The sequence below is a fragment of the Oculina patagonica genome, chromosome 4 (assembly GCF_052425735.1).
Source record: "Oculina patagonica isolate OP01 chromosome 4, crgOcupat, whole genome shotgun sequence".
Taxonomy (NCBI): Eukaryota; Metazoa; Cnidaria; class Anthozoa; order Scleractinia; family Oculinidae; genus Oculina; species Oculina patagonica.
Window position 1 is genome coordinate 13,466,956 of NC_135761.1, and position 72,089 is coordinate 13,539,044.

Consider the following 72,089-nt stretch of genomic DNA (forward strand, 5'->3'; position numbering starts at 1 on the left):
AGGGCTGAATGAAAATTTTCATTTTATTGTTATGGCACAAAAAGTACATTATTCTGAAAGACTTTGCTGAGATAAAGTGAAATGCAAAAAAAATATTGAAAAAGCTCAATCCGTCTTGAAGATATAGAGTTTGAAAATTTGAATTTTTGCCATTTTAAATTTGTTACTATTTTTAGAACATTTACAAAATACAGATCTATATATCTTCAAGGCGGATTGAGCTTTTTCAATAATTTTTTCGCATTTCACTTTATCTAAACGACTTCTTTCAAAATCATGCAATTGCCATAACAAGGAAATGAAAATTAAATTCAAAAAACGCTCCGATACGATTGTTTGGGATAAAAAGTTCTATCATCGTGCTAAATTTGAGCTCAATCGGACAAAACAGCAAAAAGGTTTTTCAGAGAGTGCAGCTTCAAGCGCTCTGCTGGCCCGGCGTGTTTTGTAAATAAATGTCTTCTAACAGTTTAGAAAATTTTAATATTATATGTTTCGACATTGCATAATTATTTCGTTAACTTTGCAAGCTTAGCATATACCAAAGAATTCAATGTTATTAAGCAATTTTGTTTGAGTTTTAATATCTGCAATGAGTTTTGTTTACCTCGTATTTTGTCACTGTTTTGTCATTTTGCAATGTTGGAATCTTCCTATTTTTAATGCCCTTTATTTCGACGTTTTTGCTTGTTTACAAGCTAAAAACGTAGAATAGGGGTTATGTGGACAAAATTTGGAACCACATATTTGTAAACTCTCGAGGGACTTTTTTAATTTCTCAAGGGACTGTTTTAATTTCTCAAGGGATTACTTTCCGCTGTGGGTGATCACTTGCGATCTCGTGGAAAAAACGTGACTTGTCACATTTACAAACGTTATATAACAATTTTAAAAGTGACATGTCAGCTTTCTTATCTCAACGCACGTGTGTCTGAAAGGCGATCTATAAAAAGCGTCGCACAAACAATGGATTGCGTAACTAAAACACGAATAAATAATCACTAGCACTAACATCGTTTAAAAATTACAAACGTCAAAAATAAACCATACCAAAAAACTCGCTCTTTTCAAAGATATTATTTAAGTTAAAACAAATGCAAGAGATGGGGGCTTCTTTTAGCTTAGGAGCGGTTAAAAATTAGGCCAAATTTGGTCGCTACATGCTTGCCATTCTATTTCGTCATCAGCCTAGGTCGTTAGGGACGAGACCTCGCGTTGTCAGCATTGTTGCATGAATCGGCTTTACAACATGCGATCGTATCTACGCAGTTCGAGTGGAATTTCAGTCAAAGACAGCAAAATTCTTTCGTATTTCATCTTCAAATATAATTCGAAAGCATTCACTGTATATATGGCTTTTGTTTAATCCTGGGTCTTGATATCCGACCCTCGCAGAGCCTAGACAAAACGCAGCTTGAGTGTAACGATTTGTTTACGCCGCAATTATATGCGCAATGTTTTCTCCGACAGTAGTCGGAAATATCCGTATTTTTTTTCGTGCTTTTTCGTGGAGCAATCGTAACGATACGGCCTTGAACACATTGAACAGCGGTCTACCTATAACAATTCAAATATGGCGTCGCAAAAACAAAGCGTCGAACGCATATTTTGCTGTTTCATTTGCTAATTTCGCTGCCGTAATCGACTGCCTCGAAAGTTCCTTGCAATTTTTAAGTATAGAATTGTCAAATCTCGGTGAAATTTGTACTGTTTATTTGTGTAATGTTAAGGAATATGTATATAAATACCCGGCGCGGACGAGCCATTTTTGACAAAATTATATGGCTGCATTTCCTTCGAGAAGATAGGAAATTGTTAAACTAAACTACAAAGAAACTGTTATGATAAGTTCGAAGAACAATGCACAGGATAAACCTTCGACTCATACTTCATGCAAAAACGTCGATATCTCGAAGAGACTTTGATTATGTTTATGCTTAGTCATGGCACATTTAACATGTTAATTCTCCTTAATTACTCATATATTTATTTTAATGTTAGTTCTGAGAAGTTGGGGGTTAATGTCATATTTGTCAATTTTATTTATAATTATTATTTTCCCATATCATGTGACAGCTGCTTGACGGTGTATTGATATTGTCCTGTTCATTAAATAATGAGAATTAAAGGCTTTAACAATCCATTTCTGCCAGAACAGAGAACAATTTTCTTTTTTTAATTCTGTTGAATAGCTTTTTCAGGTCTATAGTAAAAGTAAAAGGTCCCCATGTAACATTGCTTGTTCGAAGAATTTCTGGTTTCTGTAATCGCTAATTTTTAAGGGATGGGAGGATTGCCCCATCCAACCACCAACCTGGAGGGCCAGGGTTTTCTGTCAGGATAGCCTTCCCTTAGCCACTGAGTCCCATTATTTGTAAAGGCACCAGACACTCGCCTTACGCCGCTGTAGCTTAGTTACAGCAGGGCTGCATTACCGGGGTTATGACGGGTACATGCGACAGCCGCCTTGGTGGCAGAGCCTTCATATGTATAACACAGTTGGCATTTCCCAGCATTTATGTGTGCACTCCACTCGGGATCCATAACCACCCTTCAACCCCACTAACCTGGGCTCTGGACTGAAAGGAGAAGACGTGGTAGACCAAGAGAGACCTGGCACAAAACTGCATAGAAGGAAAGGACCGTCTTGGGTTTTAAATCATGGAGTGATGGGACAGCGGGTGCAGCAGCGGCAGCGGGTGGCATGGCGAAGAAGAATTACTGGCCCATTTCCCCCATCGGGGTAAAGGCCAAAAGTAGAAGAGGATAGTAATAGGTCTCACTATAGCTGCCCTACTAATTTATACAATTTTATTTACTAGCAGTAATCTTGTGGAGTCGGTTTGACGCTTTTAATGATTGAACTGTGGACAAAACACTGACTCCAAGTCCATGTGAATTACCATAAAATGAAAAATACTACTCAAATCCATATGATTAGTCTTAATAAACATGTACGTGTAAAATTACACTCATCAGTCTATAACTGTGTCAGGATGTGAGAAGTGCTCATCCTGTCTGTATCTCCTAGGAATTGTCTAAAAAAATTATGCATCAGGTGCATTTTCTTTGTTATTAATCAGTGATGTCTTTGATATTTTAAGTTGTGCGATCTACGTCGTCATCAACATTTTTAAGCTGGGATCTTAAAGTTTTGGCCCAGAACTCATCTAAACATTATGGCTGTACGGGGAATGGCACAACCCAAAAATGGAGAAATCTGTCGGTTTAAACTGTTACTTTTAGGTGAGTGTCTGTATAATGTCCAGCATGGTAAAGAACATGTTGTTTCAACTTTTGCCATAACTTAAGGTGTTTAGGTAAGGAATACCTTTCAGACAAGCAAGGTTATAACGTTTGGTCCAGCTTAGAATGGCCAACCTTTACCTTGATTTACAGCTATTGTTGGAAATATGTATCTTGGTCATTTATAAAACATATGTCTTGATAACTTTAAATTATCATTATTGTTGAATAGAATGGGTCAAATATGATAATGTGCTACATGTCCTGACCCTTTGCATCCAGTCAAAGCCTGGGTTCAGTCAATGTATTTCTATGATTGAAGACCTACATGTAGGGTGCTCATTTCAAATTTTCCCCTTTCAACTTCATTGATTTGCAAAACCCTAGAGTATTATATACTGTGTATGCCATGTTATCCTCGCTTCTTTGAGGGTGAGAAGGGAGGACATAAAGTATGGTCTCTTCTGTGTTATCATCTCAATGTTTAATTTTCACACAAAAAAATAAAACGTAAGTGACGTCAATAGCATATCATACATGGTGTGGGAAATGCAGTTGTCAAATGATCTGCACATTAGAATCTGAATTAAACGATCCAGGTTCTACCACTGGCAAAGGTCACTGTGTTACAAAAGAAATTAGACAAAGTACAGGAAGTAGTTGTCAGTGAAAACTAATGCAATGAATTGAAGATAGGTTCTTCAACCTCTCTCCTGCATTGTAGCAGTTGAATAGTGAAGTGCGTGAAGGACGCCGTGTTTCAGACAAGACACAGACAAACAAACCGGAATGCAGACGATTTTAAAACAGCCGGTGTTCCTAAAACACTTTTTTGAAACAAAAAATTTACCTAGATTCCCTCTATTTCTCTCAGAACACGCTGATTTGTCTGAGCCTCGTGGGGTTAATTAATTTGCATTCTATTTTTAAACCTCCCATGCTTTGCTATTCCAGGAAAGTTTCGAATGTCTTCATTAACTTTTTAAGCAGTTGTTGTTAAAGTAGTTGGTGCGCAATCATCTTCAACTTTCTTTGAATTTTTATTCAACAGGTGAATCAGCAGTAGGCAAGTCAAGTTTGGTTTTAAGATTTGTTAAAGGATGGTTTCATGAATCAGTTTATAATGAAACAATTGGAGGTGAGAAGTTCGTATACATTCGAAACAAAATTGTTCGCAAGTCTGAAATAGGGCAACAAGATATGTAGTTAATTTTAGTATCAAAATGAATATTGTGATAAAAATTGCAAACTTGAAACCATTTTGGTTAAAATAAAGGATGATGTTTGCTTGACAAAGTGAATTAATGAAGTATGAATGTAACATTTATATTCATATTTAGTATAAACTGATAATTCTCAAGGGACACCAATAATATGAGAACAATGATGATAAAATTTAAAATAAAATATTTGTATGCAAAAGAGTGAAGTAAAAAGTTTGGCACAATAAGACTTTTTGACTATTTAAATCGAAGGCTCAATCCGTTAATGAAAAGCATTTCAAAAAACCAAACAATCTAACTACCGGTAAAAGTAATTCATATTTAATTCATATCTTTATCCTGCTATCTTTAGCTGCCTTTGTGATGCGGAAAATATGCTTGGATGATACAACAGTCGAGTTTGAAATATGGGACACCGCAGGCCAAGAAAGATATCACAGCTACGCCTCAATGAACTACGATGCACGAGCTGCTATTGTTGTGTACGACATAACAAACCCTGACACATTTGGCAAAGCAAAAACTTGGGTAAAAGAACTTCAGCAAAAAGCCAGTCCAAACATCGTCATAGCACTTGCAGGAAATAAAGCAGATCTTTCAAGCAAGAGGATGGTGGAATATGAGGTAAATTGTTGCACTCCTTTTTTTCACCAGATCAAAATATTGATCCAACCTTTAATACTTCTTACTCACTACCCCTCTTTAAGGTGGGGCTTCTTGAAGTGAGCCAGTGCTACTAAGAACAAAGAATGACAACCTTTTCAACTCGGAAAATTCCGAGTTGTAGTAAGGATGGCTGATTTCACTCCTTCCCTCCTTTGATTCCTGTTAGACATTTGAACTAAAATGAATAATTAATATCAACTGGACTTAATTAAACCTGTCGTTAAATTTCTCTTACCGAAGAATCTACTTTAGGAGAATGGGTAGAAAGTATTGTGCAATAATCAATCACTTAAAAAATGGCAGATAGCACGGGCACGTGTCGATATCCCGCGTTACCCGCGGGAAGTTAACACTTCAGATCCCGAGATTTTTAAATCGGAAAGCAATGAATGAATCTAAGTAACAGTCGGTTCACTTTGTATGTTGAACACAACCGAAGCGAAAAATAACGGTTTCAACGGTACAACGGTTCACAGCGACAATAAAAGGAAGCCAAGACCCCAAAATTAGGGTTTCGTACAATGATCAGGTCAGAAAAGGTTTGATATCGGATTTCGATAAACTGAGACATGTTGATCAATGTCAGGTAGTTTGTAGAGTTGAATTGTGGTATACCTTACAGTTTAAGGGGGCTTTTTTATACGCCACCCGTAAAATTCTTGAAAACGAGGCTCAGAATTTTGACCACCGATAACGCCTTAATGTAACATTTATTAATACAGGAATCTTTGAGGTTGAGCGGGACCCTTTCTCATTAATAAATTTATTAGCCAAATTTATTGACGGAGTGCTATCTTGTAGAGCTTTAATTCACTACATTTTGAACATCGATTCCTCTAAAAGTTAACAAGGATATTCGGGGATGATGGAATTACATCATGATTGTCCTTTTACTGAGAGATGACCTTTGTCTGTGATGTTACAAGCCCTTAAAAGTTTAACTGCAGGTAATGCGATTTTGTGTCCAAGTTTTCAGCTAGAACAGCGCACCAAATTAAATGATTTTATAGCCTAGTGATAAATCTTAACCTATTTTGTGCTATGGCTAGAACGAAATTTTCGATTTCAAAAACTGCTACAAGTTAATGGCTTCTAAGAGAGCAAAAATGTGAAATCTAAACTTTGAAACGTGCTATCTTCATTTTGAGAAGGAAATTTAAAAATTCTCTCTAGTCATAGCAAAATAGAGTACACCAAGTTTATGTTCCTCGCGAATCAACTCTTGAAATTGTATATCGGCGGAGAAAACTTGGACACAAAATTGCAGCTTTTGAGGCTTCCGAAGACCTTCCGAGTCATTGTTTACAACAACGTGTGATATATTGAAAGCTGTGAATCTGATAATGAATTATGATAATTCCCTATGTTCCAGCGCACGTGGCACAGAGCTGAGAACAATTACTAGTAATTACTTGTAAAAAAGAGTTTAAAAACAAACATTCTCATGAATATTTCGTTTGTTGTCAGCTTCAGTCGTCGGCAGTTCGTGCATACTTTTTAAATAAATACATACTAATGATTGCAAGGGTCCTGCGCGACCTTAAATATAGTTACATCTTTATTATACCAAAACCAATCACGCTTAAAATATGCAAATTGAGGTCACGTGACTTAGCACGTGACAGCCAAGAGAGAAAAAAAGCCTTTCAGAGCTATAAATAACATATTTAAACGTCTTCACTACCATAAATCTATGATTTATTGATCGATATTCTGCTAATTCCATGAATGGGTCATACATTTTGCAACTTCAGCAAAATTTGAGCTCATTAATCTTAAAACAATGTAATAATTACCATTTTTGTATCATTAACGAGCCAACATGAAAACGAGGCTCAGTGAGGTAACTGTTCTTTACGGCTGTATGTTAAGTTGTGTACAAAGAAAAACTTCAGATATCGTTACCACTTGATGTGATAAAGTACAGTTATGCTTGAACTTTGTAAACTAAGATCACGTGATCTGTCACGTGACCTGCAAGAGGCCAGAAATGCTATTTATTGCTAGAAATAGCCTATTAAGTCGTTTTCACTGCCATGAACCAATAAATTTTACATCTTTGTATCGATATCTTACGAAATCTCTTATTAACTCTACATTAAAGGTTTGGGGAAGTTTGATGCTAAAATACACGCAATTGTAACAATTTTTGGCCTCTTTGGAACTGTGGAGCATGAAATTGACGTTTTATCATATATCCTGGTTTTATCTCGTTTGTTGTCCTAAACAAGGTGAACCTCTTAAAAACGGACGTCATCAAACTATTTCACAATCCAAGCGCCTGTTCACTCCTCGTCGCTTTCTTCTGAGTCACTGATGCAAGTCAGACCGTGTGGGTTCCTGCATGCTTCATCGTCTGCCATGCAGTAGCACCCTTCTGTGCAATCAAGTCCTGTGTTGTTGCAGGAGCAATTTCGCAAACAGGCAGACGTCTTGCCCTTACACGTCGTCAGCTCGAGAAGGCTTTCTGGTGCCGGTGCTTTGATGATTAACAGTGGAACAAGAAGCTCTCCCTCCCTTAGCCATCCATGACCCTCTGGTGATTCAAGATCTTGCATCGCTTCAAGAGCATGCCTCCACACGAATGCCTGGTAGTTTGACCTCTTAAGATGTTGAAGGAGACAATCTGACGTCGGTGGAAGCATTTCGTTTTTCTGCTTTTTCTGGCAGAACATGAGGTAACGCAGCTCATCTGCGGTGCTTGTCTTCTTGGATGCTGTGTACAGGCTGCAAACATAGGCTTCACACTTGGCAGCTGTGGTTCCATCCAGCTCTTGGTCATTTCTGAGAAAAGGCAGACTATTTTGGTGGTCAGCATTGCGGGAGAAACTATCCCACGCCTTTTTTTTCCCGATACCTGCCAAAGAACTGGTGGAATCACAGCCTGTGATTGCATGGAACTCCAAGGAGAGAACTACACATCCTTTCACCAAAAGCATCGGCGATGTCATGAACTGGAATCAAACGGTATCGATCCTTCACACCAGTGCGAAACCACAGTTCTGGGCAGTCCAAACCTCTAAAGTGGCTGACACATAGGACAAGGACATCAGTATCCGGCGACTGGATAACAAGTCGTCTTTCTGGCCGTGCTGCGTGCTTGGCATGTAAGAGCATCCTGGTGTCGGCCTCTTCATGGTTTGATCTTAGAGCTTGGACCTCCCTGCACTCACCTCTTGTCACAGTCACCGCTTTCTCATCGTCTCTGAAACTACCCCCGATGACAAGCTCCTTCTGTGGAGGTGGCTGGTCTTGACCGAGTCTACAGAGTGCAGTCGACAGGAAATCGCGCAGGTTTACCTGTTGTTAAAAATATGTAGCACGACTTTAAACTGCTGTTAACCAAACCGGATTTTAGTGTTAAGACTAGAACTTGTTAAATTAAGTACAGGGTAGTCCAATTCGTACCTTATTCTTAGGATTGGCAATGTACTTTCCCAATTGTCTAGGTACTGGAGTGGCAGGACCACCGATTTGCACTTCAAGACCAACGGATGCTCCCCGTCCTTGACGCTCGCCTCCTTTAATGGAGTTCTGCCAGTATTGGTCAAAGACTACATGGACTTGCACACAGTTGTTGGAGAAGAGCGGGGCACGAAAATGTTGTAGTACTTTTCGGAAAGCACACCAAAGGTACTTGCTCCGGCAGACTTTGACATCTGAATGACAGCCATGCCGTCAATGATTACAACAGTAGGATTTGGTGATGCTGTAAGTTTCTGAACCACGTTGACGTCTTTCTCCAGAAAGGTACATAGTGTGCTCTTTGTCCCTTTTCTAAGTCTTCCATCTGCGTTTGCGAGGAAATATGGGACTGGAGACAGTTCAAAGCTCAGCACATCTTTCAGACAGATCTGACGCGTGTTTGATACGATTAGGATCCTGCCAAACAAGTCCCTGTCCGCGTTGACAGTTACAAGCTTGTCACTGGATTTGATACAGATCTTCTTATTTGCACTGCTAAATGTTTTTATCTTCATGTTGGGAATCGGTTCCCAGAAACCCACGGCATTGCTGCCAATGCGCTTCTCGACAAAGGCATTCATTTGCTGCCGGCCTTTCTCGGTACTGCGGACAAGATTCTGGGCCACATCTTCCGGAAGAACTACTCTGGTGGCAATATTGAGAAGTGCATCGGAATCATTTTTAAAAGGATCTGTCATCAAGCCTGAGGAAAAACAACCCATCATTTTTTTGACGTCTTCTTCGTCTCGTTTAACTCTTCTTGGAGTTGCTTCCTTGTGGGAAGTTTGTTTGCCATCTTGGAGCCCGTACATGGCCTTCAGTGCTGAATTAATAGATGCACGTTCATGGAAAGTAAAATAAAACCACCATTCAAGAGCTGCTGGGCTCTTCGATATGCCGATCACTACTCCTCTTGACTTTGATTCGGCGTTGATCGACTGCTCCAAGGCCATGTCAGTTGAGACTTGTGAAAAGGGCTGCCCTGAACGACTAATGGAATGATTCCCTGTAGCAAACTCGTTGAAGACGTCGGGGTGTGTTACTTCCAGTTGGTTCATGTCGGCAAGATAAATAGGTAAGTAGCGAGCATAGTTTTGCCTGTCCATGGAAAAGAAATGAGGCAACATTGCTGCCATGCGGGATAGATGCAACTTCCAGTTCCCGGTTCTCTCTGCCTTAAGAAACTTTAGAAGTGAAGTGGAACCGTACTCATCCCAAAATGCAAAGAGCTTGGACCTTGCTCGATTTTCTGACTTAAACGCCCCAAACAGAGAAATAAGCTCCATCAGGTCTTCTTGAATCGTTCTCACACTCTCGCACACGTTCTCTTGCCCGCTTTCCAACGTTCGAGCGCAATCCACAACTTTGCGTAAAATGGGTTTTTTGGTAGCTTTTTCTCCTAAGACTCATACCAGGCCAGAAATGCATTCCACATTAAACGAAAGAACACTTCTATGCAGAGCTTGTGTGCCCTTATCCCTCGGTTGTACGATTTCCCCTTCATTAAAGCAGACGTCGAACCAGCGGTGTATACACCTGACTCAATCAATAAATCATCAAGTCCGGAATCTGCAAATTTCTTTCCTAGCAGGGAAAGAAAGTTCAGTGCTATATGAAGTCCACCTAAACGTACCACTACGTTGGAGAACTCGTCAGGAAACCTCCACTGGATTTCCTTTGCCTTGCTATATATCGCAAGGTCAAAGGTTATCACAGTGTTGGCTTGACCCAAAGCGGCGCTTATCTTTTGTGCGTGTTTCAGTACCGTGTAGATCGTAGAATACTCAGTAGACGATCCATCGACCATTGGGCAGTAGCCAATGTTGCTGACAATGGGCATCTCTGGATAGAGAATAGCGTTGAATCCTGCCCAGCTTGGAATTACTTGCTTGTCCAGCACTTCTGTGATAACAGCTTCTCCAAAATTATTAGAGCAAAGTCGAAGAAGAGCCCATATGAAATCAGCGTTACGAGCGGTGCCTATTTCATCATTCGCGTCCTTGTACCACTCCATGTCAATGGAACCAACGTGATCTGTAACAGCTGGACGTCTTCCTCGAACAGAACACTGTTCAATGTCGTGCACGGTGCCCGTTGCCTGTAGTGAACGCCGCTTGGCTCTCTATTCTACCAAGTTGGGGGGGGGGGGTGGATCTGGACCAAATGTTTTATTCTGATAGATCACCATTGTTGTGGCATGGGTTGTATTTTTGCCGTCAAGCGTCTCCTCATTCAAATCATTATTATCGGCAGCGATCTAAACAAATGTGCCAGGCTTAATGTTGGTCGGTATTACAGTCCCAAACGCTTCAACCTTAGCAAGAACTTCCTCTGCAATACTTGTATTCACTGCACGCATCTCATCGTAGGAAACAAAATGTCCCATTCTATTCAGCAGTTCGATAAGGCGTTTCGATGACGTAAGATGGTGAACACACAAAGCCAGGCTCGTATGTTTAGGAAGCTTGACACGTCCATTTGTATTGCAATGAATGATATCTTGTGCGATACTGAGGATTTGTCGTTCAATTTCCATGTTTGTAGACGGGCTCAGCGCTGTGATTAGCATCTTGATTAGCAAATACAGGCAGTCTGGAACGAGTTGTCTAGTGGCTTCCATACTGACATCTTTGGTGTTAAGAGGTTTGGTTGGAATGCCTGTGCATTTCTTTATCTCTTGCTTGATTGAACTTGCAACCTGATGTATTTCATTCGACTGTTATGTTTCGGTGTTGATGCTTGGGTTTCCAATAGCATGGGGGCTGGAATACTGCCCAAGCGTTAAGAACATGCATCCTGGATATTAATGCTACTTGAGTAAACCAGTTCAGACTTGCTCAGGTCGGCTGGTCGATGGAATACAATTGCACTGGAGAAATGCTTAGAACTGCAAGCGTATTTTGAGATTTTGGGTGGTATAGCTTTCTGGATTAGTGGCGCCTTTCTGTTTAAGAATATCCTGGTATTTGCCTAGAAGTGACATCATGTCGTATGCTTTACCTTGTTGAACACCTGCAGCGAGATCAACCACAAGTTCTTGGAAAGCCCTTATAATAATAATAATAACAACTTTATTTAATGAGGGTTACACATTATAATTAAAAAAAAAAAAATGGGGCCCCCCCCAAAAAAAAAATTAAAAAAAAAAAAAAATATATTCGTGTGTTGAATCTATGGGTTCTCCCTTGGCTGAGGAAAGGGTACTTTTCTTACTGACATATGTCGCGAAACAGTTCTTATGGTATAAATTTCGCCCCCGCTGGGATTAGGTCACCGTTTACTCCATTCAAAATGTGTAACATGGAGCTGTCTCCTTTTCTTTCTAGCTTTTCCTTTTCTAGCTTGATATTTTGACAGGCATCGCGAGTGCAAACATTCGTAAGGTCCCTACTCTTTTTATAGGTCTTGTTTTTCCAGATAAAACACTTAGACCAATCTACTGGGACTATCCCAGACCGAAATGTTCTACTGGAGACGGTGCCATCTTCGTCTTGTGGGCCATCATAAGTTTTATACCGGATGTTTTGCTGGCTTGTGTAGGATGCATAGCAATTTGAATGCCAATGCATTTCGATGTCGGTGTTATAATTAAGAAACCTTTCCCGCACTTCTTCATCATGACGTTCCTCAGATGGTTTGATCACTTTTTGAATGGAATGTTCTTTTCCTTTTCTTAATAGCTCGCCCGGGCGGTCAGCCTGACAAATCACACATATTTTGCTATCCGAAGTAATCTTTTTTTTTTGGTTTTGGGGCTAATGGAATGGCGAAACCTTCAGGAAACGAGCCTTCACAAGCCATTGTTCAATCTAATAACAAATTGCACAGTGATCTATATGTAAAAAAAATTGAAGACAATGTGAACAACGAGGTTTACGCCATTTTTAGTATTTTCAATATTTTAACATAATTATTGTCACTGAGATCCCTTTTCAGGGAGATGCCGATTTAGTTTCTGCTGTATTGTAAATAATAAGGCTAACCGGAGTTATGTTCTCTCGAGAATCGGTCACAGCCTAAATGTGACTATACATGTAGGATATGTTTCGGAGGGCTTAAGACACTTTGAATACCCTTTGCAAACTTGTTGGAAATCCTATGAAAACACTTTGAACCCTTTAAAAACGAATTGAAAATGCTTTGCAAACTCTTCAGAAACCTTTTGAAACACTGCTCTCAGTGTAAAAAATATTGTTGCGTTGGCGAATAAAAGCTTGAATTAAACTACCGGTAAACTAGCTAAAATACCAGATCAAAATACTTACAACAACAACAACAACAACAAGCTTTATTTGCATGACTGTAAATTTGTTACAATATTGCAAAAGCGTAAACTTATTTAGTAATAATAATAATAAAAAATAATAAAATAATAATATATAGTAAAAAACAAAAATGATTCATATAAAATTAATTACATTGATAGTATTTTGTTACGTAAATCAAAACAAGATGATATAAATTTAATCAATTGCATGGTCACAAAATGATCGGGAGAATTCATTAATTCTAAAATCAAGTCAGGCACTGGTAGTTGGCTGACATTTAAGATGATGGGCTGTATTGTCTTGTAAAAGTTATCTCTTATTGTTGCATATTTGGAACAATAAAAGAGAAAATGAATTTCATCTTCGGTTTTATTACAATCACAGACCGGGCAGAGCCTATTATGTCTGGGCGTATTGTTATATCTGCCTAGTTCGATCATTAACTTATGATTGCTAATACGTAATTTAGCTAATGTTCTCCTACCAGAAACTCTCCTAGTTAACTCTAGATAATTGGAGGTAGCATATTCGTTCTTAAAAGATCTATAAAATTCTAGTTTTTGAGAATGCTGTAGAGTATGCTGCCAATACGAAATATATTTCTGTTTCATTAACTGCAGAAAAATTGTCACTTTTGCGGTGTCTACTAAATCAGGATTAAAACTACCAAAATTAAAATATTCGGATATCTCCATAAGATTAGAGTAAAAACTATTTTTACCAGCGGTGTGAAGTTCTAATGAAATTAAAAAAGACTGTCTAACAGAAGAATCCGGTTGCTTTTCTTGGAAATATATCAAATAGTTGAGGATTCTTTGATTAATGGTGATAAGAAAAGACTGAAGTTGTTCTTATCAGCTCAAGGTATCGCCCTAGGCCTCCATTAGAGTCTCTTCAAATTGGCAATGTGAACGTTGTACCAACATCCTCAGCTCGAAATCTGGGCGCTATGTTTGATCAGTGTTTTAACCTTGAGGAACACATCAAATCAATCTGCAAGTCTTCTCATTACCATATAAGGAATCTAGCCAAAATTAGAAAGTACATTGATGAAGAGGGTGCCAAAACTGTTGTTCATGCCTTTATTACTTCGAAGCTGGATAACTGCAACTCACTGCTATATGGTCTTCCACAGCATCTACTTTCAAGATTACAATCCGTTCAAAATACGGCAGCTCGAATTATTACACATACTAGGAAATTCGATCATATTACCCCTGTGCTTAAGAAGCTACACTGGCTACCTGTCCGCTATCGTATAGTTTACAAAATTCTCTTACTAGTCTACAAAGCTCTCCATGGGGCAGCGCCTTGCTACATGCAAGAGTTACTTTACTATCACACCTCTCGGAGATTTTTAAGATCATCTACACAGCACCTTCTGGCGACCCCCAAAGCAAAATTAAAAACATATGGAGAGAGAGCGTTTGCCGTGGCAGCCCCAAGGCTGTGGAACACAATCCCACTTGAACTTAGATTAAGTCCTTCTATTGGCATTTTTAAGAGACATTTAAGTGCTACCGACTGGAATTTTCGAGAAAAAAATTTCAAAACTCCTAATTCGCATTTCTTCATATTCAGTCAAAAGAAACCCTTTGGTGAACTATTTACGAAAATGACATTTAAAATTTTCAAAGGGTTTTTATATTTGAGAAAATCGGCAAAAGGTTAAAAGGCCGTTTTCGCGTCCCCGCCGCCATGAAATTTTGTCGAATTTTTGTGGGTATTCAAAACACTCGTACGGAAAGAATGTTGAACGTATAAAATTTATCTTTGGCAGGTATTCGGGGCATCCAATATACTACACAGAAACCTAAAAATGTTGCAAAACGATGCAATTAAACAGATCTTTTTTAAAGCCCGAAAATTGGTATTTCGAGCACTTTGGTAAACACTTGAAACAAGGGTAACTTTGGTGGCAAAAATCGTGTCCTGGTACATCGAAATTTGGAATAAAAAATAGATCGGCGTCAAGTACTATTATGGCACTGTAACATATAAAAAATCCAGCCCGGGCAATTGAAAAACCACCCGTTGAGAGAAGTAAACGCATAGTGAGTATTTCATGTATTGACTACAAAAATTGTCACGGTCACGCAACACTAGTAAACACATTTCGATCTGATTTATTCAATGTGTTTTAGTTTTGCTCTCTTTGGCTACAGTTTATGCTCGAAAAAGTCTACCTATCTTATGTATAATTTACTGTTTTGTATTCATATAAAAAATAATTTTAGAGGATGGGATAATTGATCTGACCGCAAAAATACAAAGGTCAAGTTTCGTGTCATATTTACCGACTTAAATTACTAACTATTTAACACTGTAAAAGTTATTTTTAGTTCCGGCTGTATCGATTCTGTAAAGTTTTTCGAATACCTCAGTCTGTGTGTCAACAACATGAATTTTGCAAATACAGTATGTGTTCATAAACAAGACGATGATCTTAGCGTATCTATAGGAGAACATCGAAAAATGAAGTAACTGTGTTCAACTGCTTGTATATTTTCCTTTTAAGAGTGCGGGTCCTCGACTTGATATTATACGCCAGAACTGATACATGTACTTGTTTACCAAGAACTGCAAGAACTGGAATTAGATGTCTGTCTGAATGTCTGTTAATTTCCTGTTTAACAATAACAATTAAAAAAAAAAACACTCTTGACTATAAAGCAAAAGATACTATACCACCAGCAGCAGCTTACCATACATGTCCAAACATAACAAGTAACGATTCTCGGCTGGTTGAGCAAATACCAAACACATTCGAAAAGGCGAACTCCACAGCCGTTGTCAGCCGTCGTCACGCTCTCCCCTTCGCTCCACTGTTCCCAAGCTGTCTGCCTTTCTCCCGTTTGCAATTTTTACACAGGTTCTCTGTCTTTTTACTGCGGCATTCACAACCAATCTCGACTCACTCTTTGTACCTCCAGACTCTTAAAATCAAATTCCATCCTTTGGATAGCGGGGAAAGGGAAGGTTTTATACCGGTGTTGGGTTGGGGTAGGGGGGGGGGGGTAGGGGGTCAAGGATTATTTTGGCATTGATCTTATTGTCCCACAAAGTAACTGACCAGATTACCAGAATTGCAGAAATAATCGTTACCTTAAGGTTGCTATTTTTAGCGGCTACTTATTTAAGCCATTTTTCTGAGCAAGATTTAGTGACTATTTAATTTAGCGATTTCAGAATGTGTTTTTTTAGGCCAGGCCCTTGTGTGGGAAATGGTCTAGGTAAACTCTCTTTCGAAGCAAAAACTGTGGCAGCTACAATTCTTTTGCAATGAACTTGGACTAGCTGTTCCTGTTCCACAAGTGAGGAAAAGGGGTCTTTATGTGGTCCTGTTGCAAGAACTTGTCCAGGAATGTAGTTGAATGAATGCGGGACCAAGTTTAAATGCTCTGTGTTCTGTTGCGTCTGCAACTATTAAAAACAGTGGCGGATCAAGGGGAGAAGCCATTGGGCCCTGGTCCCCATTATTTTTAGGCTAAACCGAGGCCCACGGGACCAAGAAAAATCATCTTCAAGAGCTAATTTCAGGTCAGGATGATTGGGGGCCCCACCTACCTAAAGGTCTGGATCCGCCACTGTTTAGTACACATAAGCTAGCTCCTAATAAATTGTCCAATACTAAGTGTCGTCGTACTAGCTGTGCATTTAAAATTACTGTTTTATACACCTCGAGTGACTTCTAGTACACGTATCTCCAAGCTACGTGAGATACGACAAAGAATTGTGCCAAAGTCTTCCTAACGTTGTGTGGCTGGCCCTCTGCATTTAATCGTCCCACATATCCTAAAATAAGGCAAGGGGCAAACCTTCAAATACTGAGAAGTGGAGACAGGAAATGATTTCCGACCAATTTTTTTCTGCAAGGTTGGTCCTTTTCCTCTCTACTACAAGGTTTTTTGTCGCTGTTGTTTTTTTTTTTAAGTTAAACCTCTCTTCCTGCGAGATCATTTAGCGACCGTTAGAAGAACATCGAAAAATGAAGACATGTATGTTCTAGCGGTCGCTAAATGATCTCGCAAAATAAACGTCTTAAAGGGCTCGGGGCGGCAAAAAAACACGACACAAGACACATTCAGCATTTCATCTTAACTTTTATTGAATCATTTAGAGTAAACTTTATATTTTGTAGTAAATCGACGCCGACGTAATGTTTCTCTATATATCTTCTATATGCGCCATTGATTTCAACATGACCTTATGTCAACAATTATTAACCACGAACACATAGGGTGGTCTGCCTGTGAACAAACACTACATATTGACACCAAGAACCTTTCCGGTGTAGTTTTCGCTGCTTTAAAGACAAAACTTAGAAAGTCTTTTTTATTACTATATATATAAAAAAATCGAACTCTCTCACTGGTCCCATGTTGTTATTGTTTTGGCAAGTGCTCATGCGCCTTAGAGACATCCGCTGATTACCGCCCCGATGATTGCTTTGCAAGTTGTGAGAGCATCGCTCAGATTTCATATAAGAGAATGTATGGGAAGTTGCTTCCCCCCCCCCCCCCCTGGTCTGGAGGTACAAAGAGTGAGTCGAGATTGGTTGTGAATGCGGTAAAAAGTCAGAGAACCTGTGTAAAAATTGCAAACGGGAGAAAGGCAGACAGCTTGGGAACAGTGGAGCGAAGGGGAGAGCGTGACGACGGCTGACAACGGCTGTGGAGATCGACTTTTTGAATGTGTTTGGTATTTGCTCAACCAGCCGAGAATCGTTACTTGTTATGTTTGGACATGTATGGTAAGCTGCTGCTGGTGGTATAGTATCTTTTGCTTTATAGTCAAGAGTGTTTTTTTTTATTGTTATTGTTAAACAGGAAATCAACAGACATTCAGACAGACATCTAATTCCAGTTCTTGCAGTTCTTGGTAAATATGTACATGTATCAGTTCTGGCGTATAATATCAAGTCGAGGACCCGCACTCTTAAAAGGAAAATATACAAGCAGTTGAACACAGTTACTTCATTTTTCGATGTTCTCCTATAGATACGCTTGTCGATAAGATCATCATCTTGTTTATGAACACATACTGTATTTGCAAAATTCATGTTGTTGACACACAGACTGAGGTATTTGAAAAACTTTACAGAATCGATACAGCCGGAACTAAAAATAACTTTTACCAGTGTTAAATAGTTAGCAATTTAATGAAACAGAACCACCAGGATAAAATATGACACGCTTCGAGACTACTTTGTGAAGACATTTCGCTTTGAATTGTTTTATTTCTTTCACAGTGCGAGTTACACAGTGTGAGCGGCAAAGTCGGTAAATATGACACGAAACTTGACCTTTGTATTTTTGCGGTCAGATCAATTATCCCATCCTCTAAAATTAATTATTATATGAATACAAAACAGTAAATTATACATAAGATAGGTAGACTTTTTCGAGCATAAACTGTAGCCAAAGTGAGCAAAACTAAAAGGCATTAATAATCATACTCGTGATAACAAATCGGACTCCCGCTACGCGGTCGTCCGATTTTGTTAATCACTCGTATGATTACAGACCGAATTGGACTCCACTCAGTCCTATTACCATTATAAATCGAAAACTGTATCGGCAGATGGTTAAAAATTGGTCTAATAAGTACCAGTTATGTACATTTAAAACTCATTTTTATTTTTTCTCAGGTTTTATAGGTCAATTGTATGGTTAAATAACGTTTAGAATAATAAAACATTAGTATTCGTCTACAAACACACCTATTCTTCCTTTGCTACCACAGCATCTAGGGCAGCCTTGAAATGCCACAGCCCTGCATCAAAAAGAAGCCTTTTATTTGACCCCTAAAATTTCAGTGTAGACTATTTCTTAGATCAAAATCATTTCACAACAGCAATTCAAAGCGAATTACATAATTTCGGCGTTTTAAGTTAGCTAAAAGAACTAGGACTCTCAAAATTATCCAAATGCACTTCAGACAATCCCGGCCGAAAGGGTTGAGACACTTCGCTAATTTTCACCAATTTTGGTACTACAGCTCATGTTTGTCAATCCTCCCTCCCCTATTTCAATGTTGTCAATGTTGTCGTTTTATGAAAACAAAGCCTGGTGAATTGCAAACCCCATAAAAACAACATTGAGTGGGGGGAGAGGGAGATAACACGTTTTTCACAAGCTTGCCAGGCAAGACATTCGCGAAAAATCTGTGAAATCCGTTTGTCTCAACTGGTTTCGTCCGGGATTGTAGGTTTGGCGGGAAAGTTTTTTTATTTTTACGACCGGTAAACAACAGCTAAAATTAAAATACGAGGCTCTGTTTATTGGTAAAACCTCCTTTCTTTTCATCACACGGTAACACTACTTTACGTGAAAGTGGCCATGATGTCGTGGCATATCAGTTCAGTGACTTGATATTTAGTAAATAAACCCCTTTAGTAGAACCTCAGCTGTGTTCTATTGGAAATCCGCGAATCTGATTGGTTCTCCCACTGTTTTCTATTCGCCGATAGAAAACAGTCGCGCGCGCGAGTAGCTTTTAGGCGGTAAATTTTCTTGATTTTTGTCTTCAAAGTGCACAATATTGTAGGTTTTGGACTGCAATCCTTTACAGTTTCTACTAAAACAATTAGACTACTCGCCCTCGTTTTCTATGAGCGATAGTCAACTCGGCTGCGCCTCGTTGACTATTTGCTCATAGAAAACTCGGGCTCGTAGTCTAATTGTTAATTATATAGCTCAGAGCAGAGTCAGTCAATCCAGCATAAACAATAAACTTATGTCCAGAACGGGAAAAGCAATCAACAATGATAGGCTTATACAGCACATGCAACTCACTCAAAGCATTGTCTCCACAAATCAAACTTACAAACAAAACAGTGCAATTTTATTCACCTGAGTTTGCGAAGCTTGCTACAAAGTGAGTGAAAACACTGCATCAATCAATGAAAGTCGTGAGCAAAGTGTCCGAAGAGCGTAACAACTTCTTGAATCTGACAAACTCCTTTCCACTATCTCGTTCGTACTTCATCGCCGTCTTTTCTTTTCAAATTTCAGCAAAAAACGACAAAGAATTGCATCTAGCTCATGGCTATGAATATCTGAAAGATTTCTTGCTTCGCTTCGCTGCACTTACGTTTACCCAAGTTTTGTACTATTTGAGGTGTTTAACTCTTGGTTTTTGCTTCTTAATGTAGCTAGCTCCTCTTCTGACAACGTAGAAAATTTCTCTTTGTTGTTACTATTGCTGAAAAGCTCAAAAAGAATGGAAAAACGTAGCAAACTTGCCTCAGAATTCCGCCATTGCCGACTAACAATGCGACAAGTTTACAGGGCTGACGCTATGTTTGTGCTAATTGGCTAATATCCGTCACATGTTGTTTTTTCTTCGATTTGATTGGCTGAGACAAAACTGTCCAATTTTTCTTAAGGTGGCTCCATAGGGTTTTGAGATATTACGGCGCGCGCACAAGTGATACCCATCAAGAGATCATTTTCGCGTTATTTTTTAAACTAGTTACATAAAAGCTGCCGAAATATTAAAAGCAAAGACTAAAATATGTTGTACATTATTCCTTTTTAAAATAACGGCCTTTGTTTTTTAGCTACATCTACTCAAAAAGTCCTACTTTTTGGTGTTTTTATGGCTTTGATCTTAAATTTCTTTAAATTTCTTCGGTGAAAATTTTTGAAATTCTCCCAACGGATTGAAACTGATGAGAAGTAACTTGTAAAACCAAAAAAAGTAGGGGTTGTCCAGGTCGTTTTTGCGTTTTTGATTATTTTGTGTTTTTTTGACTAAGCAAAAAAACTGGCTTACAAATTTTTTTAAAAAAACGGCAAAAAGGGCAGTTAAAAAGGTATCACATCTATGCCAAATTTTAAGGAATTTCACCGAAGGAAACTCGAGTAAATACCAGGGGAAATTTTCTATTTTCGCCCGAATAACAATTACGTCATCAGAATAGAAATTGTCCAAGATCGCTATTTGAGCATGCGCGAACTTCCGAACCATACGAGTTGATGTGTAAAGACGAGCGTTCCCCGTTTTTGTCGGTTTTTGTGCGAATATCTGTTAACCCAAAGGTTAGTTAGAGAAATACCTTTATCCTTTATGTAGCAGAATCTCTGAAATTCTGCTCGAAGTATCTCACAATCGCGGAGACTATGCTTTATTTTCTCTTTTACTTTCGATCGTACGAACTTTACAAAAGCGGCCAGAAGCACCGCGGACGTTGTAAACACCTTTTTAGGGTGTTGTAAACTCTTTTATCTGATCCATACAGGAAAGCACGGGGGTTGTTTTATTGGCAGGAAGCAAGTCTCGCGTTTTCTTGCCGAAAACTTCACGCTCGCGTGAAGCCGCCATGTTTGTTTTGATTTGCCGGCATATCAAGCTCGCCCTTTCGTACCCATTCTTCGCGCGGTCAAGAAACCCTATGGAGCCACCTTAAATTGGACAGCTTGAGCAAATGGGCATTTTGTCTGCGCATGCGCCAGATAAATCAGAATTCCAGATCGTCGGCGCCATTTTCAAAGTGTGAGCGCGCTTCGGTGGATTTTCAGCTGAGTGATCTACGCACTTGGAAAGCTTTCATGAACAGATATGAAAGAGAATAACATGTTTACATAAACGTCTAACACTATGGATACTCGTGGTGTTTACCGTGTCTTCGGATGAGGATATTTTGACGATCAAACTGCGAACAAAACAAGAAAAATCCGCCAAACAGTGAAGTTTAACTTTTGATTTACGAAAGTTCAAGATGTCCATAGGAGACGAAAGACACCGAAGGATAATCTCAAGATGTTGACGTTCTATGGGCTTAAATCATTGGTTGTATTGTTAAGACGATCGTCAGATACACGGCCCTATTCAAGGTAGGAAATTTGGAATTTGATCTGATTTTGTCTCCACTTCAAAGCGAATTTGCATTTTCTTTCCAACCGCCCCCAAGTTTCAAATCACTCCAGACAACATTGTCTTTCCTTTCTCTTTACAGCCGTATAGGACTCCAGGCTTTAAAAAATGTTCCAGTGTGCAAGATTTTAATCTTCTTATGAGAGCTTTTGGTAAAGTTTAATTCGGCAAATTTTAGTAGATTTTCCAAGCCGTGGATCACAGAGGTCTTTGGTCTTGCAGCTCTACAAATCTTTTGCACAAGGTATGTAGTGATTTACCTTTGCCGTGGTTGCAGTCTCGTTATGTCACACTTTGACTTAAATTTATTTTTTCCTTCGTTTTAGTGGGAATTTATTTGTCGTTGCATTTTTTTTGCCTTCAAGTGGTCTCTTGAGTAAAAACAAGTGAAAATCTCTTTTATTTGACTCGCCCCCAAGTTCCGCAATACTATCAAGACTTTCTTTGCTTGTTCCTCTTTCATTATGTCTAGTTTATTTATCCAAGAAAAATGCCTGCACCTTATTTTGTGAAGCAAAACTTCTGGCGTTTGCAGTCGAAGATGGTCATTCTGTGTACGAATATGTAGATTTCGAACCGAATGGCGTAAGCTTTATTTCATTGGAATGCCTCTTACTTGCAAACGACTAGCAATACATAGGAGCTCGCTCGATTTTTATTTTTTAATGACAACGGTAGTTATGCAAGGAAAATGTTTGGAGAATGCAGTCTGGTTTATAGCAGAAGGAAATGTTTTAATTTGGAACAGTTTCAGTCAAAGTTGGCCTTTGAAGCTTAATAAAGCCCTTCACGAAGAAATTAAGAATTTTGTTGGAGCTTGAGCTGAAACCAATAATTCATTGCCTTATTGCAGTGTGTGAATATTTATTTTAAAATATTGTACTGTTACAAAAGAGTTGACAACAAAATACTTTCACTGTTCCTTGTTTATACATGTGTGAAATCCTTCTCTGTTCTGTGCAGGTGATATTTTTTTTAAAATATAATTTTTCTTTTGATACAAAGTGAATACAAAATAAATGTAATCAAGTTAATTCCAGAATGAAAATTATACAACATTGGTACGTTTGCAGAAAAAAAGTAAATATTTTTTAACTGTTAATAGCCTAGTCCAAGTTTACATGACTACTGTCTAATTTCTGTCACTTTTCCTGTCCAAAAACAGTGTTTTTCTTTAAAAATTAAATTTTTCAGCACATCATGGGCAATAGGTAAATTGCAATAAATACATTGAGCAAATAGAGGCATACCTCCCTAAAAGAAGCCTACCAAAATGTACATACATGTATTTCTAAAACACAAAATCTTTTTATAATAGCTTTTTGCCAATTGTTTATTTACATGTACCGGTAAATGCTATTTTGCTGTTTTGCCATTACATCATTGCTTTTATTTCTTAGACCTAGTTAACACAGCCATGTTTGCTCTGTGCAGCTTCTTGGAAATACAGTTTTTAAGAAGGGTGAAAAGAAACTAACAATGTGTTCTCTATACTGTTTTAGGGAATGCACAGCAGGAAAAATTGTTGGGACCGTTGACAGAATGGATGGCTGCAATGTCAAGTTCGAGGGCAAGCTATCATAAATACAACTTTCTCCAGAAACTGAAGTAGATGGAATTGAGTACATGGAATGATCATGTGTAATAAGAGAATGTTCCTCAAGGGTGTTGACCAGATCAGGATAATTTGCAACTTATGAACTTATTAACTGACTGGTATATAATTGGTCTACAGTAAAACAGGCAACTGGCCATGTAATCTCCAGGCTGAATGGCGACAAACGTTCTCATATAATTACCTAAGCCTCTCCTAAGCATATGCAAATTAAAATATATACATTCAAAGGGTTATCCTTGTGTGTTAGCAAACCCTGTAGCACATTTTGATTAATAAATGGAACTGTTTCTGACACTGCTGTTGTGGTATTACCAGTTGTATTTTGTGAGTTAAGGGGACAATCTACCACTGTCAATAACATTGTAGTGGATTGTCACCTTAACCGTCCAAATTATTGTACTATTCATGACCATTTTTTCGTCTTTTCCCTATGCTGAAAGAGAGCACAGAATTGGTGGAACCACAAAGTATATGGCAGTGGTTATGGTTAATGCTGTTGCTTGCCACCCAAACTCTTGTAGAGCTGTCATTCTCCTCATTTTTTTTTGCAACTCTTAATTCTTGCACTTTGAAAAAACGGAGTACTAAGAACAACCTATTAAAACATTTTAAAATACAGAAAGTAAAAACACTTAATTATACCACCGCATTTTATTTTACCTTTTATGAAGGGAAATGCAAAAATGTGGCCTGGTAGGGTAAAATGGCAGAGGAGTGTCTGTAAGCAGTGTTGATCCCTTCTTTAAGTTTCGGATAATTGTCTTGTGTGAGCAATGATTCTTCCAGTTGTAAGCAGAGGGATTTTAAATGTAACTTTGTTTGCATTTTTGCATAAAATGTTTACAAAAAAACTGTCATGACAGTGGGAATCATCTGAACATACTCCATGGACTCTAGCATCTTTACTTAGAAGAACCAAACAGAAGTACTATCAATTTGGTCTATAATATTCAAATTTAAGGAGTGTCAATGCTACCTTTTAGCCACCCTTACTTTGTCTAAATTCCCGACACTTAAAAGGTTATTTTAAGCCATAGTTTAGCAACCAAACAACAACAAGGTCCTACTTCGCTACACTTGAAAGGCAAAGGTTACTTGTTCTCTAAGAAAGTAGTTTTCTCCAGGTAACACTACAACATCTCTAGCACTATTCAGTTCAGCTTCTTGACAAAAACACTGCCATTTTTTTTAGGAAGTCGTCCTGGGGTATTCCCGTTCATGCTAACAAACATTCATTAAACTAAAGACAGGCATATTACTTTAATTTCTTTACTCCATAATATGCTTACATAAATACATCATTCGTATTTGCGAGTAAATTCCTTGGCAGCTTTAAACTGTACCTATAGACGAGGTTGTACGCAGAAAAAAACTGAAAGAAACTAAAATGTCTTTCCATTCCGTCTATGTTCTTGAAGAACCTTCTGTAACCCTCACAGCAGCTTCACAGAGATCTCCTGGTCTGCAGACTTCCACACCAAAAACAAGGCTTGAATTCATCCGCGGGTTTTTGTATTTCTAAAATTAAATTACTGCGACTTTTTCTTTACACATATCGCACGGCTGTTCTGTGATTTTTTCACATTTTTGGCGATTGAAAAGAGAGACGAGACTAGCCTGAGTATCAGGCTTTTTTAAGGGGTGGGGGGAAAGGAAGGGGGCGGGGGGGGACCCCCGGAAGACGAGACATGAAAGAAGTTCTTTGCGATCGCTGCACGGACCGCCATGTTTATTTTTGAGCAGGCGCGTTTCAGCGGATAACTTCATGAAATCCCATTTGCTACACATGCGCAGACAGAATGCCCCTCTGCTGACAGCTTGTGCATTTTACCCTGCCTCGTCCCCAGGCGCCGATTGGCCGGACGTTGAGGCGGTAAGGCGGGAAAACAGGGAGCGCGGGGATTGATGGTTAGGGAGCGAGCCGCTTCCCCGTCCGCATCAGGCCCAGAACGCCAAGCGAACCGTGCACGTCAGTCCCACAACACCAAGCGAACTGTGCACGACCAAGGACGAGGACGCCCGGGGACGAGGCAGGACAGTTCTCAGAAATTAAGGAAAAATAGCTGCGCTGACAATATAGGATTTACTGACAGCTATATAATTAATTTTATAACCCTCCGATTAATTTCTACAACGCGTTTTATCGCCAGTATAAACCAGGAAAAAAACCTACAGTGATAAACCCGGCGTAACTGTGGTGGAAACAAATGCAAGTTGATTGGTTTACGTGTTTTTTAACACTGCGATTTGATTAAAAGTTAGAATTGAATAAGGTGACTTCATACGTTTGTTTTGTACTTGCCTACAAAATCGGGCGACGGATATCAAATCGGACGGGGTATATTCGCTGATACCCGTCGTCCGATTTTGTACCACGTGATGCGTTTTGTCCAATGAGCGCGCGCGAAAATTAATCGGTGGGTTATAATGTAGGATATCAGAACAGTAGATCGCGCTTCTGATTGGCTACTTGCGAATTTGGTTATGGTTATAAGCTAGGATAAACGAAAGAGACTAGTTATATTCAGAATTCTATTAGATTAAGTAGACAGACATTTTAAAATTGTTTTAATACACAAGGCCGCTGTAAACAGGACACGATTTGAAACCCATGTAGTTTATTGGATAACACGCTACAATATAACGCAATCTTTCTTGAAACAACAACAGGGAATCTAAAAAAATAAAAGACATAAAAATAACATGAAATAAAACAAAATATTGTTGTTCAATTGAGCAAATCTTGAAAGGAATATTTATTTGCATCTTTTTGACTCCATAACCACTGTATCACAAGATCCCCACAAATTATCAATTTTTCATATCAGATGAATTGTAAAATTGCTTTTTCTTGGTTAGGATGCTCAATCTTACGCTGAGGACAATGGTCTCCTGTTTATGGAGATGTCTGCAAAAACTTATACGAATGTGAATAATATCTTCATAGCAATAGGTGAGTGTGGCCTTACTTGTAACTTAATTCTATATAAATGACGGTTTTTTGCGTAAAGTGACTATGTCCCCTGGTGTTCTGTGTACTGCGGTTATTAGTTGGCAGTTACAACTGTCAAAAGTTTTTTTGTTTCGTGCTGTAATATGATAATAATAATGCGAGAGCCACGTACAAGCGCCATAGGACATGATAATAACGATAACATTGTTGCTCTGGTCATATCGAACTATACAAAATATATTCCCAAAAATATTTTTTTTTGTTAGCTTCAGTTAAGACTGAAAAGACGTTAAAAGCAAAGCCGTACTCCACAAATGTGTGGTGTTTCAGCTAAGCATGTTGTTTTCAGCGAAAGCAAACAACATACACAAAATAAGTCAAAGTTTTACCTTATAATTTTACCGTTCTAAAGAGGGAAAGCCATTCCAACCGCTAAAGATTATGCAGTACTGCTCAAATGTAAGTTACCACCGTCTCTCGAGACTTATCTCGTTTCTCTCGAGTACACTGGAAGTACCGTGCCTTGTATTCTGATGATCACTTACGTAAGAATATATTTGCGTATCATCGAGAGCTGATCGTAAACGTGAGAAGATCTGTCCCTCAGTTTGCATCCTTCAAACTCTTTGCGGTCGGATTCCCATCAAACGCTGTAATTTCTACCCGCTTTGCCTACTCGTCAAGATGGCGTCGAAAACCGTGATAAGGCCTATCTGTGCACTTGCTGTTGTTTACGGTTTCCTGGAAAACGAGGATCGGAAATTGAGGATCGAGCTAGGCATCACGTTTTCGGTCGCTTAATAACTCTAGGAAAGGAGCAAGTAATTGGCTCCTTAGACAATAGAATTAATTACGGGTCACATATAGGTTCCGGGGTATTCGCTTTTGCAACTGATTCATGTGAGGATTCGAGTTGCGAGGATAAGGTTCGAGTTTGCGTAGATGGTGCTGCTCAATATTTCTAATAGCTCTCAAATAATATTTTAAACTTAGTGTCTAAAAAAGTATTCCAGCAATAATTACCAAATTTTAGTGTTTTTAACCATGGTTTTAGATGTAATTAGTTTTAATCTAATTTTAGATTCAGTCTTTGGAGGTGCGCATCTAGAACGGCGGATTTGTAATATAATGAAAAATGACGCCACCGAAATACCTTGTAATAACATACAATGATTGTATAGTTTGCATGTCTACTTGTCATGACTTGTGCCAATTGGGACTTGATTGCGAAGATGGCCTTGAAACTGCAAAAGAGTTCACACAATTTCCTTTCTGACGTTTCCCTAGGCAGAAAAGTGTTAAGACTGCACTCAACTACCAATGTGTCTGCTGGGAAATCGAAGCAAACTGATACTTCAACATTCATTACACAAAAAGCACGTAAGATATTTGGAAAGGTGAAGAGTTCAAAACCATCTGGTCGCAAAGGTGATCAAGATGTTGCCCTACAGCATGACGAAGGAACAGGTAATGTAGCGAAATAAGACATTGATGACAGCTTTCCTGTAAAAAAAAAATCTTCATTGATTAGAGAGAGATGACAGATATTTCAACAGACGGATATTTTTTTGCGAATAGCATATACAAAGGGGCGGGGATGCTCGTCATCTTGCTTAGGGGTGTAAAATTCGGATTTTGGTCTCACTCAGGGTATTCCGGGCAAAATACCAATATTTTTTCAGTGAGCCGTCAAGGTCTCGTTTAGGGTTGCACACGAAGAAATATACAAATATAAATTATATTTTCAGTATTTAATATTTTTTAGGTGTTTTAAAAAGCTTGAGCCATGCCCAAATTGGCCTTTTAAAGGGGTACGTTATTTCCAAAATTTCCGAAGAGCATACCCGTCCCTTTTATATGGGAGTCCCCCCGGAGCTATCATTGCTAAGTTTAAAGGAAGAAGCTCCAATACTGTTTAAAACGCTACCAAATTCAGCAATTATCTCAACAGTGTGTAGAGGGAAGGTACCAAACGGAGACCCTCCAAGGCAATTGAAGGATATGGAAAAGCATTTGACAAATATTCAAGGGCAGTTGCTAGAGAAAGAGTTACAAGAGTGGGACCTGCAAGCGCAGCTGAGGGAGAAGGAGCAAGAAAATGACAGCCAACGAAGGCAATTAAGAGAGCTGGAACAGAAGGTGACAAGAATGGAACAACAACCGAAAGAGCTGGGACAGCAGGTGGAAAGAATGGAACAACAACCGGGAGAACTGGAACAGCAGGTGACAAGAATGGAACAACAACCGAAAGAGCTGGGACAGCAGGTGGCAAAAATGGAACAACAACCGGGAGAGCTGGAACAGCAGGTGACAAGAATGGAACAACAACTGAGAGAAAAACACCGTGAACTAGAAAACTCAAAAAGATTATCAATTGAAATGATACAACGGCTAGCAAAGTTGCACGGAGAATTGAGGGAGGTGGAACAACAGCTGAGAGGAAGAGATGAACGCGAAGAGGCTTTGCAAAGTCAACTGAGGGACATGGAACAGCAGGTGACAAATGTTCAAGAGCAGTTGCGAGAAAAGGAGTTACAAGAGGCCAACTTGCATGAGCAGCTGAGGGAGCAGAAGCAACTAGAAGAAAACTCAGAAAGACAGTCGAGGAAGATAGAACAAAAGATAAGAGAGATAGATGAATACAAAGAGACTTCACAAAGACAACTAAAGAAGCTGGAAAGGCTATCGACCGAGCGTGAACAGCAGTTGACACATTTCCAAAGACAGTTGCGAGAAAAAGAGTTACAAGAGGCCAGCTTGCGTGAGCAGTTAAGGGAGAAAAATCAGCAACAAGAAAACTCGCAAAGTCAGTTGAGGGACATGGAACAGCAGGTGACAAATGTTCATGAGCAACTGCGAGGAAAAGAGTTACAAGAGGTCAACCTGCATGAACAGCTGAGGGAGCAGGAGCAACAAGACGAAAATTTGCGCAGAGAATTGAGGGAGATGGAACAACAGCTGAGAGGAAGAGATGAACGCGAAGAGGCTTTGCAAAGTCAACTGAGGGACATGGAACAGCAGGTGACAAATATTCAAGAGCAGTTGCAAGACAAAGAGTTACAAGAGGTCAACCTCCATCAGCAGCTGAGAGAGAAGGAGCAACAAGAAGAAAACTCACAAAGACAGTTGAGGGAGATGAGACAACAGCTGAGAGGAAGAGATGAACGCGAAAAGGCTTTGCAAAGTCAACTGAGGGACATGGAACAGCAGGTGACAAATATTCAAGAGCAGTTGCAAGAAAAAGAGTTACAAGAGGTCAACCTCCATCAGCAGCTGAGAGAGAAGGAGCAACAAGAAGAAAACTCGCAAAGACAGTTGAGGGAGGTAGAACAACAGTTGAGAGAGAGATATGAACACGAAGCGACTTTGCACTTGGTCATTCAAATACAACTGAGCGACATGGAACAGCAAATGACAAATGTTCAAGAGCAACTGCGAGAAAAAGAGTTACAAGAGGTCAACCTGCATGAGCAGCTGAGAGAGAAAATTCAACAAGAAGAAAATTCACAAAGACAGTTGAGGGAGATGAGACAACAGCTGAGAGAGAGAGATGAACACAGGGAGACTTTACAAAGACGACTAAGGGAGCTGGAACAACGATTAGAAAACTCAGAAAGACTATCGACGGAGAAGGAACAGCAGGTGACACATTTCCAAAGACAGTTACGCGAAAAAGAGTTGCAAGAGACCGGCTTACATGAGCAGCTGATGGAAAAAAGCCAACAAGAAGAAAACTTGCAAAGACAGTTGAGAGAGGTAGAACAACAGTTGAGAGAGAGAGAAGGACACGGAGAGACTTTACAAAGACAAGTGGGGGACATGCAGCAGCAGTTGACAAATGTTCAAGAGCAACTGCGAGAAAAAGAGTTAGAAGAGGTCAACCAGCGTGAGCAGCTGAGGGAGAAAGAGCAACAAGAAGAAAACTCACAGAGACAGTTGAGGGAGATGGAACAACAGCTGAGAGAGAGACATGAACAAGGAGAGACTTTACAAAGACAACTAATAGAGCTACAACAACGATTAGAAAACTCAGAAAGGCTATCGACGGAGAAGGAACAGCAGTTGACACGTTTTCAAAGACAGTTGCGAGAAAAAGAGTTACATGAAACTAGCTTGCATGGGCAGCTGAGGGAGAAAAGCCAACAAGAAGAAAACTTGCAAAGACAGTTGAGGGAGATGGAACAGCAGTTGACAAACTTACAAGAACAACTTAGGGAAAAGGAAGACGAATCTGGTAATTTGCAGCAACAAGTGACTACACTAGAAGGACAGCTGAGGGCAAAAGACCAGGAAATGAATGAAATGGAGACAACCCTGTCAACAGCTCAGCAAGCACTAAGTGAAAATCAACGTCACCAGTCCCCTGACTGGGTCATTTCCCGTGATCAAATTCAACTGACAGATAAACTCCTTGGTAGGGGAGGCTGGGGAAGTGTTGTTGAGGGAAAGTATTGTGGCTGTGCTGTAGCTGTAAAACAAATCCATGAGTTGATTCTTTCTGCTCACAACCGGAATTTGTTTGAACGAGAAATGGACATTGCTTCAAGATGCCGCCATCCTTGTTTACTGCAATTCATTGGAGCAACAAATGATGAAGGAAGCCCTTTGTTTCTAACAGAACTCATGGAATCAAGTTTACGAGCATTGCTAGAGCAGCGACCTCTTACCGCAACAGAAGTCTCAGTTATTTCCCTTGATGTGACACGAGCGTTAAGCTATCTTCACCAAAAGACGCCTACTCCAATTATCCACCGAGACATCAGTAGTGCTAATGTGCTGCTATGGCGACAGGGTGACCAATGGCGAGGCAAAGTGTCAGATTATGGTACTGCTAATTTCATGCAACACACCATGACAGTTGCCCCTGGAGCTATGATTTACATCGCACCTGAAGCACTCACTTCAAATCAAACAGTCAAGGTTAGCTATGTCTTATTTTAAGACATATTCCATCAGTTTACCATGTCAATTTCAGTTCGGTATGTACACATAGTAGAAACAAAATGAGAGATCCACTCGTTGACTCGAAAAATGAGTTAGACTTGTACTAGAATAGAAGATAAAAACAGTAAACTCCATTGGGTGCGAAAATATACACGGATTCGTTCCCAAACATAATCTGCTCCGAGAAGGGAACACTGCGTTTTCCGAGGATGAAGCTCAAGGAAAACTATGAGCTTCGAGAAAAAGACAATCGGCAATAGGATATTTTTTTTTCAGGAGAAACGTAAAAAAAACCACGTTTAACTTTCTCGCAAAAGAAGCTCTCTCACTTGTCGAAATCTCATTGGAAATATGTTTTTAGATATCACTTTTGTTTGACTGGCCAAACAGATGAATCTAGGAAAGGTGTATGCTTTATATCGGATAAAATGAGAAAAAAATATTTTTTAAGGCAAACGGAGGTTATGGTGTTTATTATCCGTCGCTGTTGGTATTGCAAAAGTGAACCGTTAAAACGCTAGCATATTAGAAGTAAATATTTTCATTGTAGTATTGTAACTTTGTTTCAAACTGTCGTTGTCTTTAGGTCGATGTGTACAGTTTTGGCGTTCTCCTCTGTGAAATGTGCATCCAGCAATTGCCAGATCCTGGAAGGCGTGATCAACAAATTGCAATGGTGACAAACCGCCTGCTTCGAGCCCTCGTGCGGAGATGTGTGCAAACAGAGCCTGGGACGAGACCAAGTATGGAAGAGATTATTGAGGAACTTGAACAACCAGTTTAAAGTAATCTGATACGTTTTTCTTTAGGAGCTTTTATCATAGTGGAAATGGTTTGACCAGTTAAAGCGTGATTTAAGAAGCTTTCTAGCAAAATCGTAATAGAAATCAATAGCATGGCATTTTTGCAACATGCAACCTTAATTTCTCCTGTGGAGACGACTGTAATCCAGGCTATGCCACCTGATGGAAATAATTGTAGAACTGTAGGAAATATGATATTTTTACATAACTGCATAAATTTCAATTGCACAAAATTATGTCTATGCTTTGGATAAAAGCATCCTCAGAGACCCAGGGGCAGTCAATCCATGCAAGACGAAGTGAACCTGGCAAAGTCGGCGGGATGAAAGCTTACAGTACAAGACAAGGCAAAACAAGACAAGTTTACAGTTTGCAATACAAGGCAAGGTAATTGTAAAATGTCGTTCCTTTTTTCCAGTGTTAGTTCGCCTCGTCCCGATTACAGTCCCCATGTGTCTGAAAATCATAATGAGTAAAAAGTAAAGACCCTTGAAGTATTTAGTATATAAGCATAACCAGGAGCCCATTACCCGGAGCGTGCAACTTCCATTATATTTGTACAACAGCATTTTCAAAAGTAGAGTTATTTTGAGCAAAGCCTTTCCCAGTGAAAATTGTTGTTTCCGATGAAGTCAACTACTGCTTTGCGAGGAAATACTAAAAAATCATCACTCGAGGAATGCTGTCAAAAAAGACCAAAGAAGATTCCTTGCATGTGTCCGCCATGTTAACTTCCCATTTGGACGAGGTACTGTAGTTATGTATCAACATTCTCTTATGAAGGGAAAATCATGTCTAGAAATACCTTTTCTTGTGAAAACGCCGTTTCATAGACGTAGTATGGAGGTTGCTCGCTCCGGGTATTGGGCTCCTGTTATAACCCAGCTGCTCGCCACTTGGCAAACTCGCAATCTGATTGGCTATACGGGTACCTACTATCTCTCGATAGCCCTTGGAGCACGTAAGTGGTTTTTCATGAATATGGCTGAAAAATATTACCAAAACCGTCAAAAAATTCAGTTTTGTCGATATTTTATGTTTGGGTTTAATAAAACAGCTATTAAAGTTAAGCCAAAACAATTAGTCTAGTCATTCTCAGCCTAATAGACCTCTTTAGCTTCGTTTGTTTGTTGTCCCATTGTAGACCACGTGATGTCACACTTGAGAATTATCTCTTTAAAACTCAAAAAAATTCTCGTGGAAATGAGTGAATAATTTCCAGATAGACAAAGGAACAATTCTCTGGAGAACATCACATGATCTACAATGGGCAATTTACATACGTAGCTGAAGAGGTCTATTAACGACCATGATAGTTGATTCCAGGCTGTGCGCTTTTTGAAGGATATTTAATCAGTTCAGTATTGGTGAAAGATACTTTGTGTAAATTTCCGGTGGGAAATTTTATATCTCGCGTTAAAAAACCTGTAGAGCGTCGGAAGTATACTGAACTGAAGTATAACTACATTTATACGCCAATGAAATTTAGTTACACAGGAAAATAGACTTCAAGAGCCGATTCAGATTTGCAGCGATAGCCACACCTGTTACACCACGTCTTACTTCAATCAACGTCAACGGTGACTGTATCTGCTATATATCTGTTCTATATGGATTAATTGGACCAGATTTCATAATTTTATGATTTCATCTGCTGATTTGACCTTATCTCGTATATCAGGTGCTCGGATATGTAACCGGATCCCAGTTTGCTCACTTGAAATTCCATACTGCATGCTATACTAAGTGTGGGTTTTGGAACAAAATCAAATCCCTCAAGAGAGTGGGAGTTAGTGGGGTCCAACAACATAGTAAACCCATCAGAGTTGGCAGCAAGGTTTCTTATGAATAGACTGATGAAGGAATGCTTTGATAAGGTCTACTTATTTCTTGTAGTTTACTTGTGTGGGTCAATACTACCAAAAACAACATGAAATAGTATAAGCTTGCCCCTCCAAAATTTACAAAAGAAAGCCTTTTGCCCAGCTCCAATTAATAAAAATCCACGATCTCATTCGACTCCAAACTTTCTGTTTTCAAGTGGTAATCTACCAATATTTTTTATTTTTCTTTATTGCAATACTTCTAGTAAACACAACTGTAATCCAGGTCTACCCTTGTATTAAAAAAATTGCACTTATTATGTATGCTTGTTATTATTGTCTTTTCTTTTATCATATTGTTTCTACTGTTTAATCTAAAGCGAATAGTCCACCACTTACACTGGCATCCATTACTTTTAAAATACTTATTTTTCAGCCATCCAACTTGTTTACCTTCTACTAAAGTTTATACATTGGATCGCCGGATTCCAATTTTTTAGTTTAGATCAAACTTTTGTAAAGAATTATAATGGTCTAATAAACTGTTTTTGTTGGTCTGGAGCTGATTGGTTGTAATGCACGACACTGAAAATACGTTTGTACTTTGAATTGTGTACTTCTATCTGGTTTTTGGTTCCCATTAATGGGAGGCGCAGTGGCTTAATGGCTAGCGCGCCGGTCTCCGTAGCGGACGTTCCGGGTTCGAGCTCTGGCTGGGGTCACTGTGTTGTGTTCTTAGTTACGACACTTCGCTCTCATCGTGCCTCTCTCCACTCAGGTGTATAAATGGGTACCATTGCCATAGTCTTCCTAACGTTGTGTGGCTCTCTGCATTTAATCGTCCCACGACTAAATAATGCTGGGGGGAGGGGTAACCCTGCGATGGACTAGCAGACCCTCCAGGGAGTAGTAGTAACATTCCTATCGAAACCAGGATAAGCCCCGGCAGTACGCGCCACTTGGCTTGAGGTTGCCCCCTTTTTACTAAGAAAGCCATGCAAACAGGCTTTTACTACCACATACTCTGGTAGTCATTGCAATTCCCCTTTTTTTGACAAACGACATTTACCCTTCTGTGGGTTAGCGGAGAAGGAACTTTGATAATTTGTGAGGACAAGTTTCAGTTTTTCCGGCAGCGCTTGTGGTTCATTATGTCAATTCCTTCAAAGCTCAGTAAGTGGCATTGTGGAGGGAGCAGCCCTTAGGGACGGACCATTATTTTCTTGGAGGGGGGGGGGGGGTGAAACAGTTTCCTCTGCAAACTTTTTTTTAGTTTATGCACCTTTGCAAACCTTTTTTTTTCGAAATTCTTACTATTTTTTGTTATACTGACGTTGTTGCAAACAATATATTTTGTCTTTCCAGGCCCTGCAAACAATTTTTTTCAATATCTTTCATCCCCCCCCTCCAAAAAAATAATGGTCCGACCCTTAGGTAAATTTTCTCCTTTGCCCTACTACATTTAACATTTTCTAGCAGTTGCCGAATGTTTACAATTATTTGCCTAAATAAGTAGTTCGGATACCTTTTCATTCATTTTATGAAAAAGCAAGTCCTTTTTAACCGATTGCAACAAAATGCTCTAAGGAATTTTTGACTATTGTTCCGCTGTGTGAAACGGTCCCAGCGACGAATTAGCGGACAACAATTTACAAGAATTTCAGAATCGCACCGTTATAGGGTTTCGAAGTCTACCGTCTTAGTGCTACCGACCTCCGTACAAAACTAGGACGAGATAACCTCTATAGATTAAACTGAAGCTTAGCTATGCGGCCAGATTAATTTAAAGATATTCCAATGTAAATGTAAAATGCCAACTACCGTAAGAATAATATAACAGCAGAATATTACCTTTTCCTTTTTTAAGCGATGCGTGTAATTGATGACGTCATCGCTTTATGCAGAAGCCGATCTAGGCCTTTCCACAAGTTTTGGCAACTTTTCATATTTCAAGCAACTTTTTCTCCTTCGAACAACTTTTTCCCTCTCGAGCAACTTGTCGCATTTTGAGCAATTTCTAGACCAAAGATCTCCGAAGATCATCCGAGTGTTGTTCTAAGGCCATACGAACGTTTCCGAAGATTGACGAAGTTTGCCGAAGATTTTCGAGGAACATCTTGAGACGTTTCAACTTTCGGCTCATTATGTTACAAATTCGTCAACAAACATGACGTCATCAATATCTTCACGATTTTTCTCAGTTAAAGAAATCCTTGTTACTATTTAATTATTTAGGTACTTCTATCTGTTCTATTGCTGTAAAATTGCATTATTTGAGACCCTTTCTGAAAAGTCATCGTTTCTGGATGCATTGCGTGCCGTTTGAAACTGAAACGTGACGAAGCAGGTGATCTCACCGTGACGGAGGTTTCCGGAAAGAGACTGGAATGATTAAAATTAGTCCATTACATCACTTGTTCCAGGAATAGAAACATGAGAGCGAGGCAGGGAAATTCCCAGTACTTCCTCTCAAAATGGACGCGAAAATTCGATGAAAACGCAAGATACAGCGACAATGGCCTTGTTTACAACGTGTTAGCTGCAAAATATACAGTACAGTATGGCAGAGCTAAGGAATAAGTATATACTTCTCCAGGATCGTGTGGGACAAACAGTAGAGAGAAACATGTTAGTTCTTGGCCTTTCTACGAAATCATCACCTACACAAAGTTCCCTGTTTTAGCACAGGGAGAGCATAGGGTTTTCTGAAACAACTATATAGTCACAGTTAGGTGCTTCCCCCCGTAGGGGAGGGGGTACTACCGGGTTTAGCGGAGTCGGGTTATGGTTTTTAGGCTATTTTGTCTTTAACGGGGTATATATTTTACCTATTTTTGTCTTAAACGGGTTATCTTTACATGGACCAATGTCAAACAGGATAGGCTTATATGCCTGCAGAGGTGTGAATTTATACAAACTTAGCCACAAGCCGAATTTTCAGAAATTGATTTCGGCATTGATACTTAGCTTAATTCACGATTACAACAGAGCCAGTGAGGTACTTGTTTATAGTTAGACGGGGTATCACTGAAATTGCCATTCTGTCTTAAAGGGATTGTGTCTTGTGTCACGGCTAAGTTAATTTTATGTTATGAAATTTTGCCAAACGCCCGCTATGAAACTAAATGTTTGCAAAGAAATTAATTCTATGATTCTAAATGACAAAACCATAGCTTCATTGCAGCCAAATGTGTCTCCCGGCGTTATAATTTAAAGTTACAAGCAAACAAGATTAACTTTGAAAACTGTTCCGCTGGACCATTTTTCAAAAACCCGTATCGCAATCCGTTTCAATCTTCGTCACTTTTGGCCATCCGTACCATCTTTTGCATTTGGTGTGTTATTTAAATATCCCTTCACTGTTTTAAGATGTTATTTTATATATTTAAACAAATTTGGTGGTCAATTCCTATGCCTAAGTTTGGCTAAAATCCATGACACGGTCCCTTTAAACAGGGTCCGAAAATTTAGAGATTCGTGACTTAGACAAACCCGAAATTATGTCGAGTGCCCCCCTCCCCACCGAGGTGCTCCCACCCAATACTCCCTTCCTTAAAAACGTTTACGCCATAGCACGTTAGCGCATAAGTGGTTTAGCAAACGACATGCCACAAACAAACCACAAAAGTGCAGTCTGCACTAACGACAGAAAGAAAAGGCCGAAATAAAACTGTTAGCCGTCCTCTATTTGCTCGTATTATTTTTTAGTTCGTAGTTTATAACGTTTTGTCGCACTCCTTACACATTTCGCTTCAAACTCTTACAAACTTTAAGGCACCGACCGGAAGTGGCTTTTGACCGTTGTGAACTTCTTGATATAAATACCGGTATAAATACATTTGAGGTCGATTCATGCGTGAAGCGCCTTGCTACTGGGTAATAATGCATTGTGTGACACTTGTTCTTCATCAGCAAGAAAATGGCCGAACACGATGTAAGATGGCGCTGGTGTTTGGAAGTTTCTGTCGATTTCCTGTTATTTCTGTTATTTCGTCGAAGGTTGTATTGGAAATCGCCACTGATTTAGTTTCTGTCGACGTAAGAGCGTACTGGTAATAAACAGGGAACAGTGTTGTAATCATGTACTTTGGAGAAATGCTTCCGAAAGGCAAGAACAAGAAACTAACAAAGTCCTCAAAAGGTACGTCGTCTTTCCTTGCTTGCTTTTAGCTCTTTATTTTTCATGTGATGAAAATGTTAGCAGTAGGGGTAAAAAGCAGTCTCTAATACATTTTCGTCCATTTCTCCATCGCTTATTAAATTATTCTGTCTAGTGACATTCCACTCTTTAATCCGCGATGCTTCATTGCGTTCAACGAAGGAGAACGCAAGCCTAATCATGCAAAACGAATCGAAACTTCCTGTTTACTCTTTCGACGAAAATTCCTCCCCCTCCCTGCCCTTCCGAACATTTTTCGGCGCCTTGTTCTCGCTTTCATGCACAGGCTTACGTCATAGATATTTTCAGGTTTCCAGAGAGAAGATTAGGGCTAGAGAAACTGGGCTTCGGGCTTTGTTGATTTCAGACCTCCAATAAATTATCTTAGAGCTCCAAGTAGCGAAACCATAAAAGCTCCTCTTTCCACGGTCTTCAGAGCTCCCTGGATAGGGTGTCTTCATTGCGTTTGGTATAAAAAGAGCATCAGTTTTCGATTTTAAATCCTAATAGGGTCACGTCAGGGTATGTGGTTAAAGAGCCTGTGCAGCACACACCTCATCCTAAATTTACTGGAGTCCCCCTACCAATCCCCACCCCACCCCTCCCTATCACAGATTTAAGACTTGTTAATTCTTTGATCAATGCTGGTATGACTATCCAAATTGTTTACAAGGCTAGTACTACGGTAGAAGGGCAAAATTTATTGGCCAATGTTTTTAACAAGCAGTTACCAAGGGAAAAGCCCTGGGAACGAGGTTGAAGCAGAGCTAGCCTTCTTCAGGATCAGTACTGTTATGAAAGGTTTCTTTTTTTTTAATTATCCATTTAACTGCTGATTGCTGGTGTTATTTTGTTTATGATATCTAGAAGAGGAAATTCCTTTTAATGCTGACCGCTTCCGAGGAGAAGGCGTAAAGTTCAAGTGCAAGGTCTGAACCTTCTTCGTATTTAATTTTAATTGATTTTATTTTACAAGCAACATGAAATCTAATCCTTATTAGCTATAAATTTGTTATTTCATAGAAGCGTGGGAACTTGCAGGTGCTCATTGGTAGTAAGCCTTCTACGCAGATTTCCTTTTGGCTTGTCACGCAATCTTTTCTCTCCATCCAGAGGGAAAAAAATTGCGTTACGGACCAAAAAAACGTCTGCTTAAACGGCAATACAAAAGCAGATCGCCTGGACGGCGGAACAATCAGTATTGTTATATCCCCCAACTAAAATGTAGTTTTCTACTGGACGAGAACGTTTCACGCGACACGTGACACTCAGAACGTTTCACGTGACACTCAGTATGTTTTACGTGACACGTGACACTCAGAACGTTTCATGTGACACGTGACATTCAGATCGTTTCACGCGACACGTGACACTCAGAACGTTTCACGTAACACTCAAAACTCCATAACTTGAGCGCCCGAGCGACAACAGCTTGAACCTTGGCCTTACACGTCATCAGGACGTAACTCAAAATTATTGCTGAGCACTTTTTTAGCGAATTTATGTTAGAAGACGGAAACTCGTCTCAGACGAAATTCTGTCTGACGAAATAGCCTAATTTAAATTTTTGGACGTCGAAACAAATCATGACTAAGACAAATAGCTTATCATTCTATCGGCAAAAGCCGTTGCTGCAATTCTTGTTCCAGTCTTTTCCCGTGTAGCAAACAAATGCAGATTTGTCATATATTATTAGTTTTATTATTTTTTTGTGCATTTTTTTAAAAAATTAACGGTATTAAGGTATAATTGTAAAATCTTGGCGGTTTCATGTCTTAGAAAGACTTTCCATCCTTTTTCCGTCGTTTTTGACTGGAAAATGAACAAATATTGAAATTTAAGCCGAGAAACTGTTTCTTCGCCGGAATCATATCAGACGAGTTTCCCGTCTTGCACATGTCCAATTATATAGACTAACTGAGTCGGAACGTCTCTTAGGCCTCGTCCAGACTAATTCGGATAAATTTGAAAACGCATCTGATTTTCTCCAGTTTGGCCAACCATCCACACTAAATGGCGTTCTCGGTCACCGAAATTAACGGAGCTTTTCGAAAACGCGGGTCTCCAGAGTGGAGAATTTGAAAACGCCGGCTAGGTGGTGTAGTGTGCATGTCCGAAAACGGAGCTTCTCGAAAAACCTGACGTCAAATTGTCATGTGATTTTTGTTAATAGCTCTGCACGCGCGTTATAAAATCTTGATCAATTTCCCTCGCTGTTCTCTGGGCAACGTGAAATCGTCAAATTCTGTTTTCAAAAAGGGTTTTAGTGTGGACGGAAAACATTTTATCCATTTTCGGATCGAAAACTCCGTTTTCAAAGTTATCCTGATTAGTGTGAACGACACGTTCTCTTGGACACACGACGACCTGATTAAGGGCCGTGGGACAAAACTCCTTTTTTCAATATTCCTTTTTCTCGCTTTCTCTGTAGCTTGTAGGTGCTGTAGATGTCAGTAGTGCGGAAGGCGATGCCATGTGCGTCGATGCAATCAAGACTTTGAAGGTAGGTTTCAGTCTTAAATTAAGTTCAGTTAGCAAACTGATTGAGAGATTTTCGATAGATTGTTTTAAAATTACTTCGTATTGGTTGAGATAGTGGTCCGAGTTTTTTTCCTTTTATGCTATCATAAAACTGGAAAACCAAAGTAAACGCGAAACTCAGTGGAAACAGTTCTAAGGGACGTTAAACTATTATACGTTGGGAACGTTTTTCTCTTACTCCTTTTGCATTTTGTCCATAAAGGGGACAAAAACATGATTGTATGTTGATTTTAAGATTTGAACTGATGTAAGGCGCCTTAGAACTTTTAGAAAATGTGCGCTGTATTAAGCTTTTTATTATTATTATTTATTATTATTATTATTATTATTATTATTATTATTATTTTATTATTATCATTATCATTATCGTTATTATTTTTATTATTATTATTATTATTATTATTATTATTATTATTATTATTATTATTATTATTATTGTATAAGAAGTCATAGGAATTTTTTTTAAATATCTTTCTTGACTTGTTTTGCGATTCAGATACAAGCAAAATTGAATAAAGATAGTGGCGAACATAAGCAGAGGATAGTGATGTATGTCACATTAAATGGTATCAAGATAGTGGATGAAAAAACTCAGGTGGGTGTACCTAACCAACAAGAAATATCACCTGTCCTTCCTTCCTGTTCGCCATAAAAGGTAAAGTCTGTGTCAGAGCCAAGTGGCCCATACAGCCGGAGCTTATCCCGGTTTCTGTGGCATTAAGCGATTGGGAGTACTGCTCTCTCCCCCCCCCTCCCCCCTGGATAGGATGCTAGTCCATCGCGGGGTTACCTCCCCCAGCAGTAAATTTGCCGGTGCACATTTATACACCTGGGTGGAGAGAGTAGACTGTCCACAGCCTCTCTATTTTTCAACGCAAAAAAAGCGAGAGAATCGGTAAACGCGAAGCGCTGGGGAGGGGGATCGGGCGGGAGCGTGCGAAGGGAGCGAAAGAAAGCCCCATCCCCTCGCACTTTCCGTTTTGCGCTGGCGTCCAGTTCTCTCACCGTTTTTTCCCAGCGCTCATTCGATCGAAAAAATACGAAAAAAAAAGAAGGCTGTGGACAGTCTAGGAGAGAGGCACTTTGAGAGTTAAGTGTCTTGCCCAAGAACACAACGCAGCGCCCTGCAGCTGGCCAGGCCGGAGGTCGGAGTCTAGCGCGCTGACCACTAGGCCACCACGCCTCACACTGTTATACACAGATACAGTAATCTCACAGTTACCACAGGCTCTATGGGAGATATAGATCGTGTGACCTTTGTTCATCGCTCAACACTCACACAAGTTAACGCTCAACAAAGGTCACACGGTCTATATCACCCATAGAGCCTGTGTTACCTGTGGTTATTTCTGGAGAATTCTCACCCCACATCAGCATTGGAACATTGTTAGTGTATTCTAGATCAGCCCAGAGCACCATAGCCATCACTAACCACTCAAGAAAACCACATAAATAATTACTGTCCCTCCTAAAATCCTATTGTTCTCCTTCTGTGTAATATATCGACGATTGCAGCCATGAACTAAAACATCAGTGTAAAAGCGACTGAAATCGTCGATGTAATGCAGAGAGAAAAAAAAGGGGTTTTAGGAGGGTCAATGCTCACAGCATTATTGGGTATATTGCAGGCAGCTGAGGCCGCAATAATGCTTCAGTAATTATCTATTAACCACTAAAGACTGGACCTTATCCAAGCCCTTGTATTAAACTAAACTGGTGCTCTCGCCGGTGTTTCTGGTTTGCACACATAATATCAAATAAGCATAACTCATCTCACTTCCATATTGACTCCAGTTTTCGCATGGATTGCTTGACGATCCAAGAGGACTATCGTATTTACTCGAATAAGCGCCGCGGCGCTTATAAATTTTTCGCGCCTCAAGTGCGGCGCTTATTCGAGGGCGGCGCTTATTTAAAATTTGGACGCCACAAACAATCTTATCTTTTACAGTAATTGAAAATAGCGTCTTTTGATCGTCAGTATTTGTCTCTTGCTGAGACAGAAGTGGCGCTAGCTGTCGTGACAAAGTTTGCGGCCTTCACAACATTTATAGAACTACGTATGGTAAGAGTGTTGAATAGAAAAACTAATGGGAGAGCGATAAAACAATCACTCATAACTGCAAAACATCGCTTTTGATGCAAAGAAATGTTCAAGCTTGTTTTAGAGTTGCTTTTGTAGTGCCGTTTTAAGTTAAACGAAATTCTTCAAATAAGCACCGCATCGGGACTGCGGCGCTTTTTCGGGGGCGGAGCTTATTAACTTTTTTGTCCCAAATGCGGCGCTTATTCGAGGGCGGCGGTTATTCGGGGGCGGCGCTTATTCGAGTAAATATGGTAAGTGGTACAGAACAGTTCTTATAAGGGCCTCTTTACATGAGAGCCGAGATGAGTTTCGTCCCGGGATGAAAAACATTTCATTTTACATGAGCGTGTTCATCCCGGGATAAGTCGTCCCGCCCGAGTTGAATTCATCTCGCCCGTGCTTACATAACATTACATTTCATCCCGGGAAGGACTGTTTACATGGGGTTTTTCGTCATGTTTCATTCCGGGATGACATTTCATCCCGGTGTTTCATCCCGGGATGAAATCATGTATCATCATGTAAACATCAACAAGAAAATGACCAGACACCGAGATGAATTCATCCCGGGACGAAAACTCTCATGTAAAGAGGCCCTAAGATGCGATTCAAATAATGCTTTTCTGATATATTTTTGCAGGAAGTACAGCATGATCATCCACTCAAAAAAGTATCATACATAACCCCAGACCCAGACGACAAGAATATATTTGCGTGGGTTTTCAGTCAACCTGGCCATGGATACAAGTTATTTGCTGTAAAGTCAGAAAAACCTGTAAGTAAAACTATTTCTTTTTTGACGAGTAATGCGTAACAACAAGTGGCGTAAGAAATAAACACCTTAACTCTACCAAGATTTATGTGATGTCTCAGAAGTGCGGTGGCCTAATGGTTAGCACGCTGGACTCCGGATCGAACGGTCCAGGTTCATGATCAAGTCCTGGTCCGGGTTATTCGGGTCACTGCGTTGTGTTCTTAGGCAAGAAACTTTACTCTTATAGTGCCCCTCTTCACCCAGGTGTATAAATGTAAGGGTACCAGCGAATTTACTGCTGGGGGTAACCCTGCGATGGACTAGCATCCTATCTAGGGGAAAGTAGAAATACTTCTTGCCGCTTCGTGCTACAGAAACCGGGATAAGTTCCAGCCTGATGGGCCATTAGGCTCGAACACAGACCAAGTGATGAAGTGAAGTTATAGTTATAGTTATAATTCATATTCTCTTGCATAGATTTAACCTTTTACCTGTTTAGATTGGTTATCGCTTACAGAAATAGCCTAAGAGGCAGCATATTGGGACAATTAGATTTATCATCAGTGGCATGCTGCTGTTTAAACACTGTCCAACGGCGCACTTCTTGATTCGTCAATTCGAAAAAAACGTTTTACAAAAAATGAAAAGTGCCACAAACCGAGCAAAACACTTTAAAAGTGGCAATGGTACAGTACCTGTCTTCAAGCCTACTAGGCTCTTCAGCAGGGCCGTAACTAGCAAGAGGCAGGACGAGGCACTTGCCTCATCTAGATTTTAACCCAGAATTAAAAACAAAATATGTTTAGTTGTGAAAATAATTCCCAGTTGAACAAGGTTGTTTTATTTTTCAAGAAAAACCTTATGAAAAATGTTTGAGAAAGAGTTTCAGAGCCTCTAGTTCTCCCAGCGAGATTTTGCTTCGTCTATGCTTTTGCTTCGTCTATGCCAAAGCTCTGATTACGGCTCTGGTCAGGACAGCGATTAAAAGTATTGCCAAAACCCCCGGATGGGATGTTTGCCATTGCAGGCTACACCTAGCATGTCTGATTTTCCTAGCAAGTCGCCCACAATACAATGGTCCCAGTTAGGGCTCAAGCTCAGACGTCCCGTGTCCAGTTTACGAAACATTAGCCAAGGTTATCGAACCTTAAAAAATTGTTTTGAATTCCTCGACAGGCTACTGTTCTCAATGAGACAGTGTTTGAACTTTTTCAAGTTCGGTTTGCAATCCCAGAGCCGGCTGGACTCAATTCATCTCAAGCTTCAAATGGTAAACAATATAATTTATATTTTGCAACCTCGTTGTTGTGTCTTAGGCCAAGGCCAAACGTCGAACTTCACATGAGACGAACTAAACTGAGCGAATTAAGTTCATGATAAGTTCCACGTTTGACTCAGTAAAGTTCGTCCGACTAAATTAAGATCGACCAACACGTTCTATTCGTCTGCTTTAGACGGATAGAACGTGTGAAGATCGAATGTAGGATAAACGTCGATCTTTTCATGAAACGAACCAAATGAATAAACTTAAAATTTGTATGATAATGTATTTTTAGCCTCGAAAAATTCGTTCTCGCTGCTCTGAATTTGGTTCGACGGTCAGTTCGACGAATCATGTTCGACGTTTAACCCAACGGTCGAGCTTTACCTGTTTGGGTCGACCAAAATTGCAATTTAGTTCGTCTCATGTAAAGTTCGACGTTTGGCCTGGGCCTTTAGATTAACTCACACGTGCCGATTTCGGTGTACTTACCACCTAACTTTTTCTTAAAAGTAATTATTGACAGTTCCGGAATTTTTAAGCACCGTAGAGATAGGAAGCTAAAGAGAGTTTTGAGATATCTTAATAGGATAATTTTTGAAATTCGCTGTTTGCATGCATGTTTCCAGAAATAACCCAATTGAAAATTTACCAGTAGACAAACCAAACAATTTCCGGAGGTACACGTGTAAACCGCAGTTTGTTATGTTCATGCGTGCCAGTTTTGAAAGGCAAAGGACAGGAACCTGTTGTAAACGCGGTAAATGATTTACCAAAAATAAGGAGTGGCCAAGGAGTGCTCCCCCGGGCCCCACCCCCAGATCCGCCATTTACATTTTTTGGTCAACTTTTTGCAGCACTGCACCATTCCGGTGAAGCTTCTTTAGAGGAACAGCTGAGAGGACATGTTGAACTAAGAAGACAGTTGAAGGATATGGAGTCACAATTATCGAATTGTCGAGGACAGTTACGAGAAAAAGAGTTACAAGAGGCCAGCCTGCATTGGCAGTTGATGGAGAAAAATCGACAAAAAGAAAACTCACAAGGACGACTGAGGGAGGTGGAACAACAGCTGACACATTTCCAAGGACAATTGCGTGAAAAAGAACTGCAAGAGGCCATCTTACATGAACAGCTACGGGAAAAAAGCAATCAACAAGCAATGTCACAAGGACAATTAAGAGAGTTGGAACAGCAGTTGACAAAAATGGAACGACAACTTACAGAGAAAGACCTTGAATTAGAAAATTCGGAAAGAGCATCGAATGAAAGGGAACAGCGGTTGACATATTTCCAGGGACAATTGCGTGAAAAAGGGATACAAGAGGCCATCTTGCATGAGCAGCTGAGGGAAAAAGACCAACAAGAAGAAAACTCCCAAAGACAGTTAAGGGATCTGGAACAGCAAATAAGAGTGAGAGATGTACACGAAGAAACTTTACAAAGACAACTTAGAGAGATGGAACAACAGTTGACAAACTTACAAGAACAGTTTAGAGAGAAAGATGTCGAAACTGTTGGCTTACAGCAGCAAGTAACTACACTAGAAGGACAGCTGAGAGCAAAAAACCGGCAGGTGAATGAAATGGAGATAACTCTGTCAACAGCTCGGCAAGCACTAAGTCAACGTCAACGACAGCAGACCCCTGACTGGGTTATTCTTCGTGATCAAATTCAGCTGACAGGTAGACTCCTTGGTAGGGGAGGCTGGGGAAGTGTTGTCGAGGGCAGGTATTGTGGCTGTGCTGTAGCTGTGAAACAAATCCATGATTTGATTCTTTCTCCTCATAACCTTAGTCTGTTTGAACGAGAGATGGACATTGCTTCAAGGTGCCGCCATCCTTGTTTGTTGCAATTCATTGGAGCAACATATGATGAAGAAAATCCGTTGTTTGTAACAGAGCTCATGGAATCAAGTTTACGAGCACTGCTAGAGCAGCGACCTCTCTCTGCAACAGAAGTCTCCATTATTTCTCTTGATGTGGCACGAGGGTTAAGCTATCTTCACCAAAAGAAACCTTCTCCAATTATCCACCGCGATATAAGCAGTGCTAATGTGTTGCTATGGCGACAGGGTGACCAGTGGAGAGGCAAAGTGTCAGATTATGGTACTGCTAATTTCATGCAACAGACCATGACAGTTGCCCCTGGAGCTATGATTTACAGTGCACCTGAAGCACTCACTTCAAATCAAACAGTCAAGGTTAGCTTTATTCAGTTTTCTATGAAAGCTTTCTCTCTGGGAAGTCTTGACCAAGCTGCATGTCGAACATTAGACAAATTCTGCTGATGCTTAAAAAGCAAACTGTAAAACGCAATTTTTTTTTAAAAAAAGTGGGAAATCCTTTGGGATATGGTAGGATAATCGCTCGCAAAAACATCGATAATTATAGCTTATATGTGTTTTCCATAGATGATAAGCAACCTTAATATTTGTATTTTATATATCAGTTTAAATCGTACAGAATCTGAATGAAATACAGTAAATTTCGTCAGTGAAGAATTGACACTTTTTATAATTGTTGCTGTTTTTAGGTCGATGTGTACAGCTTTGGTGTTCTTCTATGTGAAATGTGCATCCGGGAATTGCCAGATCCTGAAAGGCGTGATCAACAAATTTCAATGGTGGCAAATCATGTGCTTCGAGCCCTTTTACGGGGATGTGTGCAAAGAGGGCCTGAGACGAGACCAAATATGGAAGAGATTATTGAGGAACTTGAAGAACCAGTTGAATGACATGTCATAGACACGCTATTGGGTTCAAATGTAGTTTTGGTACGGATTTTTAACAAGGGCTTTTAAATTTAGGAAAATGATCACTTAGGATATTTTGAAGAATATAGTTTATAACAAGTTTTGAATGAGGTCTTGTTATCGTTTAGTTCAGGTACCATAAATCTCTTAACACGGTTTTTTGATTAAATATAGAAGAAGTAGAGTCTTTTTCGTTCTGCTAAGTAAACTGCATGGATCGCATTTGAACAAATTCAACGGACATTTTTTAATGACGTTAGCATAATAATAGCCCCAGTAGTACTTTGTTCAAATACGAACATGCAAAACATGCAGTAATGTAGTATTTGAAAAGGAGGACCGTGAGGTTATCCCTATTCTAGGTCCCCTAACTAACTAACTAACTAACTAACTAACTAACTAACTAACTAACTAACTAACTAACTAACTAACTAACTAACTAACTAACTAACTAACTAACTAACTAACTAGCTAGCTAGCTAGCTAGCTAGCTAGCTAGCTAGCTAGCTAACTAACTAACTAACTAACTAACTAACTATACTAACTAACTATACTAAACTAAACTAACTAATTAACTAACTAACTATACTAACTAACTATACTAAACTAAACTAACTAATTAACTAACTAAACTAAGTAAATTAGTTAGTAAACTATAAAAAAATATATTTATACGGATACAAAATAGTTTATTATGTTTATAGAAAATGTAACATCTAAAAATTTAAATATGAACATCATACACTGATGAAGCGGCGGAAAAATATAATGTCTAGGTATGAATGTTCATCAACTTTTTTTAAACTCGTTTTAAATCTAATGATGTCGATATCATGTCCAAGTGGATGATTAGATAAATTGTTCAAGTCTTTGTTAATACTTACAAAGCCGAAGGAATACTTCAAGGAGTTAGTAAGTTCGAAGCTTTCAAGTCGAACTTTCTCTCATTTAAATATTCCAACGTCAGGCCCGGCCCCCAATCTGGCCGTGTAGAAAACGATGTACCTTGCAAAGACGAACAAATGTTGCAGATGAGTTGTTCAACAATGACACGAGCATGGGACAAAGACAAATTCTGAGTCCCCAACGGGAATCCAACCCATGGCCTCCCAGTGGGCGCTCTAACCAACTGCGCTGCGAGAGACTCGTGGTGAGCTGGGCCATTTACTAGGTTGATATATGACACGCGTCCTGAAAAACTGTGGATATGCAACGTTTTGGAAGACGTCGGACGAATCTCGTCAATCTACGAATATCGCAGGATATCTGATATGTAGGGATGCCGGGTATAATGAATTGTTGACCATACATCGTGCAAAATTGGTGACCAGTAATAACAGAAAATATATGAAAAATGTGATCTCAAGAAACCTGCGATGTAGAAGCAACTAAATCGGTTTTCAGATAAGCACGAAAAAGCGTAATTTCGATAACATTTATGACCGATGTTTTGCTGAAGTTTGATAAAAAAAAAAACGAGGAATGCTAGGAGCATAAAATGTCACTTTTACGAGCACAATCGAGCTGTAACTCGCCATGCACACCTTTGCCAGCTTATCTCAACTGCTGCTCGCCTGCTGCTCAGAGTTCGCATTGTTACCCCACTCCTGACTCCCCCTCCCATCCGACCCGCGCAAAAAAACAACCGGGCCAAAATATCTAAAGTATGGTCTCTTTGGAATAAAAGTCTATCTCGATGACTTAGCCGTAGGCGAGCTTTCTCCGTTCTCCTCGCAGTTGCCCATGTTAGATATGTTTTCTGATCACTCCCCCTTAGCGAAAACCTCGTTTCCAGTGTTTCTCTCCTTCCCTCTCCTCATTGAGTGCCTCGCTCGGGGACTTAAAGATGATAGACCCTGGGAATGACGTTGCAAAAGCAAGTATATTGCACCTTCCTGTTCTATTTAAACTGCGTGTCATTTTAGGTCCTTTCTTACATTTTCCTCGACATATGAGGGTTGGGTGGGAGCAGGGGGCGGGGTTTATAAAATAGCTTACACTTGCACAAACAAAGGCCAACACACTTTAATGTACAGTAAGTGACTGACCCCTACAGCGGAACGCTTTTGCTAGTCTGAAATGTCAGCCGTCCTCTCGTCTCGGCGTAACCCCCTCCCCCTCCCTCCCCACCCCCCAACGAAGGGGCCCGCCAGACTACGCTTTCGCTCGAGCAAAACATTCCTTGAAATGAAATAATCCGCGATCGTATGATGTTATTTCTTTGATAAGCCCTGGGCCTATTTTCGTTCAAAATTTATTTCGGTGGTGTTTCTTCCTCGGAGGGGCCTTCAGTTATCAAAAGGAATTTGGCGTTTTGGGTTTATAGGCAATGCGACTAAAAGCACATAAAAGCACATTTTCCCTTATTTTACTCTCTTTAAACTCACTTAACAAATGATATATTCACAAAAACAAGTTCTACAGTCGTTAAATTAACATCACCAGGGTCTGAGGAGCAACCTCATCCCCAGAGTCTTTCACGGCGGTATTTCGAATCCAAGATGCATATGGCGGGCAGGGTTTGAACACCTGAAAGACCCTCTGAGCATAAAATACATTTTAAACAGGAGCCATATAGGAGACTTACATAAACTGGTAAGATCTAAATATGAACCCACGAGTTCGCATTGAGGGACTTATTTTCGGAGGGGGGGGGAGGGGGGGGCTAATATCGGAATTTTCGGTGTCATATGCTCGATTTCAAGCCGTTTCGTGAGTCCGCATTTGTTGGGAGGAGGATGACAAACGAACTCTCAAAACAGCTAAAAAATCCGGTCGAGGCTTTCCAACCAAGCCAAAGTGATTCCCTTCAGGAGTGTTTTCAACTGAGTAAGTCGCAAGGTTCGGAACATGGGTCCAAGCGTGTGGAAACTTAAATGGATAGTGAAGGAACAAATGAATCATTCGTCATATCAGACAGATTTATGTACCTGTTAAAAAGGCGAAAAAAGGTGATGTTGAAAAGCAAATTAATTTTTTTATAATCCTTTTTTTTTGCTGGAATGTACGTATGATCCGGGCGTATGATCGCCTAGCCTCCGCGCAGTCGCTTTTAGGGGCGATCGTGTGTTGTGGGGAGGAGTGAAACACGATCGCCCCTAAAATCGACTGCGTGGGAGGCTAATGATCCCCATGATGCCAGCTACTGAGAGTAAAAAAAGGCAAAAAAAAAAAAAAACAGTCATAGGCCCGCAGGCCCAGGCCTACACATTTTTGACCCGTTCTTATTGTTAAAATGCCAGGAACCCATGGCCCAGGCTTACTACCGGAAACAGGCTTTGAGAAAGTCTAGATGAAATAGAAAGCTATGTGCATTGTAAATATCGCAAATAACCTTTCGCGATTGGTCAAGTCTTAAGCAAGTAGAAACTCGGGAGATTTCCAGAGTAGCCAAGTGATAGGAAAGGTGATAGGATGGTTTTCGTTGGTCTTCAATAAGGTGATGCTCGGACTGAATCGGAGACTGAACTTCTAAAATTCGCCATGTAATTGGCATTTACCAGGGCGCTATCACTAATTAAATTTTTATATTCCCTCGAGCTCATAAACAAATCGGAGAATCATGTCGAGCCTTTTTCAAGTGATTCAGGTGATTTCCTGACGGTTTCGACGGGGTCCGGCTTCGTTTTGTAGTTTTGATGGGGCTGTGTAAAAAACGAAGACCCTGGTCAAATTAGTTGATAACAGCTGATCTTGTTGCTTCTTGTTTATGCTTCGATAGAAATTGATATCTGGACCTTTTTTAAGTGACTTCCGGACGATTTCGACGGGGTCTTCGTTTTGTAGTTTTGGTGGGGTTATGTACATAACGAAGACCCTGGTAACAACCGCAGATCTTGTTACTTCTGTCGTTACTTCTTGTTTTTGCTTCGGTCAAGAATCATGTTCGAGCCTTTTTTAAGCGTTTTCGAACAATGACAACAATTTTGACGGGGTCTTCGTTTTTGGGTCTTGTCTTCGTTTTGTACCCACCCGAAACATACGGGCAATAAATTTCCCGTGAAGAAAAAGTTATTTTAAAATAGGTACATTACGTCACGTTTCTCGGAATACGCATGCAAACGAGGCGTTCGGGAAATTCCCTCAAAATAGAAAACCCTGGTTCTTGAAAAGTCGCGATTGTCGTGTTTACAAGTTACTGTGCTGCAGAGAACATAAAATAGGTGTTGCTTTGTCTGCAGTGTGGTATGGAAGAGCCCAAGAATAATAAATATATTCTACTTCATGATCGTATGGGATACACACTTGAGAGAAGTCTCCTCATGATGCTTGGGCTTTTTTCGAGGTCCACACCTATGGCGCGCCGTCTGTTTCAAAACTATTTATGCTGGTGGAACACAATATTAGGTAATTTGTTAAGAAATATATTCAACCTTGACGTTATTTGACTGTTGTAATGGGACAAATCTAGCCGTTATAAAGAATGCCTATACTTAAGTTTACTCCCGTGGTGAAATAAATTCATCCTTGATGTCAATTTACTACCGCGATGAAATAAATTCATCCTTGATATCAATTTACTACCGTGATGAAATAAATTCATCCTTGATATCAATTTACTACCGCGATGAAATAAATTCATCCTTGATATCAATTTACTACCGTGATGAAATAAATTCATCCTTGATATCAATTTAATACCGTGATGAAATAAATTCATCCTTGATATCAATTTACTACCGTGATGAAATAAATTCATCCTTGATATCAATTTAATACCGTGATGAAATAAATTCATCCTTGATATCAATTTACTACCGTGATGAAATAAATTCATCCTTGATATCAATTTACTACCGTGACGAAATAAATTCATCCTTGATATCAATTTACTACCGTGATGAAATAAATTCATCCTTGATATCAATTTACTACCGTGATGAAATAAATTCATCCTTGATATCAATTTACTACCGCGATGACATAAATTTATCCTTGATATCAATTTACTACCGTGATGAAATAAATTCATCCTTGATATCAATTTACTACCGCGATGAAATAAATTTATCCTTGATATCAATTTACTACCGTGATGAAATAAATTTATCCTTGATATCAATTTACTACCGCGATGAAATAAATTCGTCCTTGATATCAATTTACTACCGTGATGAAATAAATTCCTCCTTGATATCAATTTACTACCGCGATGAAAAAAATTCATCCTTGGTATCAATTTACTGCCGTGATGAAGTAAATTCATCCTTGATGTCAATTTACTTCAGTATGGAGTTTAACAAGATAGAAGGAATTTCGGCGACAGCGGAACGCAATTCTTATTCACGTTTTCGTATAAGAGTTTCGAACAACGCCCGCAAGACGTGTGTAGAATATTGCTCTTGCGTAAATTATTTTGCAATGGTTTATCTTTTTCCGGCTGCTGTCGTGTGGCTTGAAGCGGGGTAAACGTTACGAAATGGGCGAAAAGATGCTTTGTTTTTTTCTATCCCTAGAGTGGCCATAACATTGACTGTTGGTGTTGAAGTACATGACTAAATAAAAACACTTCCTTTGAATTTATGTGACGATAACGTACATACCCTTGCGATTTTAAAAAACCCGGTTTGCACTGTTAAAAATGTGCAGCACTAGCGTCAAGTGGTTTTGCAATTGTTACGCATTACTAACAACGTTGACATGTGGCCAGGGAATCCCCAGGTACTAAAACACCTTCGGGCACAAAAGCTCGCCGGCCATGTGGTTAATTCTGGCAACAAAAGCAACGTTTTAATGAGCGATAAATTCTCGACTTTTTAAGCTGCAATAACAGGGACTGTTTAATAATTGAGATACAAAAATCGTGTTGATAAGAAGTCTGCAGGAACAAACACTGGTGAATTCAAAACCCCAGGGTTTCGCACCGTTCAAAAATGTACAATTGCGTCAAGCGGTTTTGTAATCGTTACAAATAATTAGGTAATCTACTTTGACATGTGACAAGAGTATTTCCTAGTACTTTAACACCTTCGTGTAAACTCGCCTGGCATAAACAATCTAAATATCTGTTATTTAGAGTTACAATCCTTTGTAAAATGCATTTCCGCGAGCCCTGATATGACGAACCGTTAAAGGAAAACGAAAACACTGGTTTAATGGACGATATTCTTGGCACAGGGAAAGGAATAGTAAACAAACGCCGGATATAATAAACCATCGTGTGACAGCAAACATATTCTGCGTCTTTTTGGTCATAATTAGTTGTCAGTAACGCCTTGTTGCGTAAACTAAAAAAAATCACTCTGAGATCCCTTACTTTACGTAAATAATATTTCGTAAGAAGTAGGTATAAATGAATGTGAATTGTCATAATCTTGTACTTTACGTTTGCAATATCGTTATGGCTGATCGACAAAGCTTACTAGTACAAGAACTTTTGAACGTGTTACAGACACACCAGTCTGGAAACTCACCGAGGCCGGCGGCAAGTGCTTCTGCAATTGCACGTTCTCTCCAAGAGGACAGTGCACTTGCACAAAATATTAGTCGTGTCTTAGGTTCCTCGTCCTCTCCTTCAAGTGCTTCAAGTGGCAGTCGTCCACTCATGCCGTCATTTCATCAACCTTCTTCGGCCTCCGGACGGTTTAACCCGTACGGCAGGAGAAAGAAGAAGGAACAAAAAACCTATGACATGAAGCTAGTCATAGTTGATTTTATCGACGAAGTCAACGAGACCGGGAAAACAAAGCGGTTTGACGGAAACACTCTGTTGGATTGTCCGTTTCGAGTGCAAAGCCAAGAGCCGGATTCTCCAATTCGCGCTCGAATACAAGATCTCATAAAATCGAGATTTCCTTCTTATGACGGAAGTTATTTCTATGCTTCGAGGCAGGGAAGGACAGTTCTTAATTTGAGTCCTTACCAAACTTTAGATGGTAAGGCCGTGCACACTCTTAAGTCGAAGTCTACCAACAATGTGTATGTCATGTTATCGAAACCGGCACCTGCTGTGCGGCCTGGTCGTGAAGAAGAAGATGAAGAAGGGATAGCCCATGAGGAGAATGTGAGTATACAATGTTAATGTCGCATTTTCTTCTTTATTCTGTTTTGATTTGACTTCTTCTCTACAAAAGTGGTCAGGTCCGGACTAATTTTCTGACGGGTCCGTAGCAAATTTTTCTCTCGTGTAAACGCGCCTGTTCATCTCTGTGAGGAATGCTTTGGCTTTGTTTGAAGCCAAAACAGCCAGGCTGCAACGAAAAGTAATAGTACATGTGCACAATGTAACACGGTACAGATCTGGACACCAAACACTTGCAATTGATTGCCTAATACTTGCTCTGAAAACGGAAATGTCAAGCGGTATTTTCTAAGAATGTTTATAAGAATATTTTCAGCCTAAAATCGGCAGAAAAATAAGAATATTCAGCCTGGGTTGGAAAAACTCGGTACAAAGAGAAATGTCCGGCGTCTTACGAATGGATCGTAAAAGGTCGGGCGATTATGCAAATCCAATTTTCGAGCCTAATTTAAGTTGGGTAAATTCTTTCTTTTAGGAGACGAACTATGAACCTGATCCTGGTCTATTGACGTTCTCGCGTGCTTCTTCAAGATCCCCCTCTGCACTGAGAGATCTAGGCAGTCGCGTGAGTAGTTGATCTGCTTTAAGTTACTGAAATAATCATAATTAAATATTTTGTTTTGTTTTGAGGTAGAATGATATCTTATTTGTCGACACAACAAAAAAAAAACACACTTTATAGACAGCTAGTTTCATTCGGTAAAGGCGAACTATTTACGCAGCGTATTAGACATTATTATTCCGTTGAAGTTTCTACCGAAATAAAAAGGTCTCGCTTTCTCTTGGCATTTGTTCGGTTACTTTAAAACAACATCAATAAAGACGATGATGACTTACCGTGATTCAAAAAAGCCCTTTTTAATCATCTCACCTGTCCTCATTTTACTTTTATGCAGTCACGGTGATTCACTCTGTCTTTCCGCCTTGTTTCATTCTTACTTTTACAGTTTAGACGCGTCACACTTCCTACAGTTGTTCCGGGAGCTAATTCGCCTGAAAAGGGAGATCAGGACACCTCGCATAATTCACCTGATGACGCCGATGATGACCTTGTTAAGGTAAATAAACTGCTGCTATGATTACATTGTTACCAGTATGTATCAATAGCAACACAAATACAGTGGCGAAAATCAAGACAAATTTAACGAGTTAGTTCCGTCAGCCCCACCCCCGGCCCCTTACATCCCAGATTAATGCAGACAGAGGCTGCAAAGGTAAATACGGGTAAACCATGTAAAAAGGGCTGTTTAGTGGTGTCGAGCACGTAGCATTTGTGTCTCAGGCTCGCGCTTCTTTCTCGTGTTCGTGTTCTACGCTGTATCCCGTTCAACCCCGTATTCTGTAGATTAGTTAAGACGAGGTGAAAGTACGCGCCACAGAGGTCGTTCATATTCAGGACACTTATAGATCAATTTCTGCTATTACCATTACATTCAACTTAAACTTAATAAAACAATCACGTCATAGAAATTGATAGCCAGCTAGTAATTAAACTGTTTTCACCAAGGTCGACCAACCGTTTGACTAATAGTTGTCATATACGTGCTAAAGCCATCCACATTCACAATTGCTGAGATTCGAATGATATACTTCTGTTCGTTTGGAGATCGATGTAGTCATGGAGATTCCTTAAAAATAAGTGCAACACGTTATGTTCCTTTGCTTTTTTACGATGAACTAATTGACAGATCTATTAAAGTTTGTTTTAATCATTGAGTACTTGACTCACTAACGATATTAAATGTGTTTGTTGTCTATTTTGTAGCCCTTTTGCGGTCACGATAATGTACAGATAAGGGACAATGTCGATTACGATGGAAGAGGTAACTCCTACACTATGACATTTATTTACAAAGTTTAATTTCCAAGAGGTGTACTTACGGTATAAAGCGGTTTGTTTTTGTATTTTGCGGTTTAAAATTTTTTTTAACATTTTTCTGATAAGAAATATTTGCTTTTCCGACTAGCGACAACAAATAAGTGAAAACAGACCACCGAATAGCTTGTTTAAAACGCTCCCAAGTATCAGCAGAGAACAACAACAACAGGGAACAAATTAGGAAAAAAGGACACTTCAACATTCGCAGAAATTAAGATTGCTGGAATTGCATCGTTGTCCTGGACTTTCCTTTAACTAACAGAGTTTCCTTTGTATTTCAATACAACAGGTTTCTACAATCCAGATGGAAAATCCTGTAGTGTGATAGCTTCACTGGCGTCAGGTTGCAATATATAAAACCTTTTATGGACATGGTTTCATCAAGAAATGGAGCTCTTTGCAAAAAACTTTACGAGGTACCTTGAGTATAATTTTTTCTTTGTTTACAGAACATGGGTCAGGGTAAAGGTTCGTTACTGTAAGTAGTATTAAATCCAGTAAACAGTAACTGGATTATCATGAAAGGGGATGGAAGCGCTGGCCGCCCACCTTTGTAGCCTGAAATGTTGGCCGTGTTCAATACCTAGATCCGGGGTTGTGTTTGTCGTTAGTTTTTTAGGTTCTCTTCCTTGCTCCGAATGTTTTTTTTCTGGGTTCTTCAGTAATTGTATCACTGTATTAGTTTTTCTACTTAATTCATAAAAAAACTTCACTGAGGCTCAGTGGTTTTCGCCGCGTTGCGCTCTAAGTAATAGCCGACTTGTATCTGATTATCTAGAATCACTAAATTATTGGCTTAATATCGTATCTATAACAAAGTTCTCGATTTTGATTGTTTCTGTGCGCGCCTATTTGTCGCGTTATTGGTACACGATCACGTGGGTGTCCAATTACAGGTATCCAATTTAAACAACTTCAAATTGGATACCTGTAATTGGACACCTGCGCCATTCGCGCGTCAATCACGCGCATATAAATGGGTTCTTCCTTGCTGTTTTCCCACTAATTGTACAATCAATTGAATTTACCATTGACTTTGTACAGACTAAAAAAGATTCTCAAAGACTTCCTCACCTCGAATTTTGTTATTGATACGATTTATTTGTAATTGGACCTCCTGTCGTACAATTCAGAGAGTAATCGTCGGGTGAGATATGGTTGAATCGTTCTCGTAATTTCACATCGGCCTCGCGCTGCGCACTTTGCCGATTTTAAAATAACTCGCCCGATTACTCCCTGAATTGTACTCCACTCAGTCCAATTACTATTACTTAAATTGCTAGTGCCGATATAAAGGATGCTCTCGCAGGCTACTGAAGTTTCATTATTAGTCGCCACGAAAATCTAATTCATTTCTTAAGCCCATTCGTGTGCGTCTTCTTTGTTAACCTTAGATCTTTGTTCATTTTGTTTCCTTAGATATATCAGCTCAGGGGAGTGAAAGAAAAATGCAGTCTTAAGCCGCTTGACGAGTTAAGAAATTTGTTGGGTCTTGAGGTTGACGAAGATCTGGATGTTAACGAATTCATCCACAAGCTTTTTGGAAAAATCCTTAACGACGAGGTAAATGCTTACCACATACTAGTCATACTAGGAGGTTAAAACATTAGCCTTTTCTTGTAGTTTTCACGTTGATACCTTTAAAATTAATAACTCTTTAATAAGGTTTTATAACGAGCCAAACATTTTATTTCAGGATAACACACGGCAGTTGTTCAGCGGCAAGAGAAAAGAAAGGACGACTCTTGATTCCTCTATGTCGGGTGACGTATCTCTGGAAAGGGTGGAAAAAGGTACGCGATCCAGTCGCATCGGTTTCTAAATAATCTGTTATTAAAGATCAAAGAGCCGAATCCAAATGCCTGCTGATATAATATTGCTTTTTTTTTATGTTGTTGTTATGCAGAATGTGATGGTGATGAGGATGCAGTTCATTCACTGGGTCTACCAGTCCTACCAAGCACAGCTGATGACGTTAATCTTCGAGACTTGCTGTCAAGAAAGTTAAACGAGGCCAGCTCAATAGTTCCTTACAGTGAATGGATCGAGGAATGGAAAAGTAAATATGAAGGTAAGGATTACTTTTGTATGTCTGTTTAAAGTTCTTTACACGATTCTTCTATCGGTACGTCTTAACACGAATACTGTTTCTTATTCCAGAGGGTGGCGACACACAATGTCGTAAAATGGTTTATTTTGATGTTGTACCCAAAGTTGCTGTATTGGGACTGGAAAGAGGAACCAAAACAACTGAGAAAAAGGTTATTTTTTATCTTGAATTCTTTTGTTTCCCCAAAACCGATTTTGACTGTTATAATTAATTTCTTTTCTGACTGCACAGGACAATCAACCCGTACAAATACCAAACAGCATACCAGAAGCCGACTTCACACACCCAGAAGATGAGGGTATACACTCTATTAATGATGAAGGAGAAGGAAGCCTCTTCCTATTTGGGATGATTGTTCACTCCGCAGTGAGGAATCACCATTATTCAATGGTTCGCCTACGAGACTCTTCTTGGTAAGCATTAATTTCCTTTTTTTTTCTTTTCCGATCATCTGCAATATGAAATACATCGTAATGAAACTCGCCGTTTTCAGATATTTAACAGCATTGCTTCTCTATCTGTAGGATAGTGCATGATGATTTGAGCACTTACGAATGTACCCTCACGGACGATTTGCTCAAGAACCTTGGAGGAAAGGATCGCAAGGACTCCTCGAGTATCCTTTTGCATATATTTAGTATCGATAAAGTAGGAATGTATGATTAACCAGATCACAGCTAAACATTCGAGGATATAAAAGAGGAACCAGTATTTTACACAATGTTAAGGGGCGCTTATATTGTACGGAAGGCATATTAAAGGTTATATGTACCTTGTTTATTAAATTGGGTAGATCAAAGGGTATTGGGCAGTACCAGATTGTCTAAAAGAGTTGTTAGTCTTAACTTCCTCGTGCAGTCACATTTGTGTACATTAAAGACAGTGAACTTATCGTAGAAAAACCACCCCTGCCAGCAAAGACAGAGCAAAAGGATATTCTCCAGAGGTAAGCTTGGATTAAAAGATAACAACGATATTGAGAAAGAGGGTAGACTGGGATAAAATTCCAGTCCCAAGGGTGGTAAAAGGGCATCATTTATTCGCAAATGTCTTTATTTTTCCTATGAAATGTGCAACGGATATTTTTTTCTTTCTCGTGAGTCTTGGTTTCGTCCGTAGCCGCTATGATAATTTCAAATAATATTCGAGGAGAAAAAAAGTATTCAAAGAGAACTGTGATGTTAATTATGTTTCCATTCCATATTACATCCTACAATAACACCATATAGGTGCTTAAAATCGCATTTTACAGCGTATCGATGCTTTTTATAATACGTTATTTACCTAATCTAACTATAGACACTGTTAAAAAGAAAAGTAATTTTAGCTACTGATACTTGGAAAAACTTGTCAAAATAGCCGGTGTGAGGAAATAGTCCCTAGAGAAATATCTACATTGTCCTTGAGGACATCTTCTTTCTACAGTCTACTGAAAGCACTAAACTCTTAGCAACCGTATCAATGTTGCCTTTTCAGGTTGGGTTCAAGTCGATATGCAAAGAACAGTGCTGATTTGGTAGTCATTGACGACGACGATAGGGAAGGTAAGTTAACTAGCACATAATGAATTTGGATTTAATGAACTAATTTAACCTAAGAAAAGTTTTGTTTGTTTTTTCACCATATCTCTCGTGAAAGTGGCTTGTTCAGCCACAATCTGCTATAACTGTGGGATAATGTAAATCAGTCAGAGAAACTCTACATTTAAACATTCTTAAAACTAAAATAGCCGTTGTCATTTGACAATTCTGGCTTTCCGAAAAAATAACTGGGTTGTTTGGCCGATGGAAAACTAACAATATTATCTGCATTGTTTTTCCTTTCACTGCCGAGTTCCGTCAATTCTACAAAAAAAGGCACGTCTGAAATATCACATATGGGGTCCTCTCAACGCATACCCAAAAACGACAAAAAACTAAGGAGTATTCTCAACATGCATGACTTACAGCTCGGAGACAAGCTTAGCACATTTAATAATCCGTAAACCGCTATTTCATTAACAAAGATTAATTTGCAACTTATTTTGCGTTTCAGTTGACTATCAGAAAATTTTCCACGACATGGAAGCGTCGACGCGTTCATTCGTCGGCTTGGATCCCCTTAAGCAACAATTCCTAAGATTTGCCAAGACAGCAATTCTTAACCAAAAAAGGAAACGGCTGGGGTTTCAAGTGGAGGACATGAATATGTGTTTGCACTTCATATTTCAAGGAAACCCAGGTACTGGGAAAACCACTTTTGCACGAAAAGTTGCAGGTAAGTCAAGTGCAAGATTCTTCAGTTGAAATAGTATACATTCTTTTTCTATATATCAGGGCGGTAAAATCACGGACATTTTCGGACTATTACGTGAATCAATTATTTACTCAGAAAGCTTAAAAAGAAATACACGTTGTTTGAAACAGACTAAGCTTCAATGACCCAGTAACAAGACTTGAACTCTCAGGCGTGTTCACACTGCAATACAACGTCGTTCCCAGGGCTTTTCCCTTGGTTTTGTAACCAAGTGAAAAGCCCTAGGAACGAGGTTGACTGCAATACAAAGTTTACTTTTGAGTTTTTGCTAATTACTGCTCACGTTATGGGTCGTGCGTAACTTCTTTACCACCCTGATTTAAAATATATTTAGCTAGTAATAAAAACCGATGTTTCACTTAGTCATAATTGAATGTAGACCTGCAGGCCGCCAATTGGGCAGAGTAATACAAAGAGAATGCAAAGAACTTTTCTGCCAAAATATTCCAATATTAAAAGAGCTATTTGGAACTGGCCTGGTAAGACTCTTTACCTTCTCAGGGGCACCATTCCAATCGCTCCATCTTTTCAATGCCTTTTTTTCTCGAAGTTTCACGTATCCCGCGCCCCACTACCTGCCTATGGGTCTCCGAAGGTGGTTTAACTTAGGACCTCGGATATAATTTTTTCTACCGTCACGCCTGCACTTGCGTTTGTTCAAACTAGAAGCATTTGAGTTTTTCCTTCTATTTTTTCAACGCACCTCATTGTTTCTTTTTGGCGGGAACTTAATTTCGCAAAAAGTGAAGCGTGCATACTTAGCAAGACTCACTTTTCTCGATATGGCCGGTATGCAGTCAGTTCCTTCAGAGGGCAGAGCGCGAGACTCACACCAAGGTTTCCATCCCTTTGATGCAGCTGTAATCAATACATGAACGTTGACAACACCAGCAAGGTGTTTTCATGACAGGTTATGAATCTTTTTTTTCCTGTTTCACTTGCAGATCTCCTGTACAGTGTGAAAAAAATCAAAAAAAGGAAAGTGGTGGAGGTACAGAGAGGAGACCTCGTTGGCCAATACCTTGGCTCCACGGAGGAGAAAACAGCGGGAAAAATCAGAGAAGCCAAGGGGGGCGTGTTATTTATCGATGAAGCCTATCGTCTAATCCCAAGAAGCACAAGCGTTGATTATGGCAGAATCGCTATCAATCAGCTGATGGCAGCAATGGAGAAAGGCGATCCAGTCATGATTTTTGCTGGCTATCCCACGGAAATGAAAGAGTTTTTAAAAGCCAATCCAGGCCTAAGCTCAAGAATTAAGTATAAGTTCACTTTTCCTGATTATTCTGTTCAGGAGATGGCAACAATTCTTGAGAATGGGATAAGGGAAAGTGGTTATCGTTATAGTGGCGACTCTAGTAGCCTTGTTGAAATCATCGAAAAAGAGACCACGAAGAATCTCCGTAGTCAACAGAATGGAAGGCTTGCCAAAAACATTTTAGGAGAGGCGATCATTTATTTAAGCAACCGTCTCACCTTTGAGGACGAAGATGAAAGGCTAGTGACCCTTAATGATGACGACGTTATTCAAGCCTGCCGAACTCTTAGCGAGCCGATTGAGCCGGCCGACGAGGATAAGAACGCTTCAGTATCGGACACTGCTGAGAAATCTTAATTATTTTGCTCGAAAGGTAGCGGAGCGGAGAAATTTTTGTACGTTCAATAAATTGACGGAAACCTAAAACAGCCTTTTTAGACATTTGTACCCGATATTCAGTTACATATAATTTTCGATGGAAATGTTACACATTAGACGAAAGGACTCAATTTCTGAATCTTTTGTTATAAGAGAAATTGTTCATACAAAATTTTGCTTGTTTGAAATTGTTACAAAATGTTTTACATAAAGTTACAACTTTTATACCTATAACCGCAATGAAATTTATCAATAATTGAATAAACAAACAGTTTTAATCAACAAACGCGTGTTGTTGCAATTACTGACGACAAAAGAGGATAATGTGCATGATAAATTGTCAACGTTAATATAAGAAGGCTCGACGTAGTTTTAGCCCTAGCTGGGGTGGTTGTTTTGAAAAGAAAAAATCTCTAGAAAACCAATTTTCGATTTTTGGCAAATAAACCATAATGATCAAATATGAGCAAAGTTTAATTTTTTATAGTGGTCACTTGGTCACAAAGATTAGCATTGCAACTATTGTAGTTTTTTTTTCAAACAAGCCTGAATTTATTGGAACCATGAATTTTAGATATGATAAAGCATGGTAGATTGACTAGCCGTTGACGATTTTTTTTTTCTTTAGAATGGCGTCTGTGTTGTACTTTGTTTCGGAATTATGTAAGTTAAGTTATTATTTACATCCACACCTAAGTTGCCTTTTTTACTTGTAGTCAAGACTGCTGTTTAGCGCCAATTTAACATGTCTTGAAATTGATCCAAACAGTAGGTTCATTATCAGGGAAAGAAGAAATGTCTACTTGACTTTAATGTACGCTCCATCCGACCAACGTCAACAACCTGAAACAACCGGCCTTCATCTAGGCTATTTGCAAAAATCTAAAATGTCCTTTACAGATCCTTCTTCAAAACTCGTAGTAGTTGCTGATTGTGATACAACTGTCGACTCTGTGGACAATATAAGGGCCTGATTACATGGCCAATTTCAGCTCGGCTTCCAAAACAAATCTTCTTAAAAACACGTAAAGAATAAAGTTTCATCCCGGGCCAAATTACAGCCTAGGCTTATATTTCCAGCCCAGTTTTTGAAACCGGGCTGAAAATCTCAGCCCGGGATAACGGGCTGAAAAACCTCATGTTATCGCGTTGTCAATCTCGGACCGGGCTGAAAGGAAGGGAGGGACGAAGACTCGAGATACGAGAATGGGGCTGAAAGTGAGCTTGCGGATGCGCAGTGGTGGTTTTCAACGAAAGAAACATGACGGCCACGATAATTATTAAATTTTAAAAGTGTTCAGCCCGGGCTGAAATTTTCCATGTAATAGCAACAAAATTCCAGACCGGCAAGTTAAATTCGCCATATAATCGGCCCTAAAACATTGAAAACAAAGCGGGCGGGAAAAAAGTGACAAATACACGTACTATTTATTTTTTTATACGGAAAAAAATACAAATTCAGTATTAAAGTAAGTCTTTTTTATTAGCAATATCTGAACATTATTTCAACAGTTTGAACTCTTTAACTGTTAGACTGATTTTTTTAGTTATTTTCCAGAAAAAACGCTTCTTACGGATCTACCTATAGACAAGTACCTCTTTGTAATAAGCAGGACTTATTGAACTGGATGTACGAAATACTTCTTCTTTAAAGCAAAAAAGTAACAATAAGATTACGAGACAAACTCTCGACATGTACACAGACCGATTTATTATAAGGTGAATAACCATAACGAGTCTTTGGAGGTTATAAAGGACGCCCTTGCCTGGTACGAATTTGCTATATCTGACCATAGTTCAATCAATGTGTGGATGGACCAAGGATACGTGCAACACAATTTATGGCACGTAGGTAGATATCTACTCCGAAATTGGAACTGTTAGACAAAGGATCAATTTCTCCCGTAAAGATGTGAAGTTGATCGTCATTCAGAGGGCAAATGGGCTCTGACAAACTCACAGTTTCATTGTCATCATTGTCGGGAACTCCTATAGCCAGACTGCCACTTTCAATGCCATAGACCGTTAGATCAGGATTCCTTATATCTTCGACAGCAGTGTACCCCCGATATTCGTCACCTATCACACCAGCTATCCACATCTGGTAGGGAGATTGGTTACCCTCAGTGCTTACACCATGGTGGTTCCAGCCTAGCCGAAACTCCTCTAATGTTCTATTGATACGCGGATTAAATACGTAGTGAAGACAGAACACGTCAGTATCGTTGGATAGGTCTAGTAGCCCTTCAGTCTCCATAAAATCAAAAACCACATAAAAGCTACTTAAACAACACCTTGTGGTATCTCTATGTAGCCTTTCTATACGTTGATTGTGTACAGATGAACCCTGTATATGGGACCCACGATTTCTACCTCTTACTGATTCCATAAATCTCCCCACTTCTATGTTTTCACCCCCGTAATCAGAGCGAACACGCGATGGGATTCCATATTTCCTGGTACTCGCGAGAAAGCTTGACATTACCGTTTCGGCTCGGTTATTCGTTTCGCATTTCAAAAACACCACAAGTCTGGAAAAGCCGTCAATACCTCCATGAACTACAAAGCCCCACCGAATGAGTTTGTGCAACCCATCTATGTGCCAAAGTGCGTTTGGTCCAGGAACGTCATATTGGTATCTAGGGTGCATAGCCCGCCAACGAAGAGCAGTATTGATGGGGTCAATGCGACGAATTATGTCTCTCACGCGATGTCGTGGGACATGTATACTTCTCGAACGCAGGATGCCGATGACCATTCTCTCCCCGCAATTTACAAATTCGGCTTTTATGCCAGCCACTTGTTGTTCGAGTTCGACTTCTGAGATGTTGGTGAAACGACTTTCTTCAAAATTGAAATTGGCTTCTTTTAGACGTCGCCATAGGGTTGTGCGAGAAACACATATCGTGTAGCATATCCTTGTCCAAGTAAATTGCCAGCTGCGAAGATATTCTATCTGAGTCAGGTTAATGACCAACCTTGGCCTCCCAATACAACCACTACGATTCACGAGAATTTCTGGACATATAGAAGAGCAATAAACGGTGGAGTCAACTGAAAATAGCTGTCGTTCAACATCATCAATAAGGCACTGTATTGAATTGCTCAATTGTTTAACATTCACTCGTACATTTTCAGAGACAGACGTGTCAACGTGGGCCTCCACAGCAGCTCCAATTAACCTTTCGCAAGCCGTCCTATAAGCTTGTAACCTGAATAGGAAATCTTGCAGTGCATTTGAGTCAGCCGAGTGGATTCTACGTTCGACTTCGCCGCATGTACTTTCCACTGATTCGAGAAATATCGTCCATTCACTCACTGCCATAAAATACCAGGAGTGTTACCACAGGCGTCAAAAGACTTGTTTCGTACAAAGTTACAGAAACCACAGGCGCTCGAGACAAAAAATTACTTGAGCAGCCGGCAATCATGTGACATTGATCATCGACATAAATATACATATAATTTGTAATTTCCGGTGTTCTTTTTTATATTCCTTTACTATGCCTGTGTCAAGAATACCGTTCATAAAAACAGGACTTTAGTAAAACTGGAACGGTTGGTTATGTCAAAGCTCCTTGAACTGTATTTAACGAAGTATTGTAAAACCAAACGGTAAATATTTAAATTGTTCATGCCAGGCGAGTTCACACGAAAACGTTTTAAAAGTACCGGCGGATTTCTTGGTTACACGGTCAATGTAGGTCAATGTAGATTGACAGCAGATCTTTTTTTTAAATTGCAGACCACTTGACGCTCAGTTTTGAGATCAAGGTAGAATTTATTTCATCGCGGTAGCAAATTGATATCAAGGATGAATTTATTTCATCACGGTAGTAAATTGATATCAAGGATGAATTCATTTCATCGCGGTAGTAAATTGATATCAAGGATAAATTTATTTCATCACGGTAGTAAATTGATATCAAGGATGAATTTATTTCATCACGGTAGTAAATTGATATCAAGGATGAATTTATTTCATCACGGTAGTAAATTGATATCAAGGATGAATTTATTTCATCACGGTCGAAAATTGATATCAAGGATGAATTTATTTCGTCACGGTAGTAAATTGATATTAAGGATGAATTTATTTCATCGCGGTAGTAAATTGATATCAAGGATAAATTTATTTCATCATGGTATTAAATTGATATCAAGGATGAATTTATTTCATCACGGTAGTAAATTGACATCAAGGATAAATTTATTTCATCACGGTAGTAAATTGATATCAAGGATGAATTTATTTCATCACGGTAGTAAATTGATATCAAGGATGAATTTATTTCATCACGGTAGTAAATTGATATCAAGGATGAATTTATTTCATCACGGTAGTAAATTGACATCAAGGATGAATTTATTTCATCCCGGTAGTAAATTGACATCAAGGATGAATTTATTTCATCACGGTAGTAAATTGATATCAAGGATGAATTTATTTCATCACGGTAGTAAATTGATATCAAGGATGAATTTATTTTATCACGGTAGTAAATTGATATCAAGGTTGAATTTATTTTATCACGGTAGTAAATTGATATCAAGGTTGAATTTATTTTATCACGGTAGTAAATTGATATCAAGGATGAATTTATTTCATCACGGTAGTAAATTGATATCAAGGATGAATTTATTTCATCACGGTAGTAAATTGATATCAAGGATGAATTTATTTCATCGCGGTAGTAAATTGATATCAAGGATGAATTTATTTCATCGCGGTAGTAAACTTAAGTATAGGCATTCTTTATAACGGCTAGATTTGTCCCATTACAACAGTTAAATGACGTCAAGGTTGAATATATTTCTTAACAAATTACCTAATATTGTGTTCCACCAGCATAAATAGTTTTGAAACAGACGGCGCGCCATACACACCAACACAAGCACCGCGAGGCGAGTTACTGGAAGCTCTTCCTGAAGCTGAACAACCTTTAGATTCAACTAGAGTGGCCCTTGTTGGAATTGATCGCAAATCATTGCGTCTTGAATGCGGAACGGAGGATTTAACACGACTTTCGGAGGAAGATGCAAACTTGCTCTTGGCGATCCCTTCCACTCAATTGAGATATGAAATCTTTATCGAAAGAAAACGTCTGGATTTTGGGCGACGACTTTTAATAGGATGTCAGGTTTTTGTTTCGGTGAAAGGAATTTCAAAGGATTTACCTGGTGTCGTTTGGTACAAGGGCGAATTACCGTCTAACGCCGGAACTATGTTTGGAGTAGAATTGATTGTAAGTAGCTTGTTTGTTGCAGTATTTGCTGGCTTGCAGCTGACGTCACGGCGGCCATGCTAAACCAGGATTAAAAGATGATCGAGGTTTTAATTTCTATTGTTTTAAAGGGTTTTCCATAGCTAATGTTTTGTGAAGTTTGAGATTGGTCCACCTCAAATCTGGGGGACAGAAAATATTAACAGAAAACCTCAACGAAATGTTATAAAATTGAAATCAAATTTCACGCTAATCCTGGATTAGCTCATAGGCCCGGGCGTTAACAAAACCCGGACCGGATCGGATCGGATCGGATTATCAAAACTCGTATCGGATCCGACCGGATTGACAAAACCCGGAGCGGATCCAAAAAAAGTCGGATCACCGTAAATTCCCGCCAAAATCGTCACATGATACCTCAAATCGAGAATGGCGATAACGGAAGTAAGTGGATGATCACTGTGTGCTAATATAAAATGAGACATGCCAACACGACTACCGCTGGTTGCTGAATCAGCCTTCAGTCTGTTAACGGAGGATTTAATTACCGCTCTCTTGAGCCATTTCAGTGATAACCTTTATGCCATTGTGTTTGCTAACTCTATGGCATATTCGTTAGGTTAATTGGCTCTTGTTTGTTAAGAGATTCTTAAAAGCCTTTAAAGGAATGTTGTAGTCTATATTGTGTATCGGTTCAGTGGATTTCTGAAGTGGCGGATAGTTTGTATGATAACGTTTCGTTACCACGTACGGTTGCGAGGATCTAAGATCCGGGTCTTTTAAAGGCTACTGCAGTCTCTAAGCATTGCGAGCGATGGTTTCTTGTTTCTAAGCTTCCCTTAGTTTGAGTGCCTGTGATTTGTGCTCTGGGAGCTATAAAACTTTACCTCCATTATTTTTATCTGTTTTGTTGTGTTACTTCGGCATCCAACAAATAAATTCTATGGCAGTTTGATCACTGCATTTGAAGTCTCTAGGATGCTGCAACGATGTCTCCTGGCAAATGTTTTATCTTAAGCAAGACTCGAGTTTCGGTCCTTCGGTGGACCTCATCAGTTGCTCCTATGTTAAAGTCTCATCGAATGATTTGAAATCAATCGATTTGCCGTTTTTGTACTTGTCTGCAGGATCGAAAATTCAAAATTAAATATTAAATTTAATCGAAGGCTTCGAGGGTTGTAAGAATGTGGGACAATTAGGTGTCGTATTTATTTATGAAGATTAGTCTTGAATGCGAAACACAACAACAGTGAGAGAAATCACAGCAATCGTCGCACTTTTCTTGTTCATTTCCCCACTTCAATCTTTACCTTACACTCTAGGAACGGAAATCATTTCAGCAGGGTCAACACACAGAAAACATCCACTTAATTCCTTCTTTTGAGGTACCACGTGACGATTTTGGCGGGAATTTACGGTGATTCGATTTTTTTGGATCCGATCCGGGTTTTGTCAATCCGGTCGGATCCGATCCGAGTTTTGATAATCCGGTCCGGTCCGATCCGATCCGATCCGGTCCGGGTTTTGTTAACGCCCCATAGGCCCTAAGAACAAAGCGTTTTCCGCTGGGAACTTAACTTCATCATGCATATTCTGCGAAATTTTTTTTATTGTTCTTTACACCAACATGGCCACCTTGTCATGTGGTTGCAAGCCAAGAATAACAGATGCTATACTACCCAGGATATTAACCTTGGTTCATCATTTTCAGGTTTTCAGGAGCCGAACATGATCGCATGATTACTGTGCCTTTCATTAACACACAAACTCTGCTATTGTTCCAAACCTTGTGTTTTTACTGATCAAAACTTTTATTTACTGATCATAACATGTGCATATGACTTTTTTCGACTTTCTTGCTTGTTTACAAGCAAGAAAAGAAGAATAGTGGAGAAGTTGTTCTATCTCGAACCACATTCTTGTAAACTCTCAAGGGACTGCTTTAATTTCTCAAGGGAATACTTTCTGCTGTGGGCAATCAAAGCACGTGACTTGTAAAGTGTCACTCTATAGTTGTGCTTCAACACTTCCGTTCTTGTAGAAAAAACGTGACTTGTCAAATTTACAAACGTTATACAGTCGAAGCTCTCGTAAGCGGACACCCTCGGGACGTGAAAAAAGTGTCCGTAACTGGAGCTGGCCGCTTACGAGAATGGTTCTCGTAAGCGGCCACGAGAGGTGTAGGGGATAGATGGCCGCTTACAGGAGCTTGCCCAGCTAACAATAACCGGACAGACGTGGATGACGACAAAACGAGCACTGAAATGTGGTCCTGTAATTATTGTAAAGTCATTGTGACGAACGGCGATGTGAAGTTGGTTGATAAAAATAAGATACAGAGGTTGTTAGTAGGATTTTATTTGGGTTGTCCGCTTACGGGAGCTTAAAAACAAAGAAAAAGTCTAAATCGTAATCTCTGCCAGTGTCTGCGGCCGCTTACGGGAATGTCCGCTTACGAGAATGTAAAAATACAGAGTTTGTATGGGAGTTAAAACGGGGTTTTAAACAAGGTGGTCGTAAGTAGAGTTGTCTGGTTACGAGAGTGTCCGTTAAGAGAGTTTCGACTGTATAACAATTAAAAACGTGAGTAGCCCAAATCTTACGTGACATAACCAATTAAGAATGTGAGGGGTTCAGCGCTCGGAGACAACGAAGTTTAAAACGATTAAGAACGCAATTTCTACTGGTACAAGTCTTTAGGCGCTAATATTAATTTAACCTAAAACGATTAACAATGCAAATTTGTACTGGTACAAGTCTTTCACACACTAAAACGTTGCTAATAGTTAACCAAAGGGAACTCATTTTGTGGCAATTGATTATTTCTGCTGAGTTGCACAATTTAGAATAATTGCAACATCATTCAATGCAGGTGTGAAGTGATATTTACAAGTGTTTTTGTAGCCTGTTGTGAAATTACTTCCGGTGGAAGCAGTAAACGCTAAAATTTTTTGCTTCTGTTCAGAAGTTAATGCATCGCCATTAGAAACTGTTTTACTGAAGTGGCATGTGTAGCCGTAAGGTAAAGAATAACACGAGGAGAAGCGGCTTTTGGTAATATCCAAACGAAAATTTACTTCTCAATGTGGGGTTAAGATTGCGTGACGAGACAACCGGTAACTCTGTCGTGCGTAACCTTTATCGGGAACCCTGCATTAAGCTGAGTAGAAATCTTTCTAACTCAAAAGGAAACAACTATTTCGATTAAAGGCAAACGTCAAAGTTTACCATTGTTAACCAAGCCAAAGTATATGAGTCGCAAAGCGCCCAGCCGTCGCGACTGACAAATACAGCATTTCCTCCGCGAAAATAAAAAAAAATGCTTGAACTGAAAGACGTTTGAATTCTTCCATGATATGTTTGAACAACAATGCCCAGAATAAACCTTCTACTCATACTAACTTCATGCAAAAAAAACGATATCTTGAAGAGATCTTTGATTTTAACTCATTATAGGCACCGGTCAGAGGGGGAGGGCTGGTGCAAAAGGATGCTATGTTGAAATTCTTGTGATCCTCCCCTTTTATGAGCCACATTTTCTGCTGACCCTCCCCCTTCTTACCCATTCACCCCCTTAAACTTTTCAAATGCGTGTGCATAAATTTATGTAGCCCCCCTTTTTCCCTGCATGAAAATCATTGACCCTCCCCCTATTTGCACTAGCCCTCACCACCCTCTTAATAATAACCAGTCCCTCATAAAAAAAAAAAAATCTCTTTGCTGCTAAGGTGATTGACACAGTAGCTGCTGGTTTTACTTTCAAGTTTGCATGTTATTGAAAAGTGTAGTAATGAGCTGTGTCATGGATGATATGGTGTACCTATCCTGAAAAACTCAGCAAGTAGTTATATGTTCATAACCCTTTATGTTCATTGCTTGTTATCTGAAAGCTTGTCACATATCAACCTAGTAAATGGCCCAGCTCACCACAAGTCTTCAATAGCTTAGTTGGTTAGAGCACCCAACTGGTATCTGGGAGGCCATGGGTTCAATTCCCGTCGGGAACTCAGATTTTTCTTTGTCCCATGCTTGTGTCATTGTTGAAAAATTCATCTTCATTATTTATCACCGAGCTTAAAATTTACCGCCTTTATCATTTACTACATCCTTGTTCTAATTTCTGCTTTAGCAGATATTTAATTTTTTATATTTGATGAGGTTAAGCATGATAGCAAGAACCATGCAGGCTCAGGCTGCATTTTAACAACTGGTTGACATGCTTTGGCGTGCACTATCAAGTTATAATGTGCGCGAGAAGTTTGGAGAGCACGAAAAGTGCAAGAGTTGCTTGAAGTGATGGCCGAGATAAACTCTAGCTTCTTGAGTGTTCTTCAAACTTTTTCAAGTGTACCATAACTTGACAGTGCACAGATAAAAGCATGAACCAATTGCTTTATTACATTGTAGGTGGAAATGCACTTAATACTCGCTGTGGGAAGGGTGGAAATGCACTTAATACTCGCTGTGGGAGAAAAAAAA

At 39.5% G+C, this 72,089-nt stretch overlaps 3 protein-coding genes and 1 long non-coding RNA gene across 5 annotated transcripts; all 4 read left to right on the forward strand.

Moving 5' to 3' along the window:
* The first annotated feature begins 4,308 nt into the window (after positions 1-4,308).
* On the forward strand, positions 4,309-28,630 carry LOC144648162 (ras-related protein Rab-5B-like). The gene is made up of 6 exons (XM_078507790.1): positions 4,309-4,384; positions 4,822-5,093; positions 26,226-26,319; positions 27,607-27,786; positions 28,271-28,542; positions 28,613-28,630. Exons 2-6 carry the CDS (start codon positions 4,833-4,835, stop codon positions 28,628-28,630), a joined length of 825 nt encoding a protein of 274 aa, XP_078363916.1. The 5' UTR covers positions 4,309-4,384; positions 4,822-4,832.
* LOC144651568 (uncharacterized) lies at positions 21,312-23,660 on the forward strand. The gene is made up of 3 exons (XR_013570338.1): positions 21,312-21,708; positions 21,831-21,992; positions 23,251-23,660. It is a non-coding gene; the product is annotated as an uncharacterized LOC144651568 (long non-coding RNA).
* A 1-nt stretch (position 28,631) lies between the features above and the next one.
* On the forward strand, positions 28,632-47,629 carry LOC144648163 (uncharacterized). Its single transcript, XM_078507791.1, has 11 exons — positions 28,632-31,239; positions 31,850-32,041; positions 37,802-37,823; positions 37,953-38,030; positions 38,916-38,977; positions 40,480-40,551; positions 41,086-41,184; positions 43,316-43,450; positions 44,606-44,699; positions 45,548-46,893; positions 47,226-47,629. The coding sequence occupies exons 1-11, from the start codon at positions 28,636-28,638 to the stop codon at positions 47,424-47,426; spliced, it is 4,905 nt and encodes a 1,634-aa protein (XP_078363917.1). The 5' UTR covers positions 28,632-28,635; the 3' UTR covers positions 47,427-47,629.
* Positions 47,630-54,447: 6,818 nt separating this feature from the next.
* LOC144651469 (uncharacterized) lies at positions 54,448-62,603 on the forward strand. Of its 2 annotated transcripts, none has more exons than XM_078511408.1 (14): positions 54,448-55,030; positions 55,413-55,523; positions 56,231-56,288; positions 56,634-56,760; positions 57,764-57,907; positions 58,041-58,137; positions 58,251-58,415; positions 58,505-58,605; positions 58,686-58,867; positions 58,979-59,070; positions 59,313-59,400; positions 59,931-59,998; positions 60,489-60,710; positions 61,694-62,603. In XM_078511408.1, the coding sequence occupies exons 4-14, from the start codon at positions 56,710-56,712 to the stop codon at positions 62,362-62,364; spliced, it is 1,881 nt and encodes a 626-aa protein (XP_078367534.1). In that variant the 5' UTR covers positions 54,448-55,030; positions 55,413-55,523; positions 56,231-56,288; positions 56,634-56,709; the 3' UTR covers positions 62,365-62,603. The 2 variants fall into 2 exon arrangements, with proteins under 2 accessions (XP_078367534.1, XP_078367535.1); XM_078511409.1 differs by having other exon boundaries at positions 58,041-58,107.
* Positions 62,604-72,089: the final 9,486 nt, after the last annotated feature.

Coding starts and splice junctions, on each gene's coding strand:
- LOC144648162 (XM_078507790.1), top strand. CDS start 4,833: ATGCGGAAAATATGCTTGGATGATACAACAGTCGAGTTTGAAATATGG. Junction 5,094..26,225: donor AGAGGATGGTGGAATATGAG/GTAAATTGTTGC, acceptor TTTCTTGGTTAG/GATGCTCAATCTTACGCTGA. Junction 27,787..28,270: donor ACAGCATGACGAAGGAACAG/GTAATGTAGCGA, acceptor TTATCTCAACAG/TGTGTAGAGGGAAGGTACCA.
- LOC144648163 (XM_078507791.1), top strand. CDS start 28,636: ATGGAACAACAACTGAGAGAAAAACACCGTGAACTAGAAAACTCAAAA. Junction 38,031..38,915: donor ACTAACAAAGTCCTCAAAAG/GTACGTCGTCTT, acceptor TATGATATCTAG/AAGAGGAAATTCCTTTTAAT. Junction 44,700..45,547: donor TTCATCTCAAGCTTCAAATG/GTAAACAATATA, acceptor AACTTTTTGCAG/CACTGCACCATTCCGGTGAA.
- LOC144651469 (XM_078511408.1), top strand. CDS start 56,710: ATGGACATGGTTTCATCAAGAAATGGAGCTCTTTGCAAAAAACTTTAC. Junction 57,908..58,040: donor GAAAAATCCTTAACGACGAG/GTAAATGCTTAC, acceptor ATTTTATTTCAG/GATAACACACGGCAGTTGTT. Junction 60,711..61,693: donor TTTTGCACGAAAAGTTGCAG/GTAAGTCAAGTG, acceptor TTTCACTTGCAG/ATCTCCTGTACAGTGTGAAA.